General features: G+C 42.5%; 1 protein-coding gene across 1 annotated transcript; it reads left to right on the top strand.

Moving 5' to 3' along the window:
- Positions 1-25,554: 25,554 nt before the first annotated feature.
- Positions 25,555-53,366, top strand: DLX4 (distal-less homeobox 4). Its single transcript, XM_073572816.1, has 3 exons — positions 25,555-25,991; positions 49,618-49,811; positions 50,255-53,366. Exons 1-3 carry the CDS (start codon positions 25,667-25,669, stop codon positions 50,495-50,497), a joined length of 762 nt encoding a protein of 253 aa, XP_073428917.1. The 5' UTR covers positions 25,555-25,666; the 3' UTR covers positions 50,498-53,366.
- The last annotated feature ends 18,723 nt before the right edge of the window (positions 53,367-72,089 follow it).

Genomic DNA, 72,089 nt, shown 5'->3' with positions numbered 1-72,089 from the left:
GATGAATGGTCTGCTGAATTCTGGATGATGTAGTACCGGGGCTCTTGCAAAGGCTTGCTTCAGAGTTAAAAAGGCATTTTCAGCCTCTGCAGACCAAACATGGGGATTGGCCCCCTTGTGGATAAGAGACGAGATGTGCATGGTTAGAGAGGAGAAGTGAGGAATGAACTGTCTGTAATAGTTCACGAAACCAAGGAATCTCTGGCTGGCCCTCACCCTGAGGGGTTGCAACCAAATGAGGACGGCAGAGACGTTCTCGGGATCCATTTTGAGACCGGAGTCAGAGATGATGAACCCCAAAAATGGTAAGGAAGTCTGCTCGAAGATACACTTCTCGAACTTGGCGTATAAGCGGTTATCTCTCAGATGTATTAACACCTGATGAACGTTCCATCTATGAGAAGGCAGATCTGGAAAAAAACCGAGAATGTCGTCTAGGTACACCACAATGCAGGAATACAGGAGATCCTGGAAGATGTCATTAATGAACTCCTGGAACACCGCGGGAGCATTACAGAGGCCAAAAGGCATAACCAAATATCACAGTGCCCATCCAGCATGTTAAATGCAATTTTCCACTCGTCCCCAGCACGAATATGGACCAAGTTGTAGGCCCCGCGTAGATCAAGCTTGGTGAAGATTCGTGCCCCTTTCTCCCGATCAAAGTGCTCCAAGATAAGCGGCAGCGGGTATTTGATTTTGACCGTAATATTGTTCAGACCTCTGTAACCAATACAGGGACAGAGAGAGCTGTCCTTCTTCTTCACGAAGAAGAAACCTGCATCTGCGGGAGAGGAAGCCTTCCGAATAAAGCCTCTGGCCAAATATTCCTGGACGTACTCTAACATGGCCTGGGTCTCAGCTGGAGATAACGGATAGATCCTGCCCCTAGGAAGAACTGAACCAGGAAGAAACTCAATCGGGCAATCATAAGGTCGATGTGGCGGAAGAATCTCCACCTCCTTCTTGTTGAAGATGTCCGCGAAGGACCAGTAGGCAGGAGGTAATCCATCAGGAACTGTAGGAGGCCGAGGAAAACTGAGTGGACGAACTGGCATTAGACATCGTTCCTGACAAAATTGTCCCCAGCAAAGTATGCTGCCTGTACTCCAATCGAGGATGTGCTCATGTGCCCTTAGCCAAGGAAGGCCCAGGAGAACTGGGTGAGATAGATTAGACAAGATGTAAAAACGCTATCTTCTCCCGATGCAAGGCTCCCACCTGCAACTCCACCTCTTCGGTAACCTCAATAACCGTCTCCTGCAAGGGTTTGCCGTCCACTGACGCTAACATCCGAGGATTCTCCAAGGTCCTTGTCTGGATCTGGAACTTACTGACCTCCTCAAGCCTAATGAAGTTACCTGCCGTGCCCGAATCCACATAAGCTACCTCAGAGTAGTGCTTTGAACCCACGAACAGCTGGACTCAAGGGTAGAGAGGAATCACAAGCAAAAAGGGAGCCCTTTCTTACCAGGCCTAGGTGGAGGAGTTTCCTGGATACTTTGGACAAGAGCGGAGCAAATGGGAGGCACTTCCACAGTAGAAGCAAAGACCTTGCACGAGTCTCTCCTTATGACGCTGTTCCGCCATTTTGAGCCAAATCACCTGCATGAGCTCAGGTGCGGGGGCCGAAGAGTAAGTCACAGGTCATGGACTGGGTAGCCTGCAGGTGGTCAAGGACAGACGAGGAAAACTTCTCTCCAGAGCGGATTCACGAGAGCGCTCCTGAAAGCATAGTTCTATACGTGTAGCAAGGGAGATTAAATCCTCTAAGGAAGTTGGTGTATCACGTCCGGTAAGCTCATCTTTAATACGACCCGACAGATCTCACCAAAAGGCCCCCACCAGAGCCTCGTTGTTCCAGCACAACTTGGAGGACAGAGTGCGAAACTGAATGGCGTATTAATCCACGGAAAGAGAACCCTGGTGGAGAATAAAGAGGGACTCAGTAGAGGAGACCAAGCGGCCTGGCTCATCAAAGACTCTGCAAAAAGTCTCCAGAAAAGTTGACAGCTGGGAAACGATGGGATCATCACGCTCCCAGAGAGGATTAGCCCACGCTAAAGCCTCTCCCTCTAAATGAGACACCGCAAACGCCACCTTAGCCGATCGGTGTGATACTGCTGTGGCTGAAGCTCAAAGTGTAGACGACACTGATTCAGAAAACCCCGACACAACTTGGGGTCACCATTAAACCGAGGTGGTTTACCGAGATGGGGTGGAGGGTGTGGGGCCTGAGTCTGTGCCGAGGCAGCAAACTGAAGGGAGAGCAATCGGTCATCCACCGACGCCATATAGCTGACTATGTGGGCCTGGGTGTCACGCTGCTGAGCAAGCTCCTGTTGGAGATGGGCCAGCTGGGAGGCGTTCCCTGGGTCAGAGGTCTGTAAAGCTGACAAGTGGGATTCCATGGACATCATGAAAGACATGATCCGCGTTTGATTCTCCCGCAAGTATACTAACTCTTTTGAGCAGCAGTCGAGGCACCAGTGGGGTCCATGGCCTGATTATACTGATACGCTCCCAAGAGTGAACCCTTGAGATTGTGATACCCAAACCCACCTGAGCGAGCTAACCTAGTGAAACTACCCACTATACAGGGAGCATCAGGGGCAGGCCCAGGGAGTCAGAATACCACGACAGCCGGTACCAAGGGGCAGCTCAAAGGAGACTGGGAATTGAATTAGAGGACTGTGGGATGACAGAGAGAGTGACAGGGAACATGGAACAGGGGAGGTGTGGACAGGAACACGGAGCACACGGCAGGAAGGTGGAGGTGCAGGAATGGGATCCATGGACCAAGAACAGTGGACGCAGAGCAGGGTCCAAACACAGACAGGATTCCAGGGAACCGGGCACTGCAAGGTATACTAATAGATCACAGACTGAATATGAGTCAACAGTGTGATGCAGCAGCAAAAAAGGCAAATGCAATTCTAGGATGTATTAACAGCATACAGTCTAGATCACGTGAAGTCATTATTGCCCTCTACTCCTCTTTGGTCAGACCTCATCTGGAATACTGTGTCCAGTTTTGGGGGCAACATTTTCAAAAAGACATCAACAAACTGGAGCAAGTTCAGAAAAGAGTGACCAGAATGGTGACCGGTCTGCAAACCCTGTCTTATGAGGAAAGGTTGAAGGATTTGGGAATGTTTAGCTTGCAAAAGAGAAGACAGAGAGGAGACTTAATAACTGTCTAAAAATATCTCAAGGGCAGTCACATGGTAGAAGGATCATCTTTATTCTCATTGCACAAGGAAAGACTAGAAGCAATGGGATGAAACTGATTGGGAGGAGACACAGATTAGATAGTAGAAAAACTTTTTGACAGAGTGATCAATGAGTGGAACAGGCTGCCACGAGAGGTGGTGAGTTCTCCTTCAATAGAAGTCTTCAAGCAGAGGCTGGACAGACATCTGTCTGGGATGATTTAGCGAGTCCTGCTTTGAGCAGGGGGTTGGACCAGATGGCCCAGGAGGTCCCTTCCAACTCTATAATTCTATGATTCTAACTTAAAAGGGACAAGATAGGATAAGGCTACACAAGGAAATAGAGCACAAGGGGGTCTGAGTGAGAGACAGCGTCAGAACGGGACATAGAGCAGGCATGGGGTAGGCACAAGCAATAATCAGGCAATTTCTCTAACAGGAAGCGGTCTGATATACCTGGTAGCCACTGTCCAGACTGGGCAGTGCTTCCAGGACCAAACAACCCAACAGTATTAAACTGCCGGGATAGCGCACGCCCGTGATCTAAGCGGATGGGTGCGCTTGCGTGGAGCCCAAGATCCCCAGCGTGGCAGAGGACCCAGAAGTGCCGGCATGTCGCGGCAAGGGACCCGGACAGCAGGAGAAGCGAGGTGAGTATCGTGACCAACCACTTTAGTAACACAAGGCTGGGAACATAGAGAACATCTTTTATTGGGATCTTTCTGCTTTGTGCTGAGGAAACTGAACAGTGGAGGTAGTCGTCTCCTACTCCGTCTAAAGTCATATAGTGACCATTAGCTTAGATGACCTTTTCTGACTTGCTTCCATTAAGGTCAGTGAAGAAATCCTTTTTTGTCATATGACTGCTTGCACCAGAATCTGTACACCATATATGCTTTGCAGATGGGCCTGTACTGGCATTAAATGCAGCTTCAGCACATGCAGAAACTTCCTTTATAGCTGTTTTAACCTTTTGATAACTGTTCTGCTTTTTAAGCTGACTCATTCTTGCTTTCCAAATTCTGCAGTCTGCTTTAAGGTGGCCAGGCTTTTTACAGACAAAACATTCACGAGTTTCTCTTAGATTGCTCTTATTGCTGGTTCTGCTCTGGATTCATTACTGCTGCTTACATGCTACATTTTTCTCTTGAATTCAAACACAAGTTTGCCTTTAACATACTCTAGTGTCAGCTCATCATCTGGCCATGCATATAGTGCAGTTACGAGTGTGTCATAACTTTCTGGAAGTCCACTTAATAGAACTGCAGCAACATGAAAATCTTTAATTTCTTCTTCAATACCCCTGAGACGCTCCACAATCTCTAGGGTGCTTCTTATATAGTCCTGCATATTCTGTCCATCACTTAGCTTAGACTGATACAGCTTTCTCATTAGATAAAGCTTTTTGCTGAGATTTGATCTTTCATGCACTTTCTGTAACTCTTCTCCCACATATCCTTTGCAGTTGCACACTTGCATACAGTGCCTACAAGTAGTATTCAACCCCCTGCAGATTTAGCAGGTTTACACATTCGGAATTAACTTGGCATTGTGACATTTGGACTGTAGATCAGCCTGGAAGTGTGAAATGCACTGCAGCAAAAAAGAATGTTATTTCTTTGTTTAATTTTTTTTTAAATTGTGAAAAGTTTATTCAGAGGGTCATTTATTATTCAACCCCTCAAACCACCAGAATTCTGTTTGGTTCCCCTAAAGTATTAAGAAGTATTTCAGGCACAAAGAACAATGAGCTTCACATGTTTGGATTAATTATCTCTTTTTCCAGCCTTTTCTGACTATTTAAGACCCTCCCCAAACTTGTGAACAGCACTCATACATGGTCAACATGGGAAAGACAAAGGAGCATTCCAAGGCCATCAGAGACAAGATCGTGGAGGGTCACAAGGCTGGCAAGGGGTACAAAACCCTTTCCAAGGAGTTGGGCCTACCTGTCTCCACTGTTGGGAGCATCATCCGGAAGTGGAAGGCTTATGGAACTACTGTTAGCCTTCCACGGCCTGGACAGCCTTTGAAAGTTTCCTCCCGTGCCGAGGCCAGGCTTGTCCGAAGAGTCAAGGCTAACCCAAGGACAACAAGGAAGGAGCTCCGGGAAGATCTCATGGCAGTGGGGACATTGGTTTCAGTCAATACCATAAGTAACGTACTCCACCGCAATGGTCTCCGTTCCAGACGAGCCCGTAAGGTACCTTTACTTTCAAAGTGTCATGTCAAGGCTCGTCTACAGTTTGCTCATGATCACTTGGAGGACTCTGAGACAGACTGGTTCAAGGTTCTCTGGTCTGATGAGACCAAGATCGAGATCTTTGATGCCAACCACACACGTGACGTTTGGAGACTGGATGGCACTGCATACGACCCCAAGAATACCATCCCTACAGTCAAGCATGGTGGTGGCAGCATCATGCTGTGGGGCTGTTTCTCAGCCAAGGGGCCTGGCCATCTGGTCCGCATCCATGGGAAGATGGATAGCACGACCTACCTGGAGATTTTGGCCAAGAACCTCCGCTCCTCCATCAAGGATCTTAAGATGGGTCGTCATTTCATCTTTCAACAAGACAACGACCCAAAGTACACAGCCAAGAAAACCAAGGCCTGGTTCAAGAGGGAAAAAATCAAGGTGTTGGAGTGGCCTAGTCAGTCTCCTGACCTTAACCCAATTGAAAACTTGTGGAAGGAGCTCAAGATTAAAGTCCACATGAGACACCCAAAGAACCTAGATAACTTGGAGAAGATCTGCATGGAGGAGTGTGCCAAGATAACTCCAGAGACCTGTGCCGGCCTGATCAGGTCTTATAAAAGACGATTATTAGCTGTAATTGCAAACAAGGGTTATTCCACAAAATATTAAACCTAGGGGTTGAATAATAATTGACCCACACTTGTATGTTTAAAATTTATTAAAATTTAACTGAGCAACATAACTTTTTGGTTTGTAAGATTTATGCATCTGTTAATAAATCCTGCTCTTGTGTGAAGTTTGAAGGCTCTAACTTATTTGCATCTTATCAAACCTGCTAAATCTGCAGGGGGTTGAATACTACTTGTAGGCACTGTATATGCACAATCTGCTAATCATCTACACTGAGGGAGATCGTGCTTTGTGCTTTCTGATCCTTCTCTAACCAATCATCAGGTAATTGATGAGGCACTTGTTCCTGAGTATATTTCCACGTACCTTCTCCTATGAGCAGCACCTTCACTTTTAATTTCCTGGACTGTTAGTTCTGGTTAGTGAGGCTTGGCACTGATAACTTGACAGGATTGCTGCTAGTGGACATCTCTGTTGCTCTGTGCTGCTTTTGCTCTGGGCTTCTGTTGCTGTGTTACTGTGGGGTTCTGTGTCACTCTGGGCCCATAACCTGACCTGTTGGCAGCAGATTATTCAGGATACTCTCCAAGTGTGTGACAAAAAAGAGCTTCTTTATTCAGGAAAAATATATCATAAGCTCAATAGATCAGGAATAAATCATTTGTGTGTTTCTATCTGTGCAGCATCTACAGGAGGCTGCTTCTCTCATACACAGACACCGGAAAAATAGGAAATACACACTGGGAGTTTTTCTTAACTTTATAAACAACATACAAATCTAGCAACTAAACACTCACAGACAGGAATGGAATTGTTGCACCAAACATATTCCAACAATTTCTTTAGCCAGTAGGTGTGGATCATGTCTGGGCCAGGTGTTGTCCAGCTCTTCATGTTCTTGACCCGCAGTTGGATGTCTGCTTCTGTAATGGTGACTGGTTCTTGCTCTAGGTGGTTGCTGTGTTTCATTTACAGCCACAGTGCTCTGGTGTTGTGCATTTTTTTCATTCTCCCATATGTTCCTCCAGTATTGTTCAGTCTCTGCTATTGGTGGAGTTGCTGCCTTTGTGCTGTTAATCTGTAGTTGGGAGTATACCTTGGATGCTTCTTTGGAGAACAGGGTATTTATCTTCTTGGCCTCAGCTTCTCTAGTGTATCTCCCTAGTCTTGCAGTGAGTGTTGTGTGCCTTTGTTTAGCAGTCTCTAGAGCTTCAGTTGGGGTCAGGCCTTTAAACTACAGACCGCAAAATCATGATGGGGTGCGCCTGCCGTCACGAGACCCCAAGAACACTGGTGCGATCGGGAGGTCGTGTGACCACGTTTGTTATTTGCACATTTTGACTAGATTAGTTTGACTTCACTCAATATAAGATAATTGGGAGAAGTCGAAAGAGTCATCACACCACCCCCTGCTCACATCAGCGATGCTGGAGCCATTACTACTGTACATAGGAGGACTCAGTTAAATATTAACTGTGCACTTAAGAAGCATTATTATTTATAGGGGCACCAGTAGGGTAACTACCGGGTGGCTGACGGTGCTGAGGTGGCTGTCAGTCAGTGCCGGGGTGAGGTCACAGTCGCCACTCTCTATACACAGAGTGGTTTCACGATCCATTTTTTGGATCTGTCAGTTTGGGCTGCTCGCATATTACACTTTTTTCCTTTCAGGCCATCGGGGGTTAATTTCAGTTTTTGCCCCCAGTGGCCGCTGGTGTTACTGCATGTTGAATTATTCATTTGGAGACCAACCAAGCTGGACTCAGGAGCAGACTGTGTTGCAGTGGAGCTCCAGCTTTCCCCTTGTTCTGGTGCCTTACTCTGCTGCTCAGAGCATTAGCAGCAGAGAGAAACTAAGTCTTGTTTTTTAGTTTATTTTACCCTTAGGTGACTGTCGTATCTTTCCTTGTTTGTTATTTGGTGCAGTACACGTTTACCCTGTCTCACCTCCTGGGGAGGGGGTTGGGGTTTAGCTCAGGGCTAAACAGGAGATAGGGACAGGTCGAGGACTTGGGCCTCACTACCATCAAGTGTACCCCCAAGTTAAGGAGAGTCAAGGCACCCGCTTAGCCTGAGGGGCAGTTCAGGGGCCCAGGTTCCACATCTCCTGTTTTCCCCTTACTGCCCCATGACATGCAATGACTGAAACCATACCAGGGCAACCCTTATGACTTTAAGAGAAAGGCTACCAGGAGGAATAAAGTTAATTTCCTCCCGGTAAAGGGGCTCTCAGTGCAGACGCCGCACGGTGTCAGAACACTACTAACTATTTTATTGTGTATTGGAGGAGCAGTGGGTACATCATTATATGTATAGGGGAACTCTGGGGGACATCATACTGTATGTACGGGAGCTGCAGGCCAAATCATACTGTATATAAGGGAGCTGTGGGCCAATCATACTGTGTATAGGAGAGCTGTGGGATCATCATACTGTGTATAGGAGAGCTGTGGGCCCATCATACTGTGTTTAGGTGAGCTGTGGGATCATCATACTGTGTATAGGGGAGCTGTGGGATCATCATACTGTGTATAGGAGAGCTGTGGGATCATCATACTGTGTTTAGGTGAGCTGTGAGATCATCACACTGTGTATAGGGGAGCGGTGGGATCACCATACTGTGTATAGGGGAGCTGTGGGATCATCATGCTGTGTAGGGCAGCTATGGGATCATCATACTGTGTATAGGAGAGCTGTGGAATCATCATACTGTGTATAGGGGAGCTGTGGGCCCAGCATACTGTATATAGAGGAATTATACATGGGGTACTCAGGGGACATTGTTAAGTGGGCACTTAAACATTATTGTTATAGGGGCTCTCAGTATTGTGACCATCAAAGTTGCACATGGCACATTATTACTTTCTAGGGACAAAATTTGGAGGGCATATGCACAGGAATGATATTTTCTAGGGGGTAATTTTACCATCTAGAGAGCACAAAGGAGGCATTATTACGATGTAAGGGGCACAGTGGTGGCATTACTATGTGGGGCAGTAAGAGATTCACTGTTTTTGTACCACACAGCAGGTGCAGTAATAGGAACACATATGGCAGCAGCAGCTCAGCATTGGTGTATCAGCAGGATGAGGGGTTTGTGCAGGTTGGGAATACATTTGCACATGGAAACACAAGAAGCAATGGGATGAAACTGAAAGGGAGAAGATACAGATTAGATATTAGAAAAAACTTTTTGACAGAGGGTGAGCAAAGAGTGTAGAAAATTGTAGAAAAATTGCAGCACTCACCCATAAGCAGTAATAAATGAAGTCCTTTATTCAACCATACAAGGTATTTGGACACAGCTTTAGAAGGGTTGAACTGTGTCCAAATACCTTGTATGGATGAATGCAATTTTTCTACAATTTTCTAATTTTGGATGTTTGTTCAATGCCATGCACTAGTAACCCTAAGCTAGTATACCGCTGTTCACTTTTTACTGTCTACGTGATATCACAAGCTTGATGGTTTGATCTTAGTGCCATTAATTCCTTCTCTGTTTTTTAATTGAGCAATGAGTGTGAACAGGCTGCCACGAGAGGTGGTGAGTTCTCCTTCAATGGAATTGTTCACACAAAGGCTGGACAAACATCTGTCTGAGATGATTTAGTGAATCCTGCATTGAACAGGGGGTTAGACACGATGACTCTGGAGGTCCCTTCCAACTCGAACATTCTAGGATTCTAATATTCTACATGTGAACGGTGCTTGAAATGTGAGAAGACATATGTGTCTTTGTTGTAATCTCTGCAGATGAGTCCTGGCTGGAGAAGTCGACATGTTGGTCTGGGCCAGATGGAAAAGACGAGAAAAGTGACTGACTCCACCAGGAAGAATGTCATCTGTAAGTCACCATCTATAACTGTGCAGTAATCTCTATATGTCCTGCAGGACTTATATCTACCACTATATGTCACCATAAGGTGGTAATATCAGTGCTGGTCTTTGTATAGACTTTTATCTATAATAATAAATGCCCTAAGCAACTTCCGGTTGTAACAACTTCCGTCCAGTTGTAACCGGTGACGTCACCGCACACCTCTTTCCATGTTAACCCTCAACACACACACTCCACTCACCTTTCACCATCTCCACTCACGTCCACTCACTCTTTCACTCCACATACGACCCTTTCTCTCACTCCGTCTCTCATACTCACGCCGTCATCGCCGCTGATCCACGATTCCCGACATCTTCTTCCGCCGGCGCCATCCTGGATCCAGACGTCCTCCACGCCGGCGACATGTTCTTGCGGCGACGCCATTTTGAATCGGCGAAATCCCGCGATAGTCAAGATGGCATCGCCGCAAGAACATGTCGCCGGCGAGGACGACGTCGGGATCCAAAATGGCGTCGGCGAAAACTCGCGAGATTTCGCCGACGCCATTTTGGATCCCGACGTCCTCCACGCCGGCGACATGTTCTTGCGGCGACGCCATTTTGGATCGGCGAAATGCCGCGATAGTCAAGATGGCGTCGCAGCAAGAACATGTCGCCGGCGAGGACGACGTCGGGATCCAAAATGGCGTCGGTGAAAACTCACGAGATTTCGCCGACGCCATTTTGGATCCCGACGTCGTCCACGCCGGCGACATGTTCTTCCGGCGACGCCATCTTGACTATCGCGGGATTTCACGATACTCAAGATGGCGTCACCGCAAGAACATGTCGCCGGCGTGGACAACGTCTGGATCCAGGATGGCACCGGCGGAAGAAGATGTCGGGGATCGTGGAGCAGCGGCGATGACGGCGTGAGTATGAGAGACGGAGTGAAAGAAGGGGTCGTATGTGGAGTGAAAGAGTGAGTGGAGATGGTGAAAGGTGAGAGGAGTGTGTGTTGAGGAGTGTGTGTGTTGAGGGTTAACATGGCAAGAGGTGTGATGCTATCGCATCCTCCCGATGCGATAGCATCGGGCCATAATCTAGTTTTCAATAACACCTCCTGAGATTTCCCTATACCACCATAGTTATAATCATGTTTACCTGGTTAGGGGCCACTGGAGGACACAGTAGGAAAGGGCCCCTGTGCAAGAACAATATATGATCCCTATGCAGCCCAAGAGCTCCTAAAAATACAAAATTACACCTTTTTTGGAGGTAGAAAAGGGCCCCCTTACCTCTTGTGCCCATGTGCGTCCGCGCAGGTTACACCAGTGATATGTCCATATAGATATACTGTATGTCTTAATCATTAATACCCTTTTGTTCCATAACAGCGAAAAAGTTTTCATTTAAATAAACCAACCAGAGAAACAAAATGTATTTCCATGATAAATATTATGATATTGAAATTTGGAAATCAGTGGAGGAGGAATCCATGCTCCAAAACTTTTCACGGTCTCTGCCAAATAAAATACCTCGCAATATAGGGAAGGCTTTGAAAGTGTGTGGGAGTGGTAATGTAAGCTGATCTGATTTATAGCACCTAAGAGTTTTACAGTCTGACAAATAAATAACCCTTCAATGAAGACCAGGTCACTAACACTGATCCTAAACAGATAATTCAATATTTTTGTAAAACCACTGTAAGTAAAGATGAAAATCTACACTTCAATCACATCTTGATGACTTTGGATTAGAGTTGAGCGAGCACTAAAATGCTTGTATGCTCGTTACTGGAACCGAGCAATTCCTAATGCTGGATGCTCATTCGAGTAACGAGTATAACAGGAGTCAATGGGAAAGGTCTGGGGGGCAGTGAAAATTTTGAAATGGATGGAAAAAGTGCTAAATGGAAGGATAACAGCATGGCAAAGATCCCTGGAAGCATCTCTAACTCCCTGATCGCTGCTGAGAACAATGGTGTCACACTTTAACTTTACTTTAGGTACAGACAATAAAAAATTCCAAATTGGAAATTTTAGTTTACAGGAAAGAAACATTTTTTCCTGTATAATGATTTGTATATACATTTTAAATTTTTTTTTAAATATAATTTAAGTAAACTAAAATTTAATTTTTTATTTAAAAATTGAAAATGTCAGTGTAATTAATGAAGGAAGCAAGAAGCGCCAAAAATTAGGGGCTCAGACACACCCTGTATTAGACATAAAGGATGGCCTCACATTCTGTTCCGTCATGTAGTGGTACTCAAGGCTCATAAAGGCTATTCACTAATTGCAAATCCTCCCCAAATGTGGTCCGTTTTCTCCTATTATTCATTGTGAAAATTACAAATTTGGGTCGAAAACAACATTTTCATTAAAAAAAAATGAAAATTTTCAATATGACGGCTTAATGTTATCAAATGTTGTGTAGTACCTGTGGGTAAAAAAATGCTCATTATATCCCTGGATAAAGTTCTTGAGAGATGTAGTTTCCAAAATGTGGTAACTTCTGTTTATTTTTTTAACTATTTAGGCAAATCAGGGGCTTTGCAAAGGTGACATGATGCCCTCATACCATTCCATCAAAGTCCAAAGTGTCACTCCTTTTCTGAGCCCTGCTGTGCTCCCAAACAGTAGTTTTCCTCCACATACGGGATACCGGTATACTCAAGAGAAATTGCACAACACATTTTGGGATCCATTTTCTCCTGTTACCCTTGAGAAAAGAGAAAAATTGGGGTTAAAAGTACATTTTTGTGGGTAAAATGTGATTTTTTTATTTTCACAGCTTTACTTTTTAAACTTCAGAGAAGCACATGGGGGTGTAAGAAGGAAGACCAGGGCTGCGGGTACCTGCGTCATGCTGGGTCCAGAACTGTCAAGACTGCGTCCAGTGTGGCCGGAGGAAAAGAATAGGGGACTGGACAGGTCCCATGACCCAAAGAGAGGGGGCATGGCTAAGCCAGGCAGAGAACCGGAAGTGGGGAAAAAAGCAGTGAGTTTCCCGCCGGCAGTGAAAGCGGAGGCAGGAGTGCAGCATGCTCTGCAACGTGAGTCGTGCCTCGGCAGAGTTCACGCAAATGCTGTAATAAGACAGTGAGTGTACAGAGCCTCGCACTCCCGGGTGAGGAGAGTGTAGTGTTCGCCCGGAGGAGAGGGTGTCGAGTACAGGACCGTGAGGTGCGTTACCCATTACTGATAGACGTGCAGTAGCACACGTGTTGGATAGAGACTCCTGCAGCGCTCCCCACTTCGGCTGCACAGATTTATGGACTAGGGGCTCAGCGGGCAAAACCGGTGACTCCCCGTTGCCACCAGAAGCTGGACCGTGATTTGTGGATTTCACCTGAGGACACCGTGCTGACTGCTGTCGGTACTCCAATTCCCATCGGACTATATGTGGATGAGGACCAGAGAAGACCATGATAAGTGCCATTTACATGGCCATGGCCATTGCAGACTGTCGCCTTAACCGTTTGTTTACTCCCCTTGTTACTATTCATTGTTTAATGTTACTAGTTCCCTGCGAGACCATTGCTATCCTTTTTCTTGTTAATCAATTAAACAACCTTGTTATACAGCCTTGTTCTGCATTCCCTGCGTCACTGCATTCCCGCACCTGCCTACAGGGTTTCAAGGTGCTCCCCACACATCCTTTTTGCGTTCAAAAAGTCAAATGGTGCTCTTTCCCTTACGAGACCTGCCATGCACCCAAATAGTAGTATTCCCCATATATCATATATAAGGTATCGGCAGGGCCAGTTTTAGGCAAAGTGGGGCCCTAGGCAAAGTTTAAAATGGGGCCCCAAATGCTAACATATTGCACATCACAGAAGCATTTCGATTGTATTTACATGCGCTGAGTTCAGGCCGCTAAATGAGTGTGATCGACAAAATTGAAGAAGTCGTTCAACACTTGTTTCCCGGCCTCTTTCCACCGTCTGAGAAAGAATGATGGGAACAAAACGATCACTAATGGATTACTAAGGGTGTGTGCACACGATGCAGTTTTTGCTGCGGATCCGCAGCGGATTTGGTCCTGCGGATCCACAGCAGTTTCCACGCGGTTTACAGTACCATGTAAACCTATGGAAAACCAAATCCGCCATGCACATGCTGTGGAAAATTCCGCGCAGATTTGCTGCGGTTTATTTTCCGCAGCATGTTACTTCTTTTTTGCGGAACCGCAGCTGCAGTGTACGTTCCGGGACATGCAAAACAATCAATCTCTCTCATCCGCACTGCCAAACCGCACTAGAACCTGCATCAAATCCGCTGTACACATGCAAGAATCCGCTGGGAAAAATGTATGTGTTTTACCCTGCGGTTTCTGCCAAGAGATATGGATTCTCTGCAGAAAAAGCCGCAGACTAATCCGCAACGTGTGCACACACCCTAACAGATCACCATACGGCATCATGTTATCAGCAGCACATCTACAGTTTACACCCCATAGTCCTCCATATAATATAATCTGCCCCATAGTCCTCCATATAGTATAATACACTGCTCATAGCCCTCCATATATTAAAATACACTGCTCAGTCCTCCATATAGTATAATACACTCCTCATAGTTCTCCATATAGTATAATGCACCGCCATAGTCACCCATGTAGTACAATTCACTTCCCATAGCATAATGCACCCCATAGTTCTTCATATAATGTATTCCCCATAGTCTTCGATACAGTATAATGCAGCCCACATATAGTATAATGCAGCCACCCCATAGAATATAATGCAGTCCCCCTCTTATAGTATAATGCAGCACCCCTCTTATAGTATAATGCAGCCACCCTTGATGTGAGTTCATTTTCCCCTTCACTACTGAGGCCCGAGGAACTCCCTCTTCTGGTAAAGAAAGGTAGTGAGCCTGATTATCAAACACCTGAGTCTGATGATGATGACTGGCTGAGTGGAGTTACTGACTGGATATAAGGCTGCCGACGCCCTTCTGCCCTGCGGGTGATTTCTCTGTGGGATCCTTGGAGACCAGTCTGAATTCCTGCTCTTCTAAAGCTAAGTTTTCTGCTCGGCTTTTTGCATTTGTGCTTTGACTTTGTTTTGCTTTGTTTTTCTGGATTTCTGCCATTCCCTGCTGGGGTGTGCTGAATTCCTTTAGCTCTGTCTTCTGAAAATACCTGAGTGCTGATTTAGTTTTTGAAGCCTAGCTGCTTCAGGGTCTTTTTCATATCAGCTTGTTGGCTTATGTCTTTGATAGGGTTTTGGCAGATTGCAGACAGCAACCTTCCTTTCCTGTTCTGTTTAGTTAGCTTGGGCCCCGTCTTTGCTCAGTCTATCTTTCTATCTGTGTGAGTGTTTTTTCATCTTGCTTCACCGTCATTATATATTGGGGGCTGCCTTTTACTTTGGGGTCTGCTCTGGGGCAGTTTAGATTTCCTTTTCTGTCTTTAGGCTATTTAGCGCTCTGGCTGTGATTGAGGGGTCTAGGGCATCGTGGGAACCCCCCACGGCTACTGCTAGTTGTGTTGATAGGTTCAGGGGTCTGCAATCTGATAGTTGCCAACTTCTCTTGTTTTCTGGACGTAGCTTCTATTTTTGTGTCTGCCTCCTACGGTGACTCAATCATAACACACCCCTTAGAGAATACAGCTACCCCAGAGTATAATGCAGCCACTCCACAGAATATAATGTAACCCCCCATATATAGCAGCCCCATCCCCCATATAGTATAATGCAGCCCCTACATAGAATATATGGCAGCTCCCTCATAGGATATAATGCAGCCCTTTATATAGTATAATGTAGCCCCTCCATAAAATACAATGTAGCCCTCCTCATATAGTATAAAGCAGCCCTCATCGAATATAATATAATACAGCCCCCCCATAGAATATAATGTAGCCCCAAATAGAATATAATACAGCCCACCTCCCCATAGAATATAATGTACCCCCCATATTATATAACACAGCCTCCTCCTATAGAATATAATGTAAAATGTACCCCCCATGGTATATAACACAGCCACATAGTATATAGCCCAGCACCACATGGTATATAGCCCAGCACCACATGGTATATACCCCAGCACCACATGGTATATACCCCAGCCCACCATGGTATACAGCCCAGCCCACCATGGTGTACAGCCCAGCATGGTATATAGCCCACCATGGTATACAGGCTGTATACCATGCTGGGCTGTATAATATAGCCCAGCATGGTATAATACAGCCCAGCATGGTATAACACAGCCCAGCATGGTATATAGCCCCCCAGAATGGTATAATACAGCCCAGCATGGTATAATACAGCCCAGCATGGTATATAGCACCCCCAGAATGGTATAATACAGAACAGCACGGTATAATACAGCCCAGCATGGTATATAGCCCCCCCCCCCAGAATGGTGTAATACAGCCCAGCATGGTATATAACCCACCCAGAATGGTATAATACAGCCCAGCATCGTATAATACAGCCCAGCATGGTATATAGCACCCCCAGAATGGTATAATACAGCCCAGCATGATATAATACCGCCCAGCATGGTATATAGCCCCCCAGAATGGTGTAATACAGTCCAGCATGGTATAATACAGTATCTAATCTATGTTTGCACTGTTCTAAAATCTGAATTTGCTCCACTAGTGAAGCAGAGAACACAGAAATAAGCATGGCTACAATGAGATGTACCGCAAGCTCCTCTTTGGTTATTTCAGCACCTCCTGGATTACATGTTTATTCCTTCTCAGTCATCTCCTCTTATATCCTCTGATCTCACTATCAAATAAAAGCTGAAGTGAATAGTGAACATGGCTTTATGAGTGTGAGGTGTTCTGTTTATCTTGGAGTTGCGGAGAGGTGCAGACGGTGATGTATGTTGTACACTGCTGTACTGCACATATAATGCTGACATTAATGAACATTTAATGTAACAGATGAAGAACTCGGAAAAATCTAGTACATTTTCCCAGTTACTCTTAAATGTCCATTGACCTTGACCTCACGTCTTTAAGCTATTTTAGAAAAAAAATGTTTTCTTGCTTTCAGGTAAGTAAAGCGAAGCAGACCATATATCAGTTATAGAGTCTTGGTCCAGCCGTTTCTTCTTATCAATCATATATACACTATTGGGTGACAGCAGGCAACAAATCCTTCTTGAGGTGTTCCATTGCTCTTGTATGTGGTCATTAATGACATCAAGAGAAGCACCTATTAATTACAATCTGGGAGTCAACTTCACTGTAGTGTAGAGGTAAAGTACTCGGCTATTGAGAGGAAAGTAAAGCTTGATAACTGGAGAAGGTGTAGAATGGAGGTTAATCATCATGGGTCACTACCACCACATGGTGTAACATGAGCCTGGACTGAGTGATCTCTATCTACTATCATGAAGGACCTCTTTTACTGATACCTTGGATGTGGTCATCTGCCAGAGACATATCTTATGGAATAAGAACACCAAAGCAAAATGAAATAGAATCTTCATCCAAATCTGAATCCCGAGTATCATACTTATTCCCTATGTCATAACTTAAAGCTTGGGCCCCAGTGCAGAATCTCCAACAATGCCACCAACTATCACAAACCTTTAATTAGTAATAATTAGTGATGAGTGAGTATACTCGTTGCTCGGATCTTCCCAAGCATGCGCGTGTGGTCTCGGAGTATTTTGTCGTGCTCGGAGATTTAGTGTTTGTCGACGCAGCTGCATGACTTGCGGCTGCTAGACAGCCTGAATACATGTGTGGATTTCCTAACAAACAGGCATTCCCCGCATGTATTCAGGCTGTCTAGCAGCAGCAAATCACTCAGCTGCGTCGACAAACACTAAATCTCCGAGCACGCCAAAATACTTATTATTATTATTATTATTTATTGTTATAGCGCCATTTATTCCATGGCGCTTTACATGTGAGGAGGGGTATACATAAAAACAAGTACAATAATCTTAAACAATACAAGTCATAACTGGTACAGGAGGAGAGAGGACCCTGCCCGCGAGGGCTCACAATCTTCAAGGGATGGGTGATAATACAGTAGGCGAGGGTAGAGCTGGTCGTGCAGCGGTTTGGTCGATCGGTGGTTACTGCAGGTTATAGGCTTGTCGGAAGAGGTGGGTCTTCAGGCTCTTTTTGAAGGTTTCGATGGTAGGTGAGAGTCTGATATGTTGTGGTAGAGAGTTCCAGAGTAGGGGTGATGCGCGAGAGAAATCTTGTATGCGATTGTGGGAAGAGGAGATAAGAGGGGAGTAGAGAAGGAGATCTTGTGAGGATCGGAGGTTGCGTGCAGGAAAGTACCGGGAGACGAGGTCACAGATGTATGGAGGAGACAAGGTGTGGATGGCTTTGTATGTCATGGTTAGGGTTTTGTAATGGAGTCTCTGGGCAATTGGGAGCCAGTGAAGGGATTGACAGAGGGGAGAAGCTGGGGAATAGCGGGGGGACAGGTGGATTAGTCGGGCAGCAGAGTTTAGAATAGATTGGAGGGGTGCGAGAGTGTTTGAGGGGAGGCCACAGAGCACTTGGAGATCACCCAAGCAACAAGTATACTTGCTCATCACTAGTAATAATCTTTTCGTATGAGACAAAGGGACCTTTTGGACCCTCCTAGTCTCCAGGGCCTAGGTATGATTGCAATCTCTTCGCCAATTATAGTTATGACCCTGCTCATCCCCATTAAAGAGAACCTGTCAGTTGCTCTCGTCCCCCCATAAACCATCAGAATATTTCTTCTCCGCACTATTTCTACAATCTCCTACCTGAGGTTTTGCGATATGATACCTGTACACTTTTAAAATCAAGTTTTATCCTGTGCTCGCATTATGTAAAATGATTCAAGGTTAGACCTGCTGGGCCCTGATTCCCCTTGGACTAGTCCTACCTACCATCTTATAAACATGTCCTTCTGTGATTAATTGACATAATTTATAATACTACATCACTGTTGCCTCCATGTAAATCTCTTGCCTGTACATGGCTCTCCACCCTGGTCATGTGCAGTGCGCCAATGAAGTAGGGGAGCATACACACGGCTTCATTGGGCCCTATAACAGTGGCAGGAAGTGTAGTGTACAACAGCTGGAAAGTCAATGGTTTATTAAAAATGGCCTTGGCTAATTTTTCTGGCATATTTATGAGGTCTTAATTCTTCCGTGGGCAGGACATTTATTGATCTAAGCATCTATTTATAGCCCAGTGGGGCTGTGTCTAAAATATATAAAGAGCAGTAAAAGTCCTACAGATTTTTTTACTAGTTATTTATAAACCTAATTTCATGAGTATTTAGCCAACTGTATTTTCCATGCGAGGGAGGACTGGAATGGTGTTTGAAATTGGGGTGGATCATACTATCTTTCCGATGCAAACAGCTGCAAAAGGGCAGAATTTATTATTATGTTTGCCCAAAACGAAGGCATGAAAGGTTCATCCATTCGGGCAGCCAAGTGACCTCATGACAGTTTAAAAGGTCAGAGCATGCTTAGCCAACCCAGGCTTCCCATGTTGTTGGTGGAAAAATATGTACCAGTCAGAAAAGTATTTCCCATATGGCTTTGGCCAGCACACCTCTTAGGCAGCAGAATCATGTTTGTAGAAGCATGGGCATTGACAAAAACTGCCAGGAGGATTCTAGCAAGGAATGGACAAATCTGTATATATATAAAAATGACTGTATGTATGTGTGTATGTGTGTGTGTGTATCAGCCACGCCTACTCCACATAGCGCCACCTAATCACTAAGCGTTTTTCATTTCACTAGACCTGTTTAAAAGAAGCTGAGCTGTGATTGGTTGCTATGAGCAACAGTTTTCCTTGTAGACAGTTGTGGTAACTGAGGCCTATTATTCTTATCATTTCTATGGTGTTATCGTCCTTCTGTAAAGCTGGAAATAAGACAATTTATTACCGTGCCAACACAGACCACCCTGTGACACAGACTGCAGGGGGAGCCCAGTATCACACAGGATAGGATTAGATACACGGCCCAGCAGACTTTATCACACAGGATAGGATTAGATACACAGCCCAGTATCACACAGGATAGGATTAGATACATAGCCCAGTTTCACACAGGATAGGATTAGATACACAGCTCAGCAGACAGTATCACACAGCACAGGATTAGATAGACAGCCCAGCAGTCAGTAACACAGAATAAGATTAGATGCACGGCTCAGCAAACTGTATCACACAGGATAGGATTAGATACACAGCTCAGCAGTCAGTAACACAGGATAGGATTAGATACACGGCTCTGCAGACAGTATTACACAGGATAGGATTAGATACATGGCTCAGCAGACAGTATCATACAGAATAGGATTAGATACACAGCTCATTAGACTATCACACAGGATAGGATTAGATACACAGCTCAGCAGACAATATCACACAGGATAGGATTAGATACACAGCTCAGCAGACTGTATCACACATGATAGGATTAGATACACGGCTCAGCAGACAGTATCACACAGGATAGGATTAGATACACGGCTCAGCAGACAGTATCACACAGAATAGGATTAGAGACACGGCTCAGCAGACAGTATCACACAGAATAGGATTAGAGACACGGCTCAGCAGACTGTATCACACATCATAGGATTAGATACACAGCTTAGCAGTCAGTAACACACAGGACAGGATTAGATACACAGCTCAGCAGACAGTATCACACAAGATAAGATTAGATACACAGCTCAGCAGACAGTATCACACAGGATAGGATTAGTTACACAGCTCAGGACACAGTATCCCACAGGATAAGGTTAGATACACGGCTCAGCAGACAGTATCACACAGGATAGGATTAGATACACAGCTCAGCAGACAGTATCACACAGGACAGAATTAGATACACAGCTCAGCAGACAGTATCACACAGGATAGGATTAGATACATGGCTCAGCAGACAGTATCATACAGAATAGGATTAGATACACAGCTCATTAGACTATCACACAGGATAGGATTAGATACACAGCTCAGCAGACAATATCACACAGGATAGAATTAGATACACAGCTCAGCAGACAGTATCACACAGGATAGGATTAGATACACGGCTCTGCAGACAGTATTACACAGGATAGGATTAGATACATGGCTCAGCAGACAGTATCATACAGAATAGGATTACATACACAGCTCATTAGACTATCACACAGGATAGGATTAGATACACAGCTCAGCAGACAATATCACATAGGATAGGATTAGATACACAGCTCAGCAGACAGTATCACACAGGATAGGATTAGAGACATGGCTCAGCAGACTGTATCACACATGATAGGATTAGATACACGGTTCAGCAGACAGTAACACAAAGGACAGGATTAGATACATGGTTCAGCGGACAATATCACAGAGGACAGGATTAGATACATGGCTCAGCAGACAGTATCACACAGAATAGGATTAGACACACGACTCAGCAGACTGTATCACACATCATAGGATTAGATACACAGCTCAGGAGACAGTATGACACAGAATAGGATTAGATACACGGCTCAGCAGACAGTATCACACATCATAGGATTAGATACACAGCTTAGCAGTCAGTAACACACAGGACAGGATTAGATACACAGCTCAGCAGACAGTATCACACAAGATAAGATTAGATATACAGCTCAGCAGACAGTATCACACAGGATAGGATTAGTTACACAGCTCAGCAAACAGTATCACACAGGACAGGATTAGATACACAGCTCAGCAGACAGTATCACACAGGACAGAATTAGATACACAGCTCAGCAGACAGTATCACACAAGATAAGATTAGATATACAGCTCAGGAGACAGTATCCCACAGGATAGGGTTAGATACACAGCTCAGCAAACAGTATCACACAGGACAGGATTAGATACACAGCTCAGCAGACAGTATCACACAGGACAGAATTAGATACACAGCTCAGCAGACAGTATCACACAGGACAGAATTAGATACACAGCTCAGCAGACAGTATCACACAGGATAGGATTAGATACATGGCTCAGCAGACAGTATCATACAGAATAGGATTAGATACACAGCTCATTAGACTATCACACAAGATAGGATTAGATACACAGCTCAGCAGACAATATCACACAGGATAGGATTAGATACACAGCTCAGCAGACAGTATCACACAGGATAGGATTAGATACACGGCTCTGCAGACAGTATTACACAGGATAGGATTAGATACATGGCTCAGCAGACAGTATCATACAGAATAGGATTACATACACAGCTCATTAGACTATCACACAGGATAGGATTAGATACACAGCTCAGCAGACAATATCACACAGGATAGGATTAGATACACAGCTCAGCAGACAGTATCACACAGGATAGGATTAGAGACATGGCTCAGCAGACTGTATCACACATGATAGGATTAGATACACGGTTCAGCAGACAGTAACACAAAGGACAGGATTAGATACATGGTTCAGCGGACAATATCACAGAGGACAGGATTAGATACATGGCTCAGCAGACAGTATCACACAGAACAGGATTAGACACACGACTCAGCAGACTGTATCACACATCATAGGATTAGATACACAGCTCAGGAGACAGTATGACACAGAATAGGATTAGAGACACGGCTCAGCAGACAGTATCACACATCATAGGATTAGATACACAGCTTAGCAGTCAGTAACACACAGGACAGGATTAGATACACAGCTCAGCAGACAGTATCACACAAGATAAGATTAGATATACAGCTCAGCAGACAGTATCACACAGGATAGGATTAGTTACACAGCTCAGCAAACAGTATCACACAGGACAGGATTAGATACACAGCTCAGCAGACAGTATCACACAGGACAGAATTAGATACACAGCTCAGCAGACAGTATCACACAAGATAAGATTAGATATACAGCTCAGGAGACAGTATCCCACAGGATAGGGTTAGATACACAGCTCAGCAAACAGTATCACACAGGACAGGATTAGATACACAGCTCAGCAGACAGTATCACACAGGACAGAATTAGATACACAGCTCAGCACACAGTATCACACAGGATAGGATTATATACATGGCTCAGCAGACAGTAACACACAGGACAGAATTAGGTATACAGCTCAGGAGACAGTATCACACAGTACAGAATTTGATACACAGCTCAGCAGACGGTATCATACAGGATAGGATTAGACACACAGCTCAGCAGATGGTATCACACATGATAGGATTAGATACATAGCTCTGCAACAGGATGTGCCAAAGGAGAGGACATTTTTATTCCAAGAATTCCACTCATTCCATATGATTTGCCTTTTGATTTTAAATGCCTCCAGTTTCCACTTCGACTGGCATTTGCAATGTCCATTAAAAGGCTCAGGGACAGTCCTTGAAAGTATTAGGGATCGATTTGCAATCTCCATGCTTTTCTCATGGTCAACTTTACATGGCCTGTTCAAGAGTTGGAACTGCCAAAACTCTGTTCATCTTTCCACCGAAAGGAAAAACCAAAAATATTGTTTATCAAAAGGCTCTTGAATGAGTTGAAAATAAAATACTATCAATATTTGGATAATCGTTTAGTTAATTTATGTTGCAAATCTGTAGTGTTGAATATATGATGGGAAATGTTTTTATGTGCAATATAATCATTATAATTTTTTATAACTAACCACAGTTAGTTACTATGCCCAGTATCTAAGAAAGGAAGCTATGTAAGACTCACACGTGTTGTAGCTGTGGATCCATAACACAATAGATACCAATGACACGTGAAGATCCCGGTTTGCTTCTGAGTTAAGCAGCAGACATCTTTAATCTGAATGAACCTAAAGAAAAAGAGTAATTTCCATGCAGTGCCCCCACTGAACTCAATATTTTGTTAGAGACATACTCCTAACTCAGACATGTATGGCATATCCATTAAATGTATGCTAGATGAGAGTCACACCTCTGGGACCCGAACATGTTTTGAGAAAAGGGGCCTTATTTCATGCGACTGTAGAGAGGTTGACTTGTGTGTGAGATACTCCATATTCACTTTTTGGCAAAGTTCTAAAAGTAAGCAAGCAAGATGAGAAACACAAAGCCCATTTCTGAGATCTGGGAACCACCTCTTTCATATGTAAGAAATATCGTGTTGATATGCCAACCAGACATGTCAAAAACAAAAGATCTTTGAGATGCCCCAATGTTCTCAGAAGGGTGTGAAGGGTTGACCTAAGAGTGATGAGGGTTCCTGTATGGTAATTGAGGTCTTCTTACAAAATGCTATGCTTGAAGTTATTGGTAACTTAATTTGAGAAGCACTTACCACTTACAATGTGTGCCCAATAGTTCTATGGATTCTCTTGTATAGTCCAAATGGTCAAATAGTCAATCTCCCATTGTGTACTATTTCTATTATACACAGATACTCTGTACTCATGAGCTACTCGTAGTAATGCAACCACTTGGTTCAAATGTCTCTGTCATAAGGAACTGTGATATCAGTAGCAACTGGGATAAAAATATTGAGTCGATTATGTGGCAAAGCCCAGGACTATTCTCACCAGCACAATCTGTTTAGTAAGCTTGCTGTCTGAAGATCACAGATCAATTATATCCTAACACGTTGCACTCATGAGAATTCAGATATAGCTCTGCAAATGGTTCTACTACACAGTGTAGTGATGACTACAATACAGTAACTATAAGCCTTGCATCTCTCATGTGGTTGTAGGAAGACTACAAGTATTTGTTACCAATGGTGATTACTGATGTTACTGAAAAATATTCAGGATTGAGAGTCCTCAGTAGTTGATACCTTTTAATGGCTAACTGAAAACTGAGTTACTGAGAAACTCTTCTTCAAGAACTATAGTTAGAGGAAAAAGAGTCCATGGCAAACATTCTAATAGGCCATCTTGTGTTATCGGTTGACGCTACTATACATTCTTAGACGTACCTTAAAGCTCTTGGGCCCCAATACAAATTTGCACTCTTACCCTTCTACCATGTACCACATATTGTTTCCTATATTTCTTAGAGGACTTTGCTATGTTCATTTGGATGTATTTTCCAGTAGGGGCATTGCTTCCGGGGTTAAACTACAGTGGCACCAAGTGGTGGCATAGGGAGTGCTTACTGAAACTGCTGAAACCATCAGGTCTTTTCAAAGTATATGTATCCCTAGACTCAGATATTCAACTGATTCATATGTGCCATTGTTTCTTGTGTTCCAAAACTCATAACACATCACTGAGGCTAGGTAACCATGCTGAGCGTTGTAGTTTTAATGCGTCTAGTCTGACCACAGCTTGATGCGTCTGACTATCCACATTTCAGTGGAATTTTGCACCTATGGGAAGAGTTAACTACTGGAGTCTTTATTTCTAATGTCCCTTACAGATGATGTGAACATCCGTGTGACCTGATTCCCTAACCCTATAGATTTGTATGTACACTTGGTTGTTTTGCAGAGCAGCTCTTTCCTTCCTCCCCTCCTCTTCTCTTGTTGATCAGACAGTTGGAGCAAGTTACAACCTGCAGAACAACAGCCCAGGTTGTGAGCAGCTTTCATTCAACCAGCTGCTTGCACACAGAGCTAATTATATTAATGAGGGCTTCCCTGGGGAAGAATCGGTGACATCAAGAGAAGTACCTACCAATTACAATGTTGGAGGCGGCTCCAGGAGTTTGGCAGAGCTGACTTGCTAGAGGTACAGTACTTGACTATTGACAGGGAAGTAAAGCTTGATGACTGGAGAAGGAATGAGATGGAGGTTGTTCATCCTGGGTCACCACCACCATATGGTTTGACATGAACCTGGACGAAGTGACCTCTTATAACAGAAATGACCTCTATTACTGATACGTTCCTGGATCCTTCAAAGTCAGCATTTCTAGACTACAGCCATGGACCAACATCATCTCCTCAACCACAACATTCTCCAATCTTGGCACATGGACATTACCCCTCATTGCATGGCTTCCACTCTACTGGACATGAGGGACTCTTCTCTCCAGGGGTGTCGGCCTATGGAGGAAGATCATTCCCTTACCCATACCCAACATCGCCTGTACCTAATCCTCATGGCCATCATAATGGGAGCCCTTATCTTAGCTACCAGCACTACAGTGGCACAATTAGTCAAGGTGGAAGACTTCATGAAGACCCAGGTTGGTGGACACCATTTTATTAAAATACGTGGCACATTAGCAATAATATAGTATAAGTTACAGCTAAATCCATAGGTGACTAACTGTGCCCTATATTCTCACATTACAATAATGCATTGCTCTAATTACTATAGGATAATAATAACAACACATTTTAAAGTATTTGATGAGGTTTAATCTGATTTTTTTTACTTTTTTTGCAAAACTGTTTATGAATGGACTATAATTACAATGTCAGCGATTGGGTGTGAGTAAAGGACAAGGAGTTTACTTATTGTAAGAGCAAAGGGAACATTTATTAAAACTTTTGCAAAGAGAACCCAAGTATACTGTTCTGCATATACAAGTCCATTATATGGTACTTTATTATAATACTATGTGCTCACTTATTGAAGTTACCTTGGCACAGTAGTGCGATATTATGTAGGGTACAGCTCCCCTTTGAGCACTATTACTATTCACCATAGGAGACGAGTACAGTCCCCTACTAAACACACGTCCTGTGCAGAGGTCTACATAGATGGGCTTCCTGCCTGCCATGTGTGCGCTATGTTTTGCAGTCCCTCAGACTGTGCACCATTTGTAAATGTCTATACTGGCAGGACAGGATCTAAAAGTATTGATGTAAGTTGTAGTCCTTAAGATCTTTAAATCGTCGTTTAATTCAACTTCTATGAAGAAATTTGGTTGTGTATAATAATGAGTAAAGTATTGATAACGTACTCTCTGTGATGCAATATAGTGATCGCCTGTTCACACAGAGTGATTGCCAATAAATGCTCACTCAGTATGGCAAAGAACAATGGCAGCACTGTGGACGATGCCCTGAAACAAAGACGATGGCCTGGAGACTGCTAATATTGTTTTGTATGCAGAAATGATTTACCGGGTGATAAATTCATGTTTATGTCATTTATGATGCTTACGTGGGTTGATTTCCATTACTTTTACTTGTTATTTGTAAAACTGGACCAATAAGTAATAGGAGACCATAAGTAATGAGAGCTTAAGTAATACCATAAAAGTTCTATCTATCTCCTATCTATCTATCTATCTATCTATCTATCTATTATCTATCTATCTAATCTATATATCATCTATCTATCTATTTATCTATCTATCTATCTATTATCTATCTAGCTATTATCTATCTATCTATCTGTCATCTATCTATCTATCTATTATCTATCTATCTCATATCTATCATCTATCTATCTATCTATCTATCTATCATCTATCTAACTCTATTATCTATCTATCTATCTATCTGTCATCTATCTATTGTCTATCTATCTATCTATCTATTATCTATCTATCTATCTATCTATCTCTATCTATCATCTATCTAACTCTATTATCTATCTATCTATTATCTATCTATCTATCTCATATCTATCATCTATCTATCTATCTATCTATCTATCTCTATCTATAATCTATCTAACTATCTATCTCTATTATCTATCTATCTGTCATCTACCTATTATCTATCTATCTATCTATTATCTATCTCATATCTATCTATCTATCTATCATCTATCTATCTATCTCTTTTATCTATCTATCTATCTATCTATTATCTATCTATATATCTATTATCTATCTATTATCTATCTATCTCATATCTATCATCTGTCTATCTATCTATCTATCTATCTATCTATCCCATATCTATCTATCTATCAATCTATATATCTATCTATCTATCTATCTATCATCTATCTAACTCTATTATCTATCTATCTATCTGTCATCTATCTATTATCTATCTATCTATCTATCTCATATCTATCATCTATCTATCTATCTATCTCTATTATCTATCTATCTACCTATCTATCTATCTATCTGTCATCTACCTATTATCTATCTATCTATCTATCTATCTCATATCTATCATCTATCTATCTATCTCTATTATCTATCTATCTACCTATCTATCTATCTATCTATCTATCTATCTATCTATCTATCTGTCATCTACCTATTATCTATCTATCTATCTATTATCTATCTCATATCTATCTATCTATCATCTATCTATCTATCTCTATTATCTATCTATCTATTATCTATCTATATATCTATTTTCTATCTATTATCTATCTATCTCATATCTATCATCTGTCTATCTATCTATCCCATATCTATCTATCTATCCCATATCTATCTATCTATCTATCGCATATCTATCTATCTATCTATCTATCTATCTATCTATCTATCTATCTGTCATCTATCTATTATCTATCTATCTATCTATCTATCTACAGTTTATCCATGTAGTTTTATCTCTCCTCTTATTAGTAATGACTTATCCTGGCATTTCTTGCTCTGCCCTGTGCATGTTGCGTGGTTTAGCGCCCTGACAGCTCATTGGATTTATGAGAATATAATTTGCATTACAAAACACGCTTCTTGGATAACGGGCAAAAGTATAATTAAGATGAGATTATGGAAATGTAGTACTAACTAGTCAGGAGTGTTTAGAGCAGGAATATTTTACACCTGGCACTTGGATACATATATATGAATACACAAATATATTTTATAGATTATCTCTTATATTTGTATCAATAAGTATAATATATGTGATATTGACTATAAATAATAAGTTTAGAAGCCACTAAGCAGTTTCATGACTATATAAGTCCTCACAATTCTGAGAAACTCCTTTTGAGAGCAATGAAAGATTTCAAACAAGAAGAGCTGCAGCAGCTGAGGTGTGCATTAATTATTACATTACAAATCAGTGCATAATATAAACTTCAGCTGCTGAAGAGCCTAAGAAATTGGTTGTGACAACACTTTTAGTAAGAGCATGAAGTGTTGTGTAATAGTCGAACTTTGCATAAATGTTTTTCTTTATTACTTTTTACATTCACTTCTAATAAAGTGTGACGAGAGAGAAAGTCACAAGACTCCAGATACATAAAAAGATGAAATAGGGATGACAACTGAATGGTTATCATTATTTTTGTTAATGAAATAGCCTATAATTATAATGGCTTGTATTTTTAATATACTGATATATGGTAGCTTCTTTTTTTTTTTCATTGTATTTGTTATTGTTTGGGTTCTTTTTGCCTAAAGGATTGTGAATTGGCATTATGGCCTGGCGTATGCCTATCGCATACTTGTGGTCACATGACCACAATTCCTAGCACTGACACCAGGGAATCCTCACATCGCACAGTGAGCGAGATGTAGAGATTCACAAGTCTGCAGTCATGTAGAGTGACTGCAGACTTGTAGATTTAGACCGGACAATCCCTTTAAGATGAGATGGCTAAGAATGGAAGGAGGTATCATAATTCTTGCACATATTGATGGGCTTACCAAGAGACTAACAATTCCCAAAGCTGTTGCTCAATGCTCAGCGTGTTGTGAAGTCTACTACCAAACACCATAAAAATGTGGTCAGTGTTTCTTCACATACAGTGGGGAAAAAAAGTATTTAGTCAGTCAGCAATAGTGCAAGTTCCACCACTTAAAAAGATGAGAGGCGTCTGTAATTTACATCATAGGTAGACCTCAACTATGGGAGACAAACTGAGAAAAAAAAATCCAGAAAATCACATTGTCTGTTTTTTTTTCATTTTATTTGCATATTATGGTGGAAAATAAGTATTTGGTCAGAAACAAGCAATCAAGATTTCTGGCTCTCACAGACCTGTAACTTCTTCTTTAAGAGTCTCCTCTTTCCTCCACTCATTACCTGTAGTAATCGCACCTGTTTAAACTTGTTATCAGTATAAAAAGACACCTGTGCACACCCTCAAACAGTCTGACTCCAAACTCCACTATGGTGAAGACCAAAGAGCTGTCAAAGGACACCAGAAACAAAATTGTAGCCCTGCACCAGGCTGGGAAGACTGAATCTGCAATAGCCAACCAGCTTGGAGTGAAGAAATCAACTGTGGGAGCAATAATTAGAAAATGGAAGACATACAAGACCACTGATAATCTCCCTCGATCTGGTGCTCCACGCAAAATCCCACCCCGTGGGGTCAGAATGATCACAAGAACGGTGAGCAAAAATCCCAGAACCACGCGGGGGGACCTAGTGAATGAACTGCAGAGAGCTGGGACCAATGTAACAAGGCCTACCATAAGTAACACACTACGCCACCATGGACTCAGATCCTGCAGTGCCAGACGTGTCCCACTGCTTAAGCCTGTACATGTCCGGGCCCGTCTGAAGTTTGCTAGAGAGCATTTGGATGATCCAGAGGAGTTTTGGGAGAATGTCCTATGGTCTGATGAAACCAAACTGGAACTGTTTGGTAGAAACACAACTTGTCATGTTTGGAGGAAAAAGAATACTGAGTTGCATCCATCAAACACCATACCTACTGTAAAGCATGTTGGTGGAAACATCATGCTTTGGGGCTGTTTCTCTGCAAAGGGGCCAGGACGACTGATCCGGGTACATGAAAGAATGAATGGGGCCATGTATCGTGAGATTTTGTGTGCAAACCTCCTTCCATCAGCAAGGGCATTGAAGATGAAACGTGGCTGGATCATTCAACATGACAATGATCCAAAGCACACCGCCAGGGCAACGAAGGAGTGGCTTCGTAAGAAGCATTTCAAGGTCCTGGAGTGGCCTAGCCAGTCTCCAGATCTCAACCCTATAGAAAACCTTTGGAGGGAGTTGAAAGTCCGTGTTGCCAAGCGAAAAGCCAAAAACATCACTGCTCTAGAGGAGATCTGCATGGAGGAATGGGCCAACATACCAACAACAGTGTGTGGCAACCTTGTGAAGACTTACAGAAAACGTTTGACCTCTGTCATTGCCAACAAAGGATATATCACAAAGTATTGAGATGAAATTTTGTTTCTGACCAAATACTTATTTTCCACCATAATATGCAAATAAAATGAAAAAAAAAAACAGACAATGTGATTTTCTGGATTTTTTTTTCTCAGTTTGTCTCCCATAGTTGAGGTCTACCTATGATGTAAATTACAGACGCCTCTCATCTTTTTAAGTGGTGGAACTTGCACTATTGCTGACTGACTAAATACTTTTTTTCCCCACTGTACCTCATCTGCCATTATCACTGTGTGAGGTGCCAAGGGGAGAGGTACTAGAAAACAGGTATGTTTCTCCCCGTTTCATTTCATATGTCTCCCTGTACTGATGATGAAGCCAGTTTATTTCACTGTAATCCAGTCCTGGTTTCCTTAGTGATCAGCATGGAAAGGACTGGTAGTTCCCCCTCCACTAATTCAATACAGGTTTTGGTTTCCTGACTGGTCCAGCTGATATAATCAGGAGGAGCTGGAATCTCTCAGTCTATCCTCTGCTGAGCTGGGAGCTGACACAGTAAGATAACATGGACTTGTTTGCTGTTATATAGGTTTATTTTGTAGTTAGCCTGCTATTGTTAGTTAGTGGCCAGACGGCCTTAGATGTTTTATTTCATGTTTGGCATGTGTAACATTGGATAACAAGTGTGCACAATAAAGATGCCGTGTCCATATTGCTAGTCTGCTGAAGTGACTTCATAGCCACACGCTTGTGCCAAAGCAAAGATCCCAGCTGAGCTATCTATTCCCCACAAATGGTGTTTCAATTGCGGGCACTTGTGGCTGCTGGACTGTGACTGCAGAGAAAACGCTGTGTATGTCCTGGCTGAAAGCTTCTGCGCTTTTGAAGAGCCAAGAGTCCAGTAATATGGAGGAACTAGTGAAGCAGTTATTGCAAGCAAATGTGCAGCAACAGCAGACTAATGCTTGCTTCCAGAAGGCTCTGGAGCAGCAACACCAGATGCAGCAAGTGCAGTTGGAGGCAATAAAACAGGCCTTGGTTCGGCAACCCCGAGATGAGGGAGACCGTGCACAAAGCGCTGCTAGTGCACAGGAAGCCGTACAGAAGACTTTGCTTAAAATGACCACAGACGATGATGTGGAAGCATACCTCACCGTGTTTGAACGTATTGCAGAACGTGAGCCCTTACCACTGGACAGATGGGCTGAGGTAGTTGCTCCGTTTCTGAGCGGAGATCCACAAAAGGCCTATTACGATCTGAGTGGATGCTATGGACTATATCAAACTCAAAGGCGAAATCCTGGCAAGGCTGGGAGTAAACACGTATGTACGCGCAAAGAGGGTGCATTTATGGAATTTTGTGGAGCATCAGCCAGCCTGCTCACAAATGCATGATCTCATCCATCTAGTAAAAAAATGGCTGCAATCAGAGGCTTTGACGTCCGCACAGATGGTGGAGCGTGTTGTTCTAGACAAGTACCTGCGGTCCTTACCCGCTAAGATCCAGAGGTGGGTTGGACAGGGTGACCCAACTACCGCTGACCAGTTGGTGAATATGGTCAAACGCTACAATGCTTCTGAACGCCTACTCCAAGGGACGTTAGCACCCCACTGGCTCCCCAAGAAATCACTGGAGAGTCCTGCGAAACCTACTTCATCTTCAAAAGAAGAGAACGTCACAATGAAGGGTAGCAGACCTACAAAGGACTATGTAGGTGGTACGGGCTCACATCAAGCCAGCAGACCTCGTCTGGGATCTCCATCGAGGAGACAAGGGCCTATACAATGTTGGCGATGTCGCGGGCTTGGCCATGTAGCAGCTAACTGCCCAATGACTACAGAGTCAATGGACTGTAACGCTATGAGGCGTCTTTCATTATATGTGCAGTCAGTCTGTGTGGCGGAGACCCTCACGGGAAATGAACAACACGTGTGCCACGTCTAGGTTGACGGTTATAGTGTGAATGCCGTCTTGGATTCCGGCAGTGAAGTAACTTTGGTACATGCCAGTTTGGTGGACTCTAGCGCCCTAACAAAGTTAACCGTGGGCATTAGTTGCATCCATGGGGATACTAAGAACTACCCCACTGCCTGGGTTACTCTTGCCACGCCAGTAGGGACCAAAAGACATCAGGCGGCAGTCATAAAGTCTATGGGACACAGTGTAATCCTGGGGAGAGACTTTCCCTTATTTTGGGACTTGTGGAACTTCAAAAGTGGCATGAACCCTCTAGTTGAAGACGGTACTCCGGAGCTAGCCCCTGAACCATTGCAGCAAGACGACGGAGAACCCGTCTCAGAGGAAGTACTAGAATCTGCAGACTCTCCTCTGGCTGTGTATGCAGGCGAGGCAGACCAGCTAGAGGATGTTTTAGAAATGCCTGATCTTGAGGTGGCCCGTGGTAAGTTCGGGACCGCTCAGCACCAGGATCCTACTCTAGCAAGGGCGTGGGAAAACATAAAGGTCTCCGTGGGAAGACCATTGTACCCAGGGGCTCAAAACGAGTTCCCACACGTGGCGGTGCAGCAGGATATGTTGTATCACATAGACAAGGTGCGAGGGGTGGTGGTAGAACAACTAGTGGTACCTAAGTCCTTTCGCCAGGTAGTTTTGGAGTTGGCACATAAACATCCCTTGGGAGGACACCTGGCGGTAGAAAAGACAAAACACCGTATTCTGCAACGTTTCTTTTGGCCGGGTCTAGTGGGAGATGTGACCCAGTACTGTCGGTCATGTCCTACGTGTCAATTGACTGCACCTATGTCACATTTTAGAAACCCCTTAGTGCCCTTACCAATAATAGAGGTGCCCTTCGAGTGGATAGCAATGGATATAGTCGGTCCATTAGTTAAATCTGCCAGGGGTCATCAGTACATTTTGGTAGTATTGGATTACGCCACGCGTTATCCCGAAGCAGTGCCCTTGCGGAATGCCAACGCGAAATCAATTTCAAAGGAGCTGGTTAATATGTTTTCCCGCACCGGCATTCCGAAAGAGATACTTACGGATCAAGGGACCCCCTTTATGTCTCGTATACTTAAGGATTTATGTAAACTACTAAAAATCTCCCATTTGCGTACCTCAGTATATCACCCTCAGACTGACGGTTTGGTGGAGCGCTTTAACAAAACCTTAAAGGGAATGTTGAAAAGGGTGGTGGATAAGGACGGGAGAGATTGGGATGCCCTACTACCATACCTCCTGTTCGCTATACGTGAGGTACCCCAATCCTCCACAGGCTTTTCACCTTTTGAGTTGGCTTATGGGCGGTGTCCTAGAGGCCTGTTAGATATTGCCAAGGAGACTTGGGAACAAGAGGTGACTCCTTTTCGCAGTGTAATTGAACACAAAACACTTATGCTGGACCGAATTGCAGCAGTTATACCAATAGTTAAAGAGTGTTTAGAGCGCGCACAACATGCCCAAAGCACGGTATACAACCGAGCGGCAAAAACACGAGTCTTTCAACCCGGAGACAAGGTGTTGGTATTGGTGCCTACCGTAGAGAATAAATTTCTTGCGAAATGGCAGGGACCATACGAAGTGCTGGAATGAATAGGTGAAGTGAATTATAAGATACACCAACCAGACAAGAGAAAGCCCGAACAAATATACCACATAAACTTGCTTAAGGCCTGGCGGGACAGGGAGAGTCTGGTGGCAGGAGCTGCCCTTGTGGATGGGCCTCGAGGGGCACCACCTTCTAAGGTAAAAGACCCCCAGGTAGCTCCGCCAGAAGTGGGTATTGCAGACACGCTATCCGAAAGCCAAAAACGAGAGACCAGGGAGTTCATACAGATGAACGCGGATATTTTCTCGGAACTTCCTGGCCGGACTCACCTAATTAAACATGACATTGTTACTGATCCACAGGCGCGGGTACGGCTAAAACCATATCGAATTCCGGAGGCTCGGAGACAAGCCATTGCCCAGGAAGTGAAGAAGATGTTTGAGCTCGGGGTCATTGAGGAGTCCCGGAGTGATTGGGCTAGCCCTATCGTACTAGTGCCCAAACCCGATGGGACTATCCGATTTTGTAACGATTTTCGGAAAGTAAATGAAGTATCGAAATTCGATGCCTACCCGATGCCAAGAGTCGATGAACTGATAGAGAGACTGGGTTCGGCCAGGTACATATCCACTATTGACTTAACAAAAGGTTATTGGCAGATTCCCCTCACGGAATCAGCCAAAGAGAAAACTGCCTTTGTTACGCCCCAGGGATTATTCTAGTACCGAGATATGCCATTTGGGTTGCATGGTGCCGCAACCACCTTCCAACGTCTAATGGATATTGTCCTAAAACCCCATGGCCAGTATGCATCCGCGTACTTGGACGACATCATTATCTTTAGCGATGACTGGGACACGCATTTGGCAAAAGTACAAGCCGTCTTAGACTCCCTAAAAACAGCTGGGTTGACTGCCAATCCCAAGAAATGTACGTTGGGATTGGAAGAGGCTCGCTATCTGGGATATAGCATAGGGAGTGGCGTCGTGAAGCCTCAAGCCAATAAAGTAGACGCTATTCAAAATTGGCCACGACCGGTAACCAAAAAACAGGTTGGAGCTTTTTTAGGGATCGTTGGTTATTATAGGCGGTTCATCAAACATTTTGCGACCATCGCAGCTCCTCTCACGGATCTTACTAAGGGGTCGAAATCTGTCACAATAAAGTGGAATGCAGAAGCAGAGGAGGCCTTTCAGTGATTGAAAACAGTCCTCTGTGACCAACCAGTGTTGGTTGCACCAGACTTTAAACGGGAGTTTATTGTCCAAACGGACGCCTCTGGGGTGGGCCTCGGCGCGGTTTTGTCTCAAGAAGAAAATGGCGAGGAACACCCAGTGGCCTATCTAAGCAGAAAGCTTACGAGAGCAGAAAAGAACTACAGTGTAGTTGAGCGGGAAGCCCTGGCTGTGAAATGGGCCCTGTGCACCTTGCGCTATTATTTACTAGGTCGCCAGTTTAGACTAGTGATGGGCCATTCGCCCCTAACGTGGATGTCCCGGGCAAAAGAAGGCAATGCGTGGGTGACACGCTGGTTCTTAGCATTAGAAGGGTTTAAATTTTTCGTTGAGCACAGGGCGGGCACAGCGCACAGAAATGCAGATGCGTTGTCTAGAACGCACTGCTTGGTGACTCGTCGTGTCCGACCCCACGGGCTCGAACAGAGGAGGGGGGTGTGTGAGGTGCCAAGGGGAGAGGTACTAGAAAACAGGTATATTTCTCCCCGTTTCATTTCATATGTCTCCTTGTACTGATGATGAAGCCAGTTTATTTCACTGTAATCCAGTCCTGGTTTCCTTAGTGATCAGCATGGAAAGGACTGGTAGTTCCCCCTCCACTTATTCAATCCAGGTTTTGGTTTCCTGACTGGTCCAGCTGATATAATCAGGAGGAGCTGGGATCTCTCAGTCTATCTCGTCTGCTGAGCTGGGAGCTGACACAGTAAGATTACATGGACTTGTTTGCTGTTATATAGGTTTATTTTGTAGTTAGCCTGCTATTGTTAGTTAGTGGCCAGACGGCCTTAGATGTTTTATTTCATGTTTGGCATGTGTAACATTGAATAACAAGTGTGCACAATAAATATGCCGTGTCCATATTCATGTGGAACCTGCAAGTCTGGTGAAGTGACTTCATAGCCACACGCTTGTGCCAAAGCAAAGATCCCAGCTGAGCTATCTATTCCCCACAACTGCTACACAATTTTAATTACCATAGTATTCTTGCATTGTCTTTCCGATAAATGGGTTCTCAACTCTACCAGGTCATCAATATCAGATGTGTGGGGGTCCATCACCTAGCACAGCATCAATCAGCTGTTAATGGCTCCAGCGGTGGCTGCATATACACTGTTTTGGGTCAGAACACCATAGCTCCTTACACCATATAGTGGCCACTGCTGAAAACTACATTTCAGCTCAGTCGTTGCAGTGATGAGCGAGTATACGCGTTGCTCGGGTTTCCTCGAGCATGCTCAGGTGTCCTCCGAGTATTTTGGTGTGCTCGGAGATTTTGTTTCTGTCGACACAGCTGCATGATTTGCGACTGCTGGACAGGCTTAATACATGTGAGGAATGCCTGTTTGCTAGGGAATCCTCACATGTATTCAGGTTGTCGAGCAGTTGCAAATCAAGTAGCTGCGTCGACAGAAACTAAATCTCTGAGCACATCCAAATACTCGGAGGACACCCGAGTGTGCTCGGAAAAACCAAAGCAACGAGTATACTCGCTCATCACTAGCTTAGACATTTTTTATAATTCCTTGTGCTTGATTGAGAAGCACTGGAATCAGGCGTGTAGCTATACGGGATTACTTGAACATTGCAAAAATTATTTACAGTTTCTGATCTTGACCTCGGGCTTCTTCTCTGCTAAACACCGGTCACAGAACTCACACACATACCGGCCAACATCATGGATGACTTTTTTCCTCATCCCATATTTCAGACTCTCTATAACAGTGTAATGACAAGAGGTCTTAATATGATCCAGTGAGTCACAATCCGAGACTGAGGCAGAAATAACAATACTATCTTTAATAAAATGACGGAGTGAGATCTAGTATTGAAGAAAACAGACTGAATTTCCCTTATTAATTACACTCACTCAGCCAGAGCTGAAATCAATGTGCCAATCCCAAGGTTCCCGCTTTGAGTGTGTTACACTGCGATTTGGAATAAATTTACCTATCCAAAAGGTCAAACCAGGTACTAAGAAATCAGGTGTAAATCGGTTGAGGTGGTATTGTAGGACCCCCTGGGACGGCACACTGATTATAAACCATTAGAAATCCAAAATAACAATACTTATAAATATAGCAAAACTTCTTAAACACTTAATCTGGGGATACCCGGATATCTATTACTACTGTACCGTTAACCTGAGATAAGTCTCTACTCAGGTATATATTTTGCATCGGCTGCAACCAGTCCCAAAATCTTCGGCGCCAAAACAACCACAGGCAAACAAGTTTCAGCGTCTTGTCGGCTGATGCTGAGCCCACATGCCAGGGACATACAGTTCAGAATCCTCAGGATACTGTCTGGGATAGCACTTCACCGGGGCTTGTCGGGATCCCTCTCAATACGAATGGTACAGGATACCGTCTCTCCTCCAGCAGTCAATCACAAATTCTTCTGACTGCAAACCACCTGAATCTGCACAGGATAAATGTTCTCTGTTGCTTTTCTGGTCAGCACAGCAGGGACTCCTCAGAGCTCCACCGTCACACAGCTCTCAAGAATGCACTGTACTTGTTCCACAGCAGAACCACAGGTTCACAAGAGGAAGGTGTTAACACCCTCACAAACATGCTGGCAGCAAACAGTCTTTACAGAGTCCAGAGTCCTTGCTTTTCATAAGCTGTCTCACACACAGCATCTCACATTGCGGTCTCTCTGCTTCCAGAAGCATCACTTCTCAGCGTCCTAAACAGCAGACACTAGGCCCCACCCCCACAGCACACACAGTTTCCCGGGCTTTTACCCTCAGCTCAGACGTGCAGAAATAGCAGGGTCCTAATGCTTTCCAGATGTTATCAGTTCACCCTCTTACAACTGCAGAGTAGTCTCTCTTGGGTCCATTGTTGCTTGTCTGACCTTTCTCTCCTCCAATTGCAGGGCACAGTGCTTAATACAGGAAAATACGTTAAGTATGCATTAAAAACAGAACAAATGTGCTGTAGAAATAAGTAAAGAAAAATAGCATACTGTGAAGACATATCAATAAGTCATAATACTGCAAAAGTGCAAGTGCAATTCACCAATAACATATACATTAAAGCAGATGGGAGCAAGAACAGAAAGAGCTGCCAAAATGAATTTTGAATAAAGAGCATAATAGCCAAAAAAAATTAAAAAGTAGGCAGAACATGCACCTACATAAAGAAAGACAGTTGAATTACAGGGCTTTACTTACGCACACCCGTTGCATGTTTCGCCAGTGGCTTCATTTGGCGTTGTCACTCTGGATGAAGCTGCTGGGAGCATGATTTAATATGTAAATTATCTATTTTCAAAATTTGAGTGCACTTCTTTGCTTTGATTCACAGGACAGCAGGCAGTGTGCCACCTATGGCTATGCAGACTTGCTCATCACAATCCTTGGTGCCAATCCCAGACTTGTCCTAGACCTGACATTGCTGATGTTCATAGGACTAGGTGTTCTTGAAAAGGAGTAGTATTCAATTTGTTTAGGAAGAAACTTGACTACACATATATGGTTTTATTATGCAAAAATATCAGAACATGCTATTGCTTTGTTAGTGTAGAGTCGTGGGCCGGGCTGGGGGGGGTGGTCCCTCTGTATACCGCGCAGTGAGATGGAGGCAGATCTCAGGTGCAACAGGTCCAAGTTTATTTTCCGCCGTCCGACTGACGGCCCTCACGATACACCGCAATTCTCTTCACGGCCCTCCGTGTTCAGGCCCCGTTGCACACTCACACACAGTACTTTTTCCACCAGGGACGTAATTACACGTACCGTCCCTTTTTCACTTAGTGACGATCCTGTCAGCGCAGTCACTGTGGCCGCCTTAGGCCCGTTCACCATCAGCACTTTTACTGGTCAGTTATCGTCTTCAATACGGTATGCTTTTCTCCGGGGCCTCGTCTGTACTGCGGTACTCCCTGTCAGGACCACCCCGCTGACTTCCTCTCTCCTCAGTCCCCTGGTTTGGCTCTCCTCACAGCACACAAACTGTCACAGACTCCTTGTCTCTTGAGCACCTCCTGGGGACTGGAACTTTCTGGAACCCTCCTGTCAAATTTATAACTTTCCGCGTTCCCTGTAACTCCGCCCCCCATGACCAACGGTTTCTAAAGCCATAAGCTGCTGTTAAGTCCTGAACTTACACTCCTCCTTGCCATCTAGTGGTCAACCCAAGGTACTGCACGTTATCTACACTTTCCTAGTTGTTTCCCCACTGTTATAACTGCTATCTGCCTAAACTGTGCAAACCCTCCTTTCTTCTTACTAATAAGTCCGTCCGTCAGGTCACCTTCCCTACACTGGTAAAAACATTTTATTTTTACCGGCCTCCAAGCATAAAAAATAGCTGTGCCAGTAATCTACCAGACAGATGGCAGTCCTAGTCCTGTGCCACTGTATTCTTCCTATTATTCTGGTATCTACCAAAGAGACTATATCCATATTTCAGAATATGATGGCGTATGATATGATGCTACTCTGTATCAATCCATGAAAAAAGCTCTGCATACCTTAGTATGAAATCAGAAGTACGCTGAGGTACAGCTATCTATAGGCATCAGTTTACCAATCTGCACGGGGCCTAGGAGGACTGTATTTTTGTATAGCGTATATAATTCTGGGAATGTCAGAAGTGGTAGTTGTGCTACAGGAGTGCCACAAGGTGGAAACATCTGCTGTAAAGAATATCATCCTCTTATTAGTGTGTGGTTCAGATATATATACTATGCGAAATGTTCTATTTGAAAAATAGGAAAACCGAGAACAGGTTTTCCTATCTTATCAGTAATATTATAAAATTAGTTAGGAAAATTATCAAATTTCCTTTAATGTGAACAGTAGCAAGATGTTGAAAAAAAATATATTGGCCACAACCAAATGGGCCACGCCAAGATCCGAGAATGCCATTGAGTGACCTTGAGTGTTTCTGAGCCTTGATGAAAAATCTGTAACCACCTCCAACTATGATATCAATAGTATTAGACTCTAAAGGCCCCGTCACACTAAACGATGTCCCAGCGATCCCACCAATGGTCCGACATGATGGGATCACTGGGACATCGTTAGGCTGATCGCTGGTGAGCTGTCACATAGACAGCCCCAGCGATCAGGACCAGCGATGCTAGACGCTAGTTTCAAATGTAAACGTCGGGTATCCAGGAGCCGCTCGACTCCTGGATACCCAACGTTTACATTAGCAACCAGCGTCCAGCATCGCTGATCGCTGGTCTCTCGCTATCACACACAGCAGTGCGCGCTGGGCAGTGGGAGACCAGCGATCGAAAAACGGCCCAGGCTGCTCGAGCACGATCAGCGATAACAGGCAGGGGGGCCGGTCGCTGATCCCCGTCACACACAGCGATCTCGCTGGCGAGATCAATGATGTGTCACAAAATCAGCGATCTCGCTAGCGAGATCGCTTAGTGTGACGGGGCCTTAAGTGGTAGAGGGCCAATAGGCCCCTCCGTAGCACTATGGCCTAGGTGGGCTGCTACCACCGCATGTCTTACAGCTACTTCTGTGCGCAGGTGGCAGGTATATGTTCTTGATCGCTGGACGCATCACCTACGATAGGTCACGTCTCAGTCCAACAGTAACTGCTACCTTGAGCAATGCAGAATTTCTACATTCCAACTCGCTCCTATTGTGGTGGCCTTTATGACCTGGACTTCTACAGACGTCTTCATAGTTCCTTTTTCCAGTAGCCATAAATCAAGTTACCCTGCACTGAAGGCATTGAAGGTCAGACAAACAAATATATCAATACTGCACCTCACAATACTGGAAACAGCATGGGACTGGGACTAGGTATTTTGGTGCCCTAGGCAGATGAGAAAACAAGCACTCCCAAATCTTCAGATGATAAAGCGGCGCCTATAATGCCCTGAACAAAATGTTTCCCTTACACAGCCACCTTTTCCCTCACAGTACTCACCCAATTCATAACACTCCAAAATGTATTCTTCATACCACATGCCAGTCCCAAATACAAACTACACAGAGGAGTCAGTTTTCGGATGTAATAATTAGGGACTATACCATACAGTTAGGTCCATATATATTTGGACAGAGACAACATTTTTCTAATTTTGGTTCTAGACATTACCACAATGAATTTTAAACAAAACTATTCAGATGCAGTTGAAGTTCAGACTTTCAGCTTTCATTTGAGGGTATCCATATTAAAATTGGATGAAGGGTTTAGGAGTTTCAGCTCTGTAACATGTGCCACCCTGTTTTTAAAGGGACCAAAAGTAATTGGACAGATTAAATAATTGTAAATAAAATGTTCATTTCTAGTACTTGGTTGAAAACCCTTTGTTGGCAATGACTGCCTGAAGTCTTGAACTCATGGACATCACCAGACGCTGTGTTTCCTCCTTTTTGATGCTCTGCCAGGCCTTCACTGCGGTGGTTTTCAGTTGCTGTTTGTTTGTGGGCCTTTCTGTCTGAAGTTTAGTCTTTAACAAGTGAAATGCATGCTCAATTGGGTTGAGATCAGGTGACTGAATTGGCCATTCAAGAATATTCCACTTCTTTGCTTTAATAAACTCCTGGGTTGCTTTGGCTTTATGTTTTGGGTCCTTGTCCATCTGTAGTATGAAATGACGACCAATCAGTTTGGCTGCATTTGATGGACCTGAGCATACAGTATGGCTCTGAATACCTCAGAATTCATTCGGCTGCTTCTGTCCTGTGTCACATCATCAATAAACACTATTGACCCAGTGCCACTGGCAGCCATGCATGCCCAAGCCATCACACTGCCTCCGCCGTGTTTTACAGATGATGTGGTATGCTTTGGATCATGAGCTGTACCACGCCTTCACCATACTTTTTTCTATCCATCATTCTGGTAGAGGTTGATCTTGGTTTCATCTGTCCAAAGAATGCTCTTCCAGAACTGTGCTGGCTTTTTTAGATGTTTTTTAGCAAAGTCCAGTCTAGCCTTTTTATTCTTGATGCTTATGAGTGGCTTGCACCGTGCAGTGAACCCTCTGTATTTACTTTCATGCAGTCTTCTCTTTATGGTAGATTTGGATATTGATATGCCTACCTCCTGGAGAGTGTTGTTCACTTGGTTGGCTGTTGTGAAGGGGTTTCTCTTCACCATGGAGATTATTCTGCGATCATCCACCACTGTTGTCTTCCGTGGGCGCCCAGGTCTTTTTGCATTGATGAGTTCACCAGTGCTTTCTTTCTTTCTTTCTCAGGATGTACCAAACTGTAGATTTTGCCACTCCTAATGTTGTAGCAATTTCTCGGATTGTTTTTTTCTGTTTTTGCAGCTTATGGATGGCTTGTTTCTAGGGATGGGCGAATCCTGAAATATTCGGAATCGCTAGGCTGTAACGAGTCCGACTTGGAAACTCGCTACTCGTTGCGAGTCTAGCGAGTCCAATGTTAATGAATGGGGATGCGAGTTTTGCAGCGATTCCTGTGCTGGGGAGGAGGAGAATGGGGATGCAGATTTTTTTTTTTGCAGAGTTTCTTAGCGATTTTGTGTCAGCAGCTGGACACAAAATCACTAAGAAACTAGGATTGCTTGTATTAAACTGTTAAAAAACTAGCTAGGAGTTCTCTCTCTCTGTTTTGCAGCGATTCCTGTGCTGGGGAGGAGGAGAATGGGGATGCGAGGAGAGAGAGAGAGAGAGAGAGAGAGAGAACGAACTCCTAGCTAGTTTTTTCACAGTTTAATACAAGCAATCCTAGTTTCTTAGTGATTTTGTGTCCAGCTAGGACACACAAAACTAGCTAGGAGTTCTCTCTCTCTCTCCCCTCCAGCACAGGAATCGCTGCAAAACAGAGAGAGAGAACTCCTAGCTAGTTTTTTCACAGTTTAATACAAGCAATCCTAGTTTCTTAGCGATTTTGTGTCCAGCTGCTGACACAAAATCGCTAAGAAACTCTGCAAAAACTAGGATTGCCATTCATTTGCATTGGACTCGTTACTGTGCGAGTAATCGCTTGGAAACTCGCAGAGTACCGACTCCTGCGAGTCCCCTACTACTCGCAGAGTAACGAGTCCTAACGAGTAGATTCGCCCATCCCTACTTGTTTCACCTGCATGGAGAGCTCCTTTGACCGCCATATTTCCTTCACAGCAAAATCTTCCAAATGCAAGCACCACACCTCAAATCAACTCCAGGCCTTTTATCTGCTTAATTGAGAATGACATAACGAAGGGATTGCCCACACCTGTCCATGAAATAGCCTTGGAGTCAATTGTCCAATTACTTTTGGTCCCTTTAAAAACAGGGTGGCACATGTTAAGGTGCTGAAACTCCTAAATCCTATCCAATTTTAATGTGGATACCCTCAAATGAAAGCTGAAAGTCTGAACTTCAACTGCATCTGAATTGTTTCATTTAAAATTCATTGTGGTAATGTCTAGAAGCAAAATTAGAAAAATGTTGTCTCTGTCCAAATATATATGGACCTAACTGTATGTAACATTAAGGGAGTACACTTTATAGAATAAAGGAGAACACTGCTTACAATATTAAGGAACATCAATGTATATCATATATAAAATAATATAAAAGGCTGACTCTTTATGTAATAAGGGGCATAGGGGTAGGATCGAAAACATCTGAGTGATCGCCAAAACCCAGGTTTATACTGACCTGTGTATACCTGCCAATAAGATTTAACCAAGCAAAACTATATCTCCAAGTGTAACCTCTACAAATGTAAGGCTATGCTGTACGTTGTATCACAAACAAGAATGTTATCACCCATCATCACTGTTCAGACCTTACATTGAGCAGAGGCAGAACTTTACAGGTAGCACCAACTCTAGTGTCACTCTATTTCTGTTCTCCACCTGCTACTGACCCTCATAATGACTTCTGCCAGCCACAACTTGTTTTTGCAAAGTTTACTGCCCAAATGTTTTTGGTTTGTCACCATTACAGCTGATCTGCATACCACACACCTTAAAATAATATTGTCACATATGTTCCTTTGAATATACAAATGCCCCTCAAGCTTGAACCTCAATGCACCCCACAAGGTAAATGATTAGCCCATATGCCCCATAAATTTACATAATTAACTAATGTGCCCCTAAATATAAATTTAGCAACTGTTTTCACCATCCCCAAATTAAAAACTGTACCCCGACAAAAGATTACTCCCCTTACAAGTTGATGCGAATCATTTCACAAGACCTGGTACATCAAGCATGCCAGTGATCTGTAGCCATTGGATGGGAGACCTGAAAACCACCTCTTGCCACCCGGTATCCATGGCTCTTCTTTGTATTAGCTGCCAAAGCATGATATCATCGTTGCAGTGCGATGAATATGTGATGATTAATTGCCAGGTAAGCTAATCAGAAGAGGAGCCTTGGATGCTATTGGGTAAGAGGTGGTTCTCAGGGTTCCCGCTCAGCGACCACAGATTACTGCCATAGATAATGGACTGGTTACTGTGAATCAACTGTACATTCATTTCTTCTGATGATCCCACAAGGCCCAGTCTGCTAGCAGCCTTGGCTTCTACTGGCTAGGGTTTTGCTGAATGATACAAGTGGCGCAATAACTTCATCAAGCTGCCTTTGTTTTAAAGAAGGTGTTGAGACGTGAGTACTGACATCTCACTGTCCTGCCAATATCTCTGTGCTGCTTACCGCAAAATGAATAATGATTTTTTTTTCAAGATGCCTTCACCCCACCAGTGTAGGATAAGGTAACACCATAGGTGGTTGCCTACCTCTGCTTACTGTGGAGCAGCATAACCATATGTTGAATAATATGTAATAACTAGATGGAGGCCTGATGCAATCGCATCGGGAGGGCACAGTGCTCTGCACGCGGGATTTCCATTAGAAACGGAGAGATATACTCACCTTCCGACAGCCCCCGATCTCCTCTCCATGTTCCCGACATCTTCCAGTCCCAGTAATGCTTAGCGTGAAGGACCGGAGATGACATCACTCTCACGAGAGTGCAACGCCATCAGCTGTTTTTCGCGCAAAGCATTACTGGGACCGGAAGATGCCGGGCTCTTGGTGAGAGGAGGGAAAGAGTCCGGGGGCCGTCGGAAGGTGAGTATATCACTATTTTTTATTTTAATTCTATTTTATACAGGTTTATGGTACCCAGGGTCTGGAGGAGAGTCTCCTCTCCTCCGGACCCTGGGTACCATCCGCACATTGAGCACTGTGCCGGTCATCTCCTGGCTGCGTCGCCGCTGACCTCCGTACGGCAGGAGATGACCCGCGGCAACCATCGGGAGATCAGCGGCTAGCGCTGCAGTCGTTCGAATGCCGCCCAATTCGAGGCCAGACTGCACCTGTCGCTGATTGGTCGCGGCCGGCCGAGTGTGACCAATCAGCGACGCAGGATTTCCGTTACAGCTAGACAGACAGACAAAATTAGACGATTATATAGTAGATGATCACATGGTCATCACATCATCACACAGGAATCATCTGCTTGCAACCTCCTCACTCTGTGAGAGTCAATAACAGCTCACTGAGAGCTACAGGTCTTTCCTACAGATGCGTTACGTGGTGGGGCACATGTTATTTGAGAGCTTTCTGTCAATATACAGTGTACACAGAAAGCTGTCACTTAGTGATGTGGGCGGGGTTATACAGAGCTCAGCATTCCGGGCTCTGCTAGATCTGCAGCAGAGAAAAACTCTGATTCTATCACAACTTCTGCTCCCAGTAAACTAAGTGATGCATCACTGGAATCGGGTTTTCTGTCCTCATGTCGTGCTGCTGCGAGATTACAGAGCACAAACCTGCTGACAGATTCCCTTTAAGAGCATGAAAGGGCTAAGAGGAAGGTATAATTAACAAGTGCTGGAGGTGAACCTGTGATATTTATATATTAGAAAGTGTCACACAGTCATGTCACCAACACAATTATTTAAGGAAACCTGTAAGGTCCCCCATGCCCTCCCTCCGAGATTTGCAGGGAGCTAGCAATGAAGCCGCCTCTTGCAAATCATGTTATCATGCCCACAGAGGCGTAATAATATGCAAAGAGGGCCAACTAGTCTGGGGAAACTAACCTCACATCCTCTTGTCAAAGTGGAAGTAAACCCCTTAAAGTATTACAAGAAATACTATTATAAAAGGCTGCATATTTCCAACTTCAGTGTTTCTTGAGGCCTATGCTGTTCCTGATTTTTCTTTCATTTACATAACTTGCAGTACCATTTTTCACCACTGTGGATGGAAAACACTTTCCATACAATCCAATGCAACAGCGCCCTCCACGGCTAGAAAACTTTTTTAGTGCCCTGTTAATAGACATAGCCACATTTGTAATGATTTTTTTATTACTCCATTGGATCTAAAGTGAAAATAACTGAAGAGGCTTTGCAATTGGTGCTGAGTCATGTAAATTTCCTGATTCAAGTGAAGAAACGTTCATCTTTAATCCCAGATAGATTTTTTATATAAAAAGTTTTAGAATTATAAATAGTAATTAATCAGAATCTATTACAGAATTGTCATTCAATGCAATCACTATTTGCTTTACCTTACAATTACAATCTTTTCATCGTACAGTAAATTCCATGTCCCGCTGAAATAATATTGATACTACATTTTATGTGAGTTCTAATTACAGGTTATCAGAAGAAAGACATCAGTCATTACAGAAACTCTTAATTTTATGACATTAATTATGGTAGACATTGTTAGATGAGCCAAGAAATCTCATATCAACTTATCTCATCACTGCCACCCATTTTTCTGCTGAATTAGTGGTTCAGCTTCTGAAAACTCTATCAGAGATCAGCTGTTGTTTTAACTCTAGCTAGTCATAAATTCAATCATCCCAAGCCACTAAACGAATGGCCATGCATGTACATGAATGTGGAGTGCCCTCACTCACCTGGGCCGTGGGGTACTCGGTACCGGGCCGGTTGATCTTCTCAACGGGGGGTCGACACGGCAGCAGTGAACCGGTCCGTGGCCCTGGGGCTCCATTACATGGGGTTGTTTCAGTGTGCTTATGGTGATGAAAGTTTATAAGTGATTTGTGACGCCACCTGTGGTGTTCGGCAATGAAGATGTAAGCCGACGCTGCAGACAGATCCTCTGGGACAGATGGTGTGGTGCAGCAGTGATGTTATAGCCCTCCACAGGCAGGGCTGGAGTCCCAGGGCAGTGTAGGTGAAGTGAGACGTAGATGGTGTAGTGTCAGGCGCAGAGGTGGTGGCTGGGCTAGGCGGGATGGCACAGGGAATAAGTGGAGGACACCAGGGCATGTAGTTCCAAAGCTTTACTCACAGTCTGTTGTGCAAACAGGTGTCCGCATCCGTGCCGTGTCCTCCGGGTCAGGGACCCAGTCAACCTCCAGGCCAGATGGAATGCTCCTTTCCAACACTCCGCCAACATGTGCCTTTCTGAACGTCTCCTGTTATAGCGCCTTTAAATGAAGTACTCTCAGTACTGAGTTACACTGGAGTTCCTCCTGTCCGATGTTCTTATGAACTCTACTTGTACGGCAGACAGCTGTAGCCTGCTTCGGGGACTTTTTGCTACTAAGCCCTGGCTCACTATCCAGTTGCTGTTGTGCCCCCAAGTCTTGTGTGGGAATAAAGTGGTCACTACTTCTATTCCTCCGGTGTCTGCTGCAAGACCATTAGTATCCATACAACCTCGGGGACCAGGCCCCGGCCTTGCGCTTGGGACTTCTAGGAAGGGTTCTCTTCTAACCCACGACCTCTGTTCCCTTTTACTCCTCACGTTCCATACTAATCTTTCTTTCTATGGAGAATCAGGCTTTCAATCTGTGTTGCTCTCTCTCTCTTCCTTTCCTGTGCCAGCAGACCAGGTCACTGGGATCTGCTGCAGCACTTCCATCCATCTATCCCTCTCTCCAGGGATCTTCTTCTCTCCAACTCCCAAACCAACTGACCTCTAATCCTAAACTCTTCCCGCTCCTTGTAATGTAATCTAATTCCACCCACCTCCCAGCACGTTTTGTGTTCCAAGCAGGGAGCCACCAATGGGTGCTTTGCTACACTACAAGCAGGGAGCCGCCGAAGGTGCTTTGCTACACTACTTTGTGGTGTGGGGTGCGGGTGTTGGAGTGTGGTCAGGAGTCTCCACCTTACCTGGATGTTGGGATACCACACCTCAGGAGGAGGTGCAGTACCTCTGTGGCGACTGAGCCTCAGGGGCGCCACAAATGGATCAGGCATAAGAAGCTACATGTTCATGATCGATGGGGATCTGGTGCCCTGTCTGCAAATTCTAAACATCGGATAACACACCCTCTGGGAGCCAAGACATAGCTTCTTATGCCTGATCCATTCATGTACATGCATGATGGGTGGACATGTGCCTCAACACTCCAATCATTCTTTATGGGATTGGTGGAGATAGTTCTACAGGCAATGAATGAAGCATTGGTGCTCATGTCTGGCAACCACTCCATTTAGATGTGATCCCGGTTCTCAGGGGTCCCTGCTGTTGGACCCCCACCAATCAGTAATGTATTACCTATGCGCAACTTCTAAAGATGGGTCTAAACCAGTGGTTCCCAAACTCCAGTCCTCGCGGACCCCAACAGGTCATGTTTTCAGGATTTCCATAGTATTACACATGTGATAGAATTCCTGATGCCTTGATGATACTTCCATCACCTGTGAAATACTAAGTAAATCCTGAAAACATGACCTGTTGGGGGCCGTGAGGACTGGAGTTTGGGAAACACTGGTCTAAACATTTAATGCTTCAGTGACCAGATAGAATCACAATGCCCCATCCCTCATCCACATCGACCAGCCTCAGATGTTTATTGAGAACTCCATTTTTTAGGATTACTTTGGTTTTGGATTACTTTGCATGTATGAATAGATATAGTCATTGCCAGTCAGGCTGGGGGGTAATTGTATCTGTTATTTCACTCTCCATTCTGTAGAAAGGTACCTTTCTTTAGTATTAAAGCCTGAGGTCATGACTGTTACCATCTTGGTTGATTTTCAATATGTCCTCGGATTCAACTTCACTGTCCTTTTTTTGACCCACTATCTTGAGTTGCTATTTCTTTCTTTGTGCTTTTAAGAATAAGATCTATCAATTTGAAAATGTTCTCCTTTTTGACTAAGCACAATCATATTACTTGTGCATAATTTTATCACTTGTCACTTGTCTTCTCAGAGCTGGAGAAATCAACGGTCATAGAAAATGGAGAAATCCGGATCAATGGAAAAGGGAAGAAAATTAGAAAACCTCGGACAATATATTCCAGTTTACAACTACAGGCATTAAATCAGAGGTTCCAACAAACTCAGTATTTGGCGCTACCAGAGAGGGCAGAGCTGGCGGCACAGCTTGGCCTAACACAGACACAGGTGAGGAACAAAGGTTTCTGGGCAATATTTAAAGGTGTCTAAAAACAAAAAACAGTGGAGATGATTCTGAGGTCCACTGCATGTGTTAAGAACATGTTGTGTCCACTTTTAGTTGAATTGCAATCTACGTTGTGGTAGACACAAGAAATATCAGTAGGGTCATGTAGATTGTTTTTTACTCATCCCAGATGCTAGTGATTTTCTCCAATGTTACCTCCAAATGGATTTTACTTCTACTGAAAATATAACTGGAGACATGAAGTTGCAGCCATGGGTAGCCATTTTTGAAACAAGTACTTCTGATATATCTTTAGAAGCGTGGTCTGATTTTCTTGATCTATAATTGGACAGTTCTTGAGTCACATGCGGACTACCTATCGCCCAATGATAATGCTCCAAATGTCTTATGTCAAGTGATGTTAATCTGTTTCCCTTTATTATAGGTGAAAATATGGTTTCAGAATAAGAGGTCCAAGTACAAGAAGATCATAAAACAAGGTTCTAGTATTCAGGATGGAGACCAAGCACTCACCTCATCATCACTTTCTCCTTCTTCTCCCAATGTTCCCCCGAGTTGGGACTTTTCTTCAACTACAAAGACTACCCCAATTCCTTCCACTTACTTGAATAATTATAATCCCTGGTATCAGGCTCCAGATACTTTTTCAAGACCCCCAATGATGTAATGCGACCTCATAAAGATTTGTAATATGGTCTTACTGTCATGCCAGATGATACCAGCCAATATGGGTCATAGGAAGAAGAAGGATATGACAAGTTCTCTTTAACGTGCTCTCTTCTATAATAATGACTGCTGTGGACCCATCCATTGTCTGGAGAAGGAGCTAAGATGCCTTGATACACATGTGATGTGAGACAAGTAGATGAATCAATGTTAAATTAACATTTATTTACTCTAAGAAATACGGAAAATATATCAAAGAGGCAATCTATGTGGCACCTATTGAGAGGACACACATAACAGGTTGGCCATTTTTAATGGATGATCAGACTTTCACAGGGATTTGGACTCCTTAAAAAAATACAATGTTAGCAAAAAAAAGTGAAAATGAATCCTGAAAATGGGTAGGGTATACCAGGACATTTTGACCCAGTTGATTAGGAAGCAAAACATGAAACGCCTAATTTGAATCTTCTAATAAAGGCAAAAAACACTAGCAGAAACTTCAAGACCTAAATTATTATGCCATTTTTACAAGATGTGGAGTTTTGGGGAGGATATCTCATTAGCTCAAATGTGTGGTGTGCAGCTAATATAAACAATCTATCATTGTTATCAAAAATAGGAAAAATGAAAGCGGCACTCACCACCAGAGCTTAGCTTTTTTATTTCTCCAAAAATGCAAATAAAATTTAGCAGGTCAATGAAGCACAAGAGAGAGTGTAAAAAGGCCATGGCCTGTTTGTGTCCACTCCTAAATTTGATCTTGTCAGCCTTTTAATCTTATTAGTGGATAAATGAACAAGATAAGCTTTGGTGGTGAGTGCCACTTTCATTTTTTTTCTTTTTTAGATTACACATCTGTGTACATAAATATTGTCTTGGTAAATAATTTAATTTGTTTGTTCATACCGTAAAATTTCACAAAAACGAGCAACAGTTCTTGTGTGCCAATGTTCAGCACAGAGATATAGCTATATAAGTGATACTCAATCCTTGGTGACTGGTTACATTGCCATAAATGATAAATTAAAATTGCCATTTTCACTGTGACAGGTAAACTTCAATATGGGCAAATCATACACACTGCACATGTAGCGAAGCTTAAAGGGAACCAGACAGCTGATTCATGCTGCCCTATCCACGGTGAGCATGAATCAGAGTCTGACGCCGTTATTTCAGTCCGGACCACACGTTCTCCGAGTGTGGTCTGATTTTTTCCACGGACTCATTGACTTGCATGGCAAAGTGGGACCTGATTTATGGTTGCAACTCTGGCATGCTGCAATTTTTTTTCCTCGGACAGACTTCATCAAAGTAATAACCGGACATGTGCATGGCCCCACAGAGTAACATTGGGCTGAGTGTTATCTGATTTTTTTTTTGGATCATACTTGGACTGAAAATACTGTAGTCTGCATGAGTCCTTAAAGTGTGACCTGTCACTCGAGGGAATGGGGAGAGGAACAGATGAAATGACCTAGCTGGACTCTGATTCATGCTACTAACATGAATCAGCTTTCAGGTTCCCTTTATTGTGAATATTCATCCTTGAACATAAATTTATTTTCTTCATCTTTATACACCTAAAGTATTGTGCGGATTCATTTCCTTCTATATCTTCATTGAGGTTGGAGCTCCATTTATCTGACACTGAGTCCTGAATAATCTTTATATACTACATTAAAAAAAAATTGTGACTGCTTACATCTACCACTAGAGGGAGCGAAGGAGCTGACGGTATACTGTCACCAACCCTATAATTATGTAATGAACAGGCATAATCGATGGATGTGCAACTATATAGGGCATCTTAAATTATAGGGTCATGATGGCAATTTATCTTCTGCCCACATTCACAGTAGTGAACACAATTCATATCTGAGGCATTATGGCAGAACAAAATGACTTCCTCCACTATATCTAAGCAATAAATATCATTAAAGTGGTTCTAGTTTATCAATCCACAGCTTGAGTTTAAATACGTGAAGAAAAAAAAACTTATCGTAGCTAAACTAAACTTTTTCTTGCTAGTTTACAATGGCTTAACCCATGGAAAATCGTTTATATGGAACAAATGATCCATGAAGTGACGGAATGAGTTATTAAGTTTCTACCTTTTGCCTAAAAAAGGGTCAAGCGGTGGCAGCTGTTCTATCCGCAAGGCACCGGACAGCTTAATTTCAGGGGTCTTATGGCACCTGTCTGTCCTACAAGTATGACCAAAGATTAGAATTTGGTTCATGGAACTTCACCATGTCTTTTTGGGTGGCAAATTACATTGCCTTATCAATTTTAAGTCACTATGAATCATATTTGGGTACATATAAAGAAGCCAAGTGTCCATAAACATTGTTATGCTATCTTTTTAGATGATGTGGGAGATAAGGAGTGGGTATGATGACTTTTATGCCCCCTTCTCACATAGCAAGATCGCTGAAGCGTCACCGATTTTGTGACGCAACAGCGACCTCGCCAGAGATCTTGCTACGTGTGACACATAGCGGCGACCGGCCCCCCTGCTGGATATCGCTGAACGTGCAGGAATGTCCTGGGCCATTTTTTCATCGCCGGCGTCCCGCTGGCCAGCATTCATTGTAGTGTTTGACCCGACGAGCAACCTCGTTCGTGACGCAGAACTCAGGGACGCAGGCTGGAATCGTTCAGAAAAGCTGCTGTGTGACAAGGTACTAACGACCAGTGAGGATCGCTGGATGGTTGCTGCGTTGCTGAAGAGATCTGCCTGTTTGACAGCTTACTAGCGACCATTTAGCAACGCACAAGCGATCCTTACCAGGTCGCATCATTGTCGGGATCGCTGGCGCGTCGCTAAGGCTAGTTTCACACTAGCGTTTATCCCACGCAGCGCACGGCGGCGCTAAGCCCTGCCCTCTGCCGGTTCCCTGCCCGCCCCATCCGGTCATCGCCGCCTACTATCGCACATGGACGCTTGCGATTTGCGCACCCTATCTTTAGCATAGTGTGCACAGATCGTGCGCTGGCCGTGCACTAGTAGGATTTTGGTGTGCGCTGCGCATTTTTAAATGTGCGCCGAAATGCAACATGCTGCGTTCGGCGCACACGGGCGCACCTTCAAAAGTGCACAGCGCACGCCAAAATCCTACTAGTGCACGGCCAGCGCACGATCTGCACACACTATGCTAAAGATAGGGTGCGCAAATCGCAAGCGTCCATGTGCGATAGTAGGCGGCGATGACCGGATGGGGCGGGCAGGGAGCCGGCAGGGGGCGGGGCTTAGCGCCGCCGTGCGCTGCCTGGAATAAACGCTAGTGTGAAACTAGCCTAAGTGAAACGGGACCCTTAGTGTCTTGCGTTCTTTTGAGAACGTCGTCTTCTATTGAAAACACGTTTATTCTTGTCTGAAGCAAGCATTCTTGTGTAGAGGGAGGATTTGAGAGAAGTAGCTGTTGGTCTAACAAGCAATCGGTCAACACATAGTCTATTTTCTTGGACTCCATTCTTCTTTCCTTGGTCCCATATTCATTTTGCCTCTCTTCCTTTCATTATTCACTTTGATTGTTATCCCTAACTCAGTTGTAAATGGTGGTGGGCACTGCAGAATCAAGAATTTTGGGTCCTTGATACCCAGAAACTATATTACAAAGTCAGATCAGTAAGTGTACATTAACCGTGAAAAGTTGATAAACCTCTTGTATTGAGGAGTCACAACGTCACTCCACACTCTGGACCCATTGCAGGATTTCCTGGAAGGCCTATTTTATAGAGAATAAAGCAGTTTTGCCTTTCTGCTCGCCTTTTACAAACAATTTGTATCAAAACTTAAAAATCTTTGGTGGTCTATGACGATGAAGTGATAAATTGTAAATTTCCTAGAGGTGTAAGCAGTAAGGAAGTTTGTTATATGCTCCCTGGTGGACTAGAGAATGGATAGGATCAGTAGTGAATGCAGGTTGTTTCTGGGAATCCGTTCTGCCTTAATTTAAAACCAACCTTGATAGCTGGCATACCAGTTACGGTGTTAGATACAAATATATATATATATACTGTATATATATATATATATATATATATATATATATATATATATATATATAGTGTATTTCTATGAATTGTTTTCCATGAAAGTCTGGTATGTTCTATTAATACCTGTGTACTTTTTGACTGGTCTCGACATTTTACAAGATCTGGCTTTAGTCCTCTCCTATCCTCCATCGTTCTTTGTATTTTGTGACTATCATTTGTCTATGAGCTACTTCTGGAAAAGTGCTCAGTAATTGTATGAGGGGCCTTCAAGTTTTAGGTAACAGTATTGTGGTCTTAACACACCAAGAGGTTCAGTCACTAATGATAATGTATATATTGATTTTATTTCTTGTTCACTTTCTTAAAATATAGTCAAATACTAAACCCTACTCTTAAAGGGAATCTGTAGCAGTTTTTTCTATGTAATCTTAGAGCAGCATGATGTGGGGCTGAGACCCTTATTCCAGTGATGTGTCACTTACTAGGCTGTGTGTTGTCATTTCAATAAAATCAGTGTTTTATCAGAAGAAGAATATCATTACAGGACTAGTTGCCTCATGCCTTCTAGTCAACTGCTCGGTGTAATCCTGCCTCCACCACTGATTAGCAGTTTTCTATCAATGTACAGCGTACAGAGAAAGCTGCCAATTAGTGGTGCGAACGGGGTTATACAGGGCTCAGCATTCAGTGCATTGCTAGATCTGCAGCAGAGAAAACTGTGATTGCATCAAAATGACAGCAAACAGACTAACAAGTGACATATCACTGGAAATAGGGTCTCTCCCTCTACATTATGATACTCTCAGATTACATTGCAAAAATTGGTGACAGATTCCCGTTAGAAAAAAAGCCTCAAAGTCTCAACTCATAGTCTCGACTTTAAGGGAACTATGTCACCAATATTTGAAATCCTCTATATTATCATATTCCTTCGGCTCTTTCTTACTATGACCATGTAATGTTTACAGATCTTTTCAGGGATATTTGATGACATAAGATATTTGTGCATGTCCTTTTGAAATGATTCTTTTTTTTATTATAACTATTAATGAACCAATTTATTATGGTTACAATGTCAAAATATTTTATTTATAAAGAGATGTTAATAATGTATGAATCATATCAGCAAAATTTGCTATTCTTTACGAAGATCCATTCCTGAGTTTTATATATACTGTATATGTATATATATATATATATATATGTGTGTATATAGATATATACTGTATATATATATATATGTATATATATTCAATTTTTTGGTTTGTTTGCCCAACAATTTTATTGCATTTTTCCATTACTTTGCATGGAATAACTTACGGGTTAATAAAATTTGTTATTAAATAACTATTTCTTGATCACAAGGTCACAAGTGAGTTTCTATGTCTTTATGTTACTATATACCGTAATAGGTGGATACTGTTATATATTTTTATTTTCAATGTTTTGGTACATTTTTATAGATTCTGTCATTTTAGACTTGTTCACATGACATTAAGTTGGGATCCATCTGCAGTAAAAGACTTCTATACACAATGGTGGCAGGCACGTCAAATTTTACTCATTTAGCTGAACACGAAAAGCAGTGGCGGAAATATAAATGCATGGAGTACTTGTCAACAGTCTAGTTTTTTATTTGCTGTACTTTATATTCTTGTGTCTTGCTTCATTCCACAGGCCCTGTACTTTGCATAAAGTGCTCTTTAAATGTCTGTACAGCCTTATTCCGCTAGTAAGGCCGGGCTCAAATCACCATATTTCACAGCACATACATGGACCTCCATCATAGGACTGACCTGCGATCAGTCTGGGCATTCCGGCCCATATGCCGGCCAAGAAATATGGCCAACTGAACCCTAAACATTTTTTTTAAACCAGAGTACCCTCTCAAAACTTTAACTCAAGTACTGCTTTGTCTGTAGGCAACAAGGACAAGCATGGTAGTCTACACTACATACACTGCTTCTTCCTGGACTTCTAGAATTAATGTCATTTTCAAGACCACCACACAACCCTTCCTAATGTATGTATTTGACTTCTTTCCTAGGAGTATGGATAAGATAACTGGGTATGGTGCGGATTAGGGTTGAAAAGTAATAGACAAGAAAGTTGCCAACATCATATTCTAGATTAGTGGTGGCATGTTATACCACATTTAGTAGGGGAAACATATTTTTTTCTCAAGTTTAAAGCTGTGAAAATTTACTATGTGACATTAAAGGACCCAACGTTGGTAAATGTTAGGGTGATAAATGTCATCACATTAGACAGAGTTAACAGACTGCATGAGACACAAGATCTGAGAATAGCAAGTGAGTCTCTCTCTTAGATGTCAACACATCAAAAGCTTCTCATCAGCAGGAACAACAGAGAGATGAGTGGAGTCTTGTCTCACATCTGGAGATGGAATGTCTGACAGTGAACATCTCTTATCTCTCATAAAACAATGTGCACACAACCAGGTGTGGGGTTTCTAGGTTTCTTTTCTTCTCTTGAAGGAACGTGTGCACATAGAGGACCATTATTAAAGTGGCGGGATCGGTCTGTGACCACTCCTGGTACCTTGTGCTGGATGTCAGCTGTCAGAATCAGCTGGCACCCGGCCGCGGTCGACAGTGCATCCCCCGTGAGCTCCGCCGATAGCAATGATGTAATAATCCATCCATGGTCAAATTTGCCCAGGTCACAAGGATGGATCTTTACTTCCGATGTCAGAAAGGGGTTAATTGCTGAAAGGAACACTAAATACCACAAATATATACAGAGTAATATACAAATATTACAGCCAGAAGTACAGATAAAAGTAGGGTACAGGTATGGGGATAGCAGATAGCTGGATGTGTCACGTTACAGTTCCATATAACTTGTGGATGAGGGGAATCTCTCGTGTCCACAGGCACCTTCTTAGTTTGTGGTCCGGCTCCACGCGTGACGTGATGTGGCTTCCATGGCAGAACAAAGACAAAGGCTAAAGGTGTGTAGCTAGCTTTTAACCCCTAGTTCGCCCCCTCCCATATTTGCCACCGCCTAACTGGGTTGGACTGAATTCTCCTCCCTTGACCTCCTAGCTGAAATAATTCCCAATATCTAGGATGGGTCATAACTTCCCAGCGAGGGGTCCAAACGGGACGACTGACTTCTCAACGTGTTCGTTGGGGCTGGACCAATACAGAGAGTCCAAACTTGGGTCGGCTAAGAGGTTCTGGAGAAATAGTTTCAATAGCTCGGCATCTGGGACAGCTAGAGAAATATGAGACACTGGGTTGTGTGCAGAGGGATCCCGGGGTTCTGGAGGTATATTGGGCTTAACCAGTAGATGCACGTTACTTTTATAATTCATCTTTAGATGTTGGCGATGCTGGGTCTAGAGCTTTCCCTTTCTTTTGGGAATTGTGTACTTATCCCAAGGGTGGGGGCCACATCCCTGCAGTGGAAGGGAGATCTCTGGATAATGTATGGGGCCTGAGTTAATAAATACCAAATGGTGTCTCCCTCATGCCTCACACTGTCTATATCACCTCCTATTACTCCATATAACTTCCTTATTATACCTTCTCCTATTACTAAATATAACCTACCTATAACTCCTCCTATTACTCTATATAACCTCCCCTATATCTCCTCCTATTACTCCATATAACCTCCCTATATCTCCTCCTATTACTCCATATAACCTCCCTATATCTCCTCCTATTACTTCATATAACCTGCCCTATAGCTCCTCCTATTACTCCATATAACCTCCCCTATATCTCCTCCTATTACTCCATATATCCTCCCTATATCTCCTCCTATTACTCCATATAACCTCCCCTTAAACCCCTCCTATTACTCCATATAACCTCCCTATATCTCCTCCTATTACTCCATATAACCTCCCCTATATCTTGTCCTATTACTCCATATAACCTCCTCTATATCTCCTCCTATTTCTCCATATAACCTCCCTATATCTCCTCCTATTACTCCATAGAACCTCCCTATATCTCCTCCTATTACTCCATATAACCTCCCCATATCTCCTCCTATTACTCCATATAACCTACCTATATCTCCTCCCATTACTCCACATAACCTCCCTATATCTCCTCCTGTTTCTACACATAGCCTCCCCTATATATCATCCTATTACTCCATATAACCTCCCCTTAATCTCCTCATATTACTCCATATAACCGCCCTATATCTCCTCCTATTACTCAATATAACCTCCCCATATCTCCTCCTATTACTCCATATAACCTACCTATATCTCCTCCCATTACTCCATATAACCTCCCTATATCTCCTCCTGTTTCTACACATAGCCTCCCCTATATATCATCCTATTACTCCATATAACCTCCCCTTAATCTCCTCATATTACTCCATATAACCGCCCTATATCTCCTCCTATTACTCCATATAACCTCCCCTATATCTCCTCCTATTACTCCATATAACCTCCCTATATCTCCTCCTATTACTCCATATAACCTCCCCTATATCTCCTCCTATTTCTCCATATATCCTCCCTATATCTCCTCCTATTACTCCATATAACCTCCCCTATATCTCCTCCTATTACTCCATATAACCTCCCTATATCTCCTCCTATTACTCCATATAACCTCCTCTATATCTCCTCCTATTTCTCCATATATCCTCCCTATATCTCCTCCTATTACTCCATATAACCTCACTATATCTCCTCCTATTACTCCATATAACCTCCCTATATCTCCTCCTATTACTCCATATATCCTCCCCTATATCTCCTCCTATTACTACATATAACCTCCCTATATCTCCTATTACTCCATATAACCTCCCCTATATCTCCTCCTATTACTCCACATAACCTCCCCTATATCATGTCCTATTACTCCATATAACCTCCCCTATATCTTGTCCTATTACTCCATATAACCTCCTCTATATCTCCTCCTATTTCTCCATATATCCTCCCTATACCTGCTCCTATTATTCCATATAACCTCCCTATATCTCCTCCTATAACTCCATATAACCTCCTTATATCTCCACCTATTACTCCATACAACCTCCCTATATCTCCTTCTATTACTCCATATAACATCCCTATAACTCCTCCTCTTACTCTATGTAATCTCCATATATCTCCTCCTATTACTCCATATAACCTCCCTATATATCATCCTATTACTCCATATAACCTCCCCTTATTCTCATCATATTACTCCATATAACCTCCCTATATCTCCTCCTATTACTGAATATAACCTCCCCTATATCTCCTCCTATTACTCCATATAACCTCCCCTATATCTTGTCCTATTACTCCATATAACCTCCTCTATATCTCCTCCTATTACTACATATAACCTCCCCTATATCTCCTCCTATTACTACATATAACCTCTCCTATATCTCCTCCTATTACTTCTTATAACCTCCCTATATCTCCTCCTATTACTCCATATAATCTCCCTATATCTCCTCCTATTTCTCCATATATCCTCCCTATATCTCCTCCTATTACTCCATATAACCTCCCTATATCTCCTCCTACTACTCCATATAACCTCCCTATATCTCCTCCTATTACTCCATATAACCTCCCCTATATCTCCTCCTATTACTCCACATAACCTCCCCATTATCTCCTCCTATTACTCCATATAACCTCCCATATATCTTGTCCTATTACTCCATATAACCTTCTCTATATCTCCTCCTATTTCTCCATATATCCTCCCTATATCTCCTCCTATTATTCCATATAACCTCCCTATATCTCCTCCTATAACTCCATATAACCTCCTTATATCTCCTCCTATTACTCCATACAACCTCCCTATATCTCCTTCTATTACTCCATATAACCTTCCTATATCTCCTCCTATTACTCCATATAACCTCCCCATATCTCCTCCTATTACTCCATATAACCTACCTATATCTCCTCCCATTACTCCATATAACTTCCCTATATCTCCTCCTGTTTCTACACATAGCCTCCCCTATATATCATCCTATTACTCCATATAAACTCCCCTTAATCTCCTCATATTACTCCATATAACCTCCCTATATCTCCTCCTATTACTCCATATAACCTCCCCTATATCTCCTTCTATTACTCCATATAACCTCCCCTATATCTTGTCCTATTACTCCATATAACCTCCTCTATATCTCCTATTTCTCCATATATCCTCCCTATATCTCCTCCTATTACTCCATATAACCTCCCTATATCTCCTCCTATTACTCCATATAACCTCCCCTATATCTCCTCCTATTACTCCACATAACCTCCCCTATATCATGTCCTATTACTCCATATAACCTCCCATATATCTTGTCCTATTACTCCATATAACCTCCTCTATATCTCCTCCTATTTCTCCATATATCCTCCCTATATCTCCTCCTATTATTCCATATAACCTCCCTATATCTCCTCCTATTACTCCATATAACCTCCCTATATCTCCTCCTATTACTCCATACAACCTCCCCTATATCTCCTCCTATTACTCCACATAACCTCCCCTATATCATGTCCTATTACTCCATATAACCTCCCATATATCTTGTCCTATTACTCCATATAACCTCCTCTATATCTCCTCCTATTTCTCCATATATCCTCCCTATATCTCCTCCTATTATTCCATATAACCTCCCTATATCTCCTCCTATAACTCCATATAACCTCCTTATATCTCCTCCTATTACTCCATACAACCTCCCTATATCTCCTTCTATTACTCCATATAACATCCCTATATCTCCTCCTATTACTCTATATAATCTCCATATATCTCCTCCTATTACTCCATATAACCTCCTCATATCTCTTCCTATTACTCCATATAACATACCTATATCTCCTCCCATTACTCCATATAACCTCCCTATATCTCCTCCTGTTTCTACACATAGCCTCCCCTATATATCATCCTATTACTCCATATAACCTCCCCTTAATCTCCTCATATTACTCCATATAGCCTCCCTATATCTCCTCCTATTACTCCATATAACCTCCCCTATATCTCCTCCTATTACTCCATATAACCTCCCCTATATCTTGTCCTATTACTCCATATAACCTCCTCTATATCTCCTCCTATTTCTCCATATAGCCTCCCTATATCTCCTCCTATTACTTCATATAAACTCCCTATATCTCCTCCTATTACTCCATATAACCTCCCTATATCTCCTCCTATTACTCCATATAACCTCCCCTATATCTCCTCCTATTACTCCACATAACCTCCCCTATATCATGTCCTATTACTCCATATAACCTCCTCTATATCTCCTCCTATTTCTAAATATATCCTCCCTATATCTCCTCCTATTATTCCATATAACCTCCCTATATCTCCTCCTATAACTCCATATAACCTCCTTACATCTCCTCCTATTACTCCATACAACCTCCCTATATCTCCTTCTATTACTCCATATAACATCCCTATATCTCCTCCTATTACTCTATATAATCTCCCCTATATCTCCTCCTATTACTCCATATAACCTCACCATATCTCCTCCTATTACTCATTATAACCTACCTATATCTCCTCCCATTATTCCATATAACCTCCCTATAGCTCCTCCTGTTTCTACACATAGCCTCCCCTATATATCATCCTATTACTCCATATAACCTCCCCTATATCTCCTCCTATTACTCCATATAACCTCCCTATATCTCCTCCTATTACTCCATATAACCTCCCCTATATCTCCTCCTATTACTCCATATAACCTCCCCTATATCTTGTCCTATTACTCCATATAACCTCCTCTATATCTCCTCCTATTTCTCCATATATCCTCCCTATATCTCCTCCTATTACTCCATATAACCTCCCCTATATCTCCTCCTATTACTCCATATAACCTCCCCTATATCTCCTCCTATTACTCCATATAACCACCCTATATCTCCTCCTATTGCTCCATATAACCTCCCCTATATCTCCTCCTATTACTCCACATAACCTCCCCTATATCATGTCCTATTACTCCATATAACCTCCCATATATCTTGTCCTATTACTCCATATAACCTCCTCTATATCTCCTCCTATTTCTCCATATATCCTCCCTATATCTCATCCTATTATTCCATATAACCTCCCTATATCTCCTCCTATAACTCCATATAACCTCCTTATATCTCCTCCTATTACTCCATACAACCTCCCTATATCTCCTTCTATTACTCCATATAACATCCCTATATCTCCTCCTATTACTCTATATAATCTCCATATATCTCCTCCTATTACTCCATATAACCTCCCTATATCTTCTCCTATTACTCCATATAACCTCCCTATATCTCCTCCTGTTTCTACACATAGCCTCCCCTATATATCATCCTATTACTCCATATAACCTCCCCTTAATCTCCTCATATTACTCCATATAGCCTCCCTATATCTCCTCCTATTACTCCATATAACCTCCCCAATATCTCCTCCTATTACTCCATATAACCTCCCCTATATCTTGTCCTATTACTCCATATAACCTCCTCTATATCTCCTCCTATTTCTCCATATATCCTCCCTATGTCTCCTCCTATTACTTCATATAACCTCCCTATATCTCCTCCTATTACTCCATATAACCTCCCTATATCTCCTCCTATTACTCCATATAACCTCCCCTATATCTCCTCCTATTACTCCACATAACCTCCCCTATATCACGTCCTACTACTCCATATAACCTCCCATATATCTTGTCCTATTACGCCATATAACCTCCTCTATATCTCCTCCTATTTCTCCATATATCCTCCCTATATCTCCTCCTATTATTCCATATAACCTCCCTATATCTCCTCCTATAACTCCATATAACCTCCTTATATCTCCTCCTATTACTCCATACAACCTCCCTATATCTCCTTCTATTACTCCATATAACATCCCTATATCTCCTCCTATTACTCTATATAATCTCCCCTATATCTCCTCCTATTACTCCATATAACCTCACCATATCTCCTCCTATTACTCATTATAACCTACCTATATCTCCTCCCATTACTCCATATAACCTCCCTATATCTCCTCCTGTTTCTACACATAGCCTCCCCTATATATCATCCTATTACTCCATATAACCTCCCCTTAATCTCCTCATATTACTCCATATAACCTCCCTATATCTCCTCCTATTACTCCATATAACCTCCAATATATCTCCTCCTATTACTCCATATAACCTCCCCTATATCTTGTCCTATTACTCCATATAACCTCCTCTATATCTCCTCCTATTTCTCCATATATCCTCCCTATATCTCCTCCTATTACTCCATATAACCTCCCCTATATCTCCTCCTATTACTCCATATAACCTCCCATATATCTTGTCCTATTACTCCATATAAACTCCTCTATATCTCCTCCTATTTCTCCATATATCCTCCCTATATCTCCTCCTATTATTCCATATAACCTCCCTATATCTCCTCCTATAACTCCATATAACCTCCTTATATCTCCTCCTATTACTCCATACAACCTCCCTATATCTCCTTCTATTACTCCATATAACATCCCTATATCTCCACCTATTACTCTATATAATCTCCATATATCTCCTCCTATTACTCCATATAACCTCCCCATATCTCCTCCTATTACTCCATATAACCTACCTATATCTCCTCCCATTACTCCATATAACCTCCCTATATCTCCTCCTGTTTCTACACATAGCCTCCCCTATATATCATCCTATTACTCCATATAACCTCCCCTTAATCTCCTCCTATTATTCCATATAACCTCCCTATATCTCCTCCTATAACTCCATATAACCTCCTTATATCTCCTCCTATTACTCCATACAACCTCCCTATATCTCCTTCTATTACTCCATATAACATCCCTATATCTCCTCCTATTACTCTATATAATCTCCCCTATATCTCCTCCTATTACTCCATATAACCTCACCATATCTCCTCCTATTACTCATTATAACCTACCTATATCTCCTCCCATTATTCCATATAACCTCCCTATAGCTCCTCCTGTTTCTACACATAGCCTCCCCTATATATCATCCTATTACTCCATATAACCTCCCCTATATCTCCTCCTATTACTCCATATAACCTCCCTATATCTCCTCCTATTACTCCATATAACCTCCCCTATATCTCCTCCTATTACTCCATATAACCTCCCCTATATCTTGTCCTATTACTCCATATAACCTCCTCTATATCTCCTCCTATTTCTCCATATATCCTCCCTATATCTCCTCCTATTACTCCATATAACCTCCCCTATATCTCCTCCTATTACTCCATATAACCTCCCCTATATCTCCTCCTATTACTCCATATAACCTCCCTATATCTCCTCCTATTGCTCCATATAACCTCCCCTATATCTCCTCCTATTACTCCACATAACCTCCCCTATATCATGTCCTATTACTCCATATAACCTCCCATATATCTTGTCCTATTACTCCATATAACCTCCTCTATATCTCCTCCTATTTCTCCATATATCCTCCCTATATCTCCTCCTATTATTCCATATAACCTCCCTATATCTCCTCCTATAACTCCATATAACCTCCTTATATCTCCTCCTATTACTCCATACAACCTCCCTATATCTCCTTCTATTACTCCATATAACATCCCTATATCTCCTATTACTCCATGTACCCTCCCTATATCTCCTCCTACTACTCCATATAACGTCCCTATATCTCCTCCTATTACTCTATATAATCTCCATATATCTCCTCCTATTACTCCATATAACCTCCCTATATCTTCTCCTATTACTCCATATAACCTCCCTATATCTCCTCCTGTTTCTACACATAGCCTCCCCTATATATCATCCTATTACTCCATATAACCTCCCCTTAATCTCCTCATATTACTGCATATAGCCTCCCTATATCTCCTCCTATTACTCCATATAACCTCCCCTATATCTCCTCCTATTACTCCATATAACCTCCTCTATATCTCCTCCTATTTCTACATATATCCTCCCTATGTCTCCTCCTATTACTTCATATAACCTCCCTATATCTCCTCCTATTACTCCATATAACCTCCCTATATCTCCTCCTATTACTCCATATAACCTCCCCTATATCTCCTCCTATTACTCCACATAACCTCCCCTATATCATGTCCTATTACTCCATATAACCTCCCATATATCTTGTCCTATTACTCCATATAACCTCCTCTATATCTCCTCCTATTTCTCCATATATCCTCCCTATATCTCCTCCTATTATTCCATATAACCTCCCTATATCTCCTCCTATAACTCCATATAACCTCCTTATATCTCCTCCTATTACTCCATACAACCTCCCTATATCTCCTTCTATTATTCCATATAACATCCCTATATCTCCTCCTATTACTCCATATAACCTCCCCTATATCTTGTCCTATTACTCCATATAACCTCCTCTATATCTCCTCCTATTTCTCCATATATCCTCCCTATATCTCCTCCTATTACTCCATATAACCTCCCCTATATCTCCTCCTATTACTCCATATAACCTCCTTATATCTCCTCCTATTGCTCCATATAACCTCCCCTATATCTCCTCCTATTACTCCACATAACCTCCCCTATATCATGTCCTATTACTCCATATAACCTCCCATATATCTTGTCCTATTACTCCATATAACCTCCTCTATATCTCCTCCTATTTCTCCATATATCCTCCCTATATCTCCTCCTATTATTCCATATAACCTCCCTATATCTCCTCCTATAACTCCATATAACCTCCTTATATCTCCTCCTATTACTCCATACAACCTCCCTATATCTCCTTCTATTACTCCATATAACATCCCTATATCTCCTATTACTCCATGTACCCTCCCTATATCTCCTCCTACTACTCCATATAACGTCCCTATATCTCCTCCTATTACTCTATATAATCTCCATATATCTCCTCCTATTACTCCATATAACCTCCCTATATCTTCTCCTATTACTCCATATAACCTCCCTATATCTCCTCCTGTTTCTACACATAGCCTCCCCTATATATCATCCTATTACTCCATATAACCTCCCCTTAATCTCCTCATATTACTCCATATAGCCTCCCTATATCTCCTCCTATTACTCCATATAACCTCCCCTATATCTCCTCCTATTACTCCATATAACCTCCCCTATATCTTGTCCTATTACTCCATATAACCTCCTCTATATCTCCTCCTATTTCTCCATATATCCTCCCTATGTCTCCTCCTATTACTTCATATAACCTCCCTATATCTCCTCCTAATACTCCATATAACCTCCCTATATCTCCTCCTATTACTCCATATAACCTCCCCTATATCTCCTCCTATTACTCCACATAACCTCCCCTATATCATGTCCTATTACTCCATATAACCTCCCATATATCTTGTCCTATTACTCCATATAACCTCCTCTATATCTCCTCCTATTTCTCCATATATCCTCCCTATATCTCCTCCTATTATTCCATATAACCTCCCTATATCTCCTCCTATAACTCCATATAACCTCCTTATATCTCCTCCTATTACTCCATACAACCTCCCTATATCTCCTTCTATTATTTCATATAACATCCCTATATCTCCTCCTATTACTCTATATAATCTCCCCTATATCTCCTCCTATTACTCCATATAACCTCACCATATCTCCTCCTATTACTCATTATAACCTACCTATATCTCCTCCCATTACTCCATATAACCTCCCTATATCTCCTCCTGTTTCTACACATAGCCTCCCCTATATATCATCCTATTACTCCATATAACCTCCCCTTAATCTCCTCATATTACTCCATATAACCTCCCTATATCTCCTCCTATTACTCCATATAACCTCCCCTATATCTCCTCCTATTACTCCATATAACCTCCCCTATATCTTGTCCTATTACTCCATATAACCTCCTCTATATCTCCTCCTATTTCTCCATATATCCTCCCTATATCTCCTCCTATTACTCCATATAACCTCCCCTATATCTCCTCCTATTACTCCATATAACCTCCCATATATCTTGTCCTATTACTCCATATAACTTCCTCTATATCTCCTCCTATTTCTCCATATATCCTCCCTATATCTCCTCCTATTATTCCATATAACCTCCCTATATCTCCTCCTATAACTCCATATAACCTCCTTATATCTCCTCCTATTACTCCATACAACCTCCCTATTTCTCCTTCTATTACTCCATATAACATCCCTATATCTCCACCTATTACTCTATATAATCTCCATATATCTCCTCCTATTACTCCATATAACCTCCCCATATCTCCTCCTATTACTCCATATAACCTACCTATATCTCCTCCCATTACTCCATATAACCTCCCTATATCTCCTCCTGTTTCTACACATAGCCTCCCCTATATATCATCCTATTACTCCATATAACCTCCCCTTAATCTCCTCATATTACTCCATATAACCTCCCTATATCTCCTCCTATTACTCCATATAACCTCCCCTATATCTCCTCCTATTACTCCATATAACCTCCCCTATATCTTGTCCTATTACTCCATATAACCACCTCTATATCTCCTCCTATTTCTCCATATATCCTCCCTATATCTCCTCCTATTACTCCATATAACCTCCCTATATCTCCTCCTATTACTCCATATAACCTCCCTATATCTCCTCCTATTACTCCATACAACCTCCCCTATATCTCCTCCTATTACTCCACATAACCTCCCCTATATCATGTCCTATTACTCCATATAACCTCCCATATATCTTGTCCTATTACTCCATATAACCTCTTCTATATCTCCTCCTATTACTCCATATAACCTCCCTATATCTCCTCCTATTACACCATATAACCTCCCTATATCTCCTCCTATAACTACATATAACCTCCTTATATCTCCTCCTATTACTCCATATAACATCCCTATATCTCCTCCTATTACTCTTTATAATCTCCATATATCTCCTCCTATTACTCCATATAACCTCCCCATATCTCCTCCTATTACTCCATATAACCAACCTATATCTCCTCCCATTACCCCATATAACCTCCCTATATCTCCTCCTGTTTCTACACATAGCCTCCCCTATATATCATCTTATTACTCCATATAACCTCCCCTTAATCTCCTCATATTACTCCATATAACCTCCCTATATCTCCTCCGATTACTCCATATAACCTCCCCTATATCTTGTCCTATTACTCCATAAAACCTCCTCTATATCTCATCCTATTTCTCCATATATCCTCCCTATATCTCATCCTATTACTCCATATAACCTCCCTATATCTCTTTCTATTACTCCATATAACCTCCCTATATCTCCTCCTATTACTCCATATAACCTCCCTATATCTCCTACTATTACTCCATATAACCTCCATTATATCTCCTCCTATTACTGCACATAACCTCCCCTATATCATGTCCTATTACTGCATATAACCTCCCCTATATCTTGTCTTATTATTCCATATAACCTCCTCTATATCTCCTCCTATTTCTCCAAATATACTCCCTATATCTCCTCCTATTATTCCATATAACCTCCCTATATCTCCTCCTATTACTCCATATAATCTCCCCCATATCTCCTCCTATAACTCCATATAACCTTCCTATATCTCCTCCTATTACTCCATACAACCTCCCTATATCTCCTTCTATTACTCCATATAACCTCCCTATATCTCCTCCTATTACTCTATATAATCTCCATATATCTCCTCCTATTACTCCATATAACCTCCCCAATATATCCTCCTATTACTTCATATAACCTCCCTATATCTCCTCCTATTACTCCATATAACCTCCCCTATATATTGTCCTATTACTCCATATAACCTCCTCTATATCTCCATATATCCTCCCTATATCTCCTCCTATTACTCCATGTAACCTCCCTATATTTCCTCCTATTACACCATATAACCTCCTTATTATACCTTCTCCTATTACTCCATAGAACCTCCCTATATCTCCTCCTATTACTCCATATAACCTCCCCATATCTCCTCCTATTACTCCATATAACCTACCTATATCTCCTCCCATTACTCCATATAACCTCTCTATATCTCCTCCTGTTTCTACACATAGCCTCCCCTATATATCATCCTATTACTCCATATAACCTCCCCTTAATCTCCTCATATTACTCCATATAACCACCCTATATCTCCTCCTATTACTCCATATAACCTCCCCATATCTCCTCCTATTACTCCATATAACCTACCTATATCTCCTCCCATTACTCCATATAATCTCCCTATATCTCCTCCTGTTTCTACACATAGCCTCCCCTATATATCATCCTATTACTCCATATAACCTCCCCTTAATCTCCTCATATTACTCCATATAACCGCCCTATATCTCCTCCTATTTCTCCATATAACCTCCCCTATATCTCCTCCTATTACTCCATATAACCTACCTATATCTCCTCCTATTACTCCATATAACCTCCCTATATCTTGTCCTATTACTCCATATAACCTCCTCTATATCTCCTCCTATTTCTCCATATATCCTCCCTATATCTCCTCCTATTACTCCATATAACCTCACTATATCTCCTCCTATTACTCCATATAACCTCCCTATATCTCCTCCTATTACTCCATATATCCTCCCCTATATCTCCTCCTATTACTACATATAACCTCCCTATATCTCCTATTACTCCATATAACCTCCCCTATATCTCCTATTACTCCACATAACCTCCCCTATATCATGTCCTATTACTCCATATAACCTCCCCTATATCTTGTCCTATTACTCCATATAACCTCCTCTATATCTCCTCCTATTTCTCCATATATCCTCCCTATACCTCCTCCTATTATTCCATATAACCTCCCTATATCTCCTCCTATAACTCCATATAACCTCCTTATATCTCCACCTATTACTCCATACAACCTCCCTATATCTCCTTCTATTACTCCATATAACATCCCTATAACTCCTCCTCTTACTCTATGTAATCTCCATATATCTCCTCCTATTACTCCATATAACCTCCCTATATATCATCCTATTACTCCATATAACCTCCCCTTATTCTCCTCATATTACTCCATATAACCTCCCTATATCTCCTCCTATTACTCCATATAACCTCCCCTATATCTCCTCCTAATACTCCATATAACCTCCCCTATATTTTGTCCTATTACTCCATATAACCTCCTCTATATCTCCTCCTATTACTACATATAACCTCCCCTATATCTCCTCCTATTACTACATATAACCTCTCCTATATCTCCTCCTATTACTCCTTATAACCTCCCTATATCTCCTCCTATTACTCCATATAATCTCCCTATATCTCCTCCTATTTCTCCATATATCCTCCCTATATCTCCTCCTATTACTCCATATAACCTCCCTATATCTCCTCCTATTACTCCATATAACCTCCCTATATCTCCTTCTATTACTCCATATAACCTCCCCTATATCTCCTCCTATTACTCCACATAACCTCCCCTATATCTCCTCCTATTACTCCATATAACCTCCCATATATCTTGTCCTATTACTCCATATAACCTTCTCTATATCTCCTCCTATTTCTCCATATATCCTCCCTATATCTCCTCCTATTATTCCATATAACCTCCCTATATCTCCTCCTATAATTCCATATAACCTCCTTATATCTCCTCCTATTACTCCACACAACCTCCCTATATCTCCTTCTATTACTCCATATAACCTTCCTATATCTCCTCCTATTACTCCATATAACCTCCCCATTTCTCCTCCTATTACTCCATATAACCTACCTATATCTCCTCCCATTACTCCATATAACCTCCCTATATCTCCTCCTGTTTCTACACATAGCCTCCCCTATATATCATCCTATTACTCCATATAAACTCCCCTTAATCTCCTCATATTACTCCATATAACCTCCCTATATCTCCTCCTATTACTCCATATAACCTCCCCTATATCTCCTTCTATTACTCCATATAACCTCCCCTATATCTTGTCCTATTACTCCATATAACCTCCTCTATATCTCCTATTTCTCCATATATCCTGCCTATATCTCCTCCTATTACTCCATATAACCTCCCTATATCTCCTCCTATTACTCCATATAACCTCCCTATATCTCCTCCTATTACTCCATATAACCTCCCCTTTATCTCCTCCTATTACTCCACATAACCTCCCCTATATCATGTCATATTACTCCATATAACCTCCCATATATCTTGTCCTTTTACTCCATATAACCTCCTCTATATCTCCTCCTATTTCTCCATATATCCTCCCTATATCTCCTCCTATTATTCCATATAACCTCCCTATATCTCCTCCTATAACTCCATATAACCTCCTTATATCTCCTCCTATTATTCCATACAACCTCCCTATATCTCCTTCTATTACTCCATATAACATCCCTATATCTCCTCCTATTACTCTATATAATCTCCATATATCTCCTCCTATTACTCCATATAACCTCCTCATATCTCTTCCTATTACTCCATATAACCTACCTATA

This window comes from Dendrobates tinctorius, unplaced genomic scaffold (assembly GCF_039654945.1).
Source record: "Dendrobates tinctorius isolate UK_male_01 unplaced genomic scaffold, ASM3965494v1 ptg000032l, whole genome shotgun sequence".
NCBI lineage: Eukaryota > Metazoa > Chordata > Amphibia > Anura > Dendrobatidae > Dendrobates > Dendrobates tinctorius.
The sequence above is the reverse complement of the archived record's forward strand: the minus strand, read 5'-3'. Positions and strand labels throughout refer to the sequence as shown.

Excerpts from the sequence above, each read along its gene's own strand:
- DLX4 (XM_073572816.1), top strand. The coding sequence starts at position 25,667 with ATGACCTCTATTACTGATACGTTCCTGGATCCTTCAAAGTCAGCATTT. Across the intron at positions 25,992-49,617 it reads AAGACTTCATGAAGACCCAG|AGCTGGAGAAATCAACGGTC; the intron begins GTTGGTGGACAC and ends TTGTCTTCTCAG. Across the intron at positions 49,812-50,254 it reads TTGGCCTAACACAGACACAG|GTGAAAATATGGTTTCAGAA; the intron begins GTGAGGAACAAA and ends CCTTTATTATAG.